Source organism: Rattus rattus, chromosome 16, assembly GCF_011064425.1.
Source record: "Rattus rattus isolate New Zealand chromosome 16, Rrattus_CSIRO_v1, whole genome shotgun sequence".
NCBI classification, from domain to species: Eukaryota; Metazoa; Chordata; class Mammalia; order Rodentia; family Muridae; genus Rattus; species Rattus rattus.
In genome coordinates, this window is record NC_046169.1 from 10,837,650 (window position 1) to 10,909,738 (window position 72,089).

Genomic DNA, 72,089 nt, shown 5'->3' on the forward strand with positions numbered 1-72,089 from the left:
CCCTCCCCCAGCAATGATATCCAATGAAGCTGACTCAGAAAAGCCCACAGGAGGAGGTCAGGGGAAAATCACTCTGAACTTCAGGAAGCAAGGCGAGAGCTTACTTTTCTGCAGCGGATTGAAGCCAGAGATTTCCCAGGCCCTTTCAGCTGCTTTGTCTCTGAAGAATTCTATTTTGGGGCTGGCTGAGCATCCATCCACCAGCTCTCCCGAACACACAGTGAATGGACACCAAGCCAGCTGTCAAGGGCTGAGTCACCCTTCAGCAGCTGCTGTTGACCACGCGGATGGTTCTCCAGGTCTTTACGTTGTTTGTGGCTTGAATCTGAAGTACCTCCCACAGTCGCCTCCCGTGTTTGAACACTCAGGCCTCAGCTGCTGGGGGTGTCTAGGGAGTGTCATGTGATTCATTGTTTCCTTTACGGGTTTCTGGGAAGTGTCACGTGATTCATTGTTTCCTTTACAGTTGGGCAGCAGGCACACACCTTTGGGCAAGTCCCTGAGGGCATTTCTAGATGGTTAACTGAGGAGCGTGGGCTGCACCAGATTGAAGGCCAGGTTGAATACAAATGAAAACCTCAGAAGGGAGGAGAAAGGAAACTGAGCACCAAAGTCCCCCTCCCCTCTCTCCTGACTGTGGACACTATGTGACCTGATGCCTCATGACCAGACTCTATCCTGCCAACCATTAGCTAAAATAAACCCTCATGTCTTAAGTTTCTCTTGTCATAGCAGCAAGAAAGATTGCTCATATGGGGCTGAAGATACCCATTCGTGCTCAAGAGTTATTTTATTTTTAGTATGTGCATGATTTATGTATATGTGTGTGTTGTGTGTGCATGTGTGTATGTGTGTGCATGTGTGTGTATGTGCATGTGTAGTGTATGTGTGTGCATACATGTATATGTGGTATGTGTAGTGTATGTTTGTGCATGTGTGTATGTGTGTTGTCTTTGACCACGTATGCACATGTGAAGGCCAGAGGTCCAATCAGGTGTCCTCCTCAATCACTCCTCACCTCGTTCTTTGAGACAGGGTGTTAGGGTCTGAAAATAAGACCCTTGGGAATAAGCCACCATGGAAACCAAGTTCGAGCCAACAAAAGTTTCTTTATTCATTCAAAATCTCGTTTATTAGGGAGATGGCTGGGTTCAGGATCCAAACTGTGTCAGCAGGTCAGGACAGAACAACCTTTTAAAGAAAAAAAATCGGGGGCTGGAGAGGTGGCTCAGTGGTTAAGAGCACTGGCGCTCCTCCAGAGGTCCTGAGTTCAATTCCCAGCAACCACATGGTAGCTCACAACCATCTGTAATGGGATCTGATGCCCTCTTCTGGTGTGTCTGAAGACAGCTACAGTGTACTTATATAAATAAAATTTAAAAAAGAAAAAAATCACAAACAAGGAGGGGTGAGGCCAAGGGTAGGGGCAAGCAATCATGTATACACATGCTGTGTATTTCCAACTGTCTTTCACACCTGGTATTCAAGTGGGTTACTACCTGTCAAACACCTCAGATGGCTTCTCTGATAACTTGGCTGGACCGAGATCAGTCAGTCAGAGCCTCTTTAGCAGCCGCTGGGTTTCAGTCCTGCCTGGGTGCAGACCAACAAAGCTTAGGCTGAGACACTGTGGTGTGAGTTCATGTGCGGAACCTGGGGACAGAAGCTGTTTCTGGGAATCTAGCTGCTTTTAGCATTCAGCCTAGAACAAGGTGGAGACTCCATATAAGATGGGGTGTCTGAGGCTACAGTGGCCTCTGACAAGGGTTTCTCACTGATCCTGGAGGTAGATGATTTTCTAGCCTGGCTGGCTAGATCTCTGGGGTCTGTCCATCTTTCCTGCCCTGTATTGGGATAGGAAGCATGAGCTGTCCTGCCTGGGTTAGAAACATGTGCTGTTCTGCCTGGGTTAGGGGCATGTGCTGTCTGTCATACATGGGTTAGAAGCATGTGCTGTCATGCCTGGGTTAGAAGCATGTGCTGTCATGCTGGGTTAGAAGCATGTGCTGTCATACTTGGGTTAGAAGCATGTGCTCTCATACCTGGGTTAGAAGCATGTGCTGTCATACCTGGGTTAGAAGCATGTGCTGTCATGCCTGGGTTAGAAGCATGTGCTGTCATGCTGGGTTAGAAGCATGTGCTGTCATACCTGGGTTAGAAGCATGTGCTGTCATACCTGGGTTAGAAGCATGTGCTGTCATGCCTGGGTTAGAAGCATGTGCTGTCATACCTGGGTTAGAAGCATGTGTTGTCATACCTGGGTTAGAAGCATATGCTGTCATGCTGGGTTAGAAGCATGTGCTATCATACTTGGGTTAGAAGCATGTGCTGTCATGCCTGGGTTAGAAGCATGTGCTGTCATGCCTGGGTTGGAAGTTGAGTAGCTGGAAGTAGCAGCTTCTGGTGAGGAGGTGGCTTGAGGTGTGTCCTGGGAGGTATCTTGTTCTGGACACTTCCTTTCTCCTCGACCTCTCGTCTGCCATGAAGTTGAGAACCATGTCCACCACACATCCCAGCCATCATGACATTCTCTTCAGTACATGGAGCCACACAGCTCAAAGGTCTCTGATGCATTTGTGGGGACACTGAGATGGATTGTTAGGAGTAGAGAGTTGGTTAGAAGAACTGCTCACACCACAGAGAGTCAGATGATTTGCTGTGGCATCTGTGGAAAGAGAGAGAGAGAGAGAGAGAGAGAGAGAGAGAGAGAGAGAGAGAGAGAGAGAGCTGCTGCAGGTTTTGAGGTCTAGGCAGCAGCCAGGTTCTAACATTCTAAGTCTTTTTTTTTTTTTTTTTTTTTATTGGTTTTTTTTTTCGGAGCTGGGGACCGAACCCAGGGCCTTGCGCTTCCTAGGCAAGCGCTCTACCACTGAGCTAAATCCCCAACCCCACATTCTAAGTCTTACAATGACCGTGCTCCAAGCCCCAGAAACCATAAGCCAAAATGATTCATTTGAGGCTTTCCTCTAGATACTTTGGATATGGCTGTATGGATACAATGATTTTTTCCCCCCTTTAGGGAGAGAGAAAGATGGAGACCCATCTTAGGTATTGAAAAAGTTTTTCGAAGGATGTCTCATCAGAAATCCCACAGTTCACGCCCTGGGGTGAGTCACAGGTACCTAGTGTGCCATTCTTTGTGACAACACAGAGGGAAACTTCATTTCTTTTGTAGTGCCTTCACGTGAAGGAGCTAGGGTGCCTCAAACATTTGGATGTTGCCTAGGAAACACCCAAAAAAGCACTCTGTCTTCACTCAGTGTCAGGGAGGATCTCTGACTTTGGAGGTCACACAGTTGGGGCAGCCCAGGACTCCTTCCTACCTGTTTTGGTAGAGGCACTGTCTCTTATAAAGGAAGACTGTGTGGGTTCTGGTAACCGTTTCCTAGATTATGTTTCAGAGGTCCAAGGCTGACCCTTCCCTTGGGTTTGCAGATGTGCAGTGGGTGATGAGAACAGGCTGTAAGGTTGGGCCTCTCTCTCGTCCCTTCTTTGCTTCTTCAGCCTATGTGTCAGACCCTACCTGTCTCTATATGTAGACAAAATGCTTATTCAAGAAATGCCTTGCTCAGAACAGGATGAACTTGACCTACTTTCCTACTCTCTCTCTTTCTCTTCAAGGGTAAAAACATGGAGGATATGCCATGATCAAACCCACAGACCTTGAAAGGGGGGAAAGAGGTGTCCATGAAAGTGGGAAAGATGGCTCGGTTGGTAAAATGCTTGCTGGGGAAGCATGAGGGTTTTATTGAGTCTCAGAATCCACATAGAAAGCTGAGTGTGCTGGCCAATGCTTATCATCCCAGCTCTGGGGAGGTGGAGACGTGTGGATCCTTGGGCCTCGCTAGCCGGACAGCCTAGCCTGTTCGGTGATACTCAGAACCCAGTGAGAGACATGGCCTCAAAGAACAAGGTGGATGGCTTCTGAGGAACAGCATATAGGTTGCCCTCTGGCCTCCACATGAACATGGGCACACATATGTGAGTGCATGTGTGTGAACCTACAGACATGTGTGTACACACGCACGCACACACACACACCATACATACCCACAAAGACATAGGAGTTAGTATACATGGCACAGGGGATGTTTTAATTAGTGTGAAGAGACACTGTGACCATCAAAACTCTTATAAAGGAAGACATTTAATTGGTACTGGCTTATAGTTTAGAGGTTTAATCCATTATCGTCATGGCAGGAAGCATGGCAGCGTGCAGGCAGACACAGTGCCGGAGAAGGAGCTGAGAGTTCTATGTCTGGATCTGAAGGCAGTAGAGAGAGTGACACCAGACTTGTCTTGCACTGAGACCTCAAAGCCCACCTCCAGTGATACACTTCCTCCAACAAGGCCACACCTCCTAATAGTGCCACTCCCTATGTCGATGGGAGGGCGTATTTTTTATTCAAACCACTACAGGGGAGATATTTGAAATGTGTTATATACTGTTAAAAATTTGTTTTATAACAGCTTCTTCAGAGTAGCTTCTGACTGTGAAACCTGGACCCCCATGGTGAGCCCATATAGTAAGAGTATGAAGCTCGTATCCTGGAGGTAGATGCCAGGGAGAAGCCGGTGACATAATGTAGCTCGAAGTCACAGTGACTCCCAGGTGATCCCAGTAAGCACATGATATTTTTCTTTGCTTTTCTCGTTTTTGGTATATGTATATATGTGGGTTAATGTGTGCACACATGTATGTACAGGCACATGTATGCATATATGTGTATGAAGGCCAGAGGTCAGCGTCAAGTGGCTTCCCCAATCGCTTTCTACCTAACCTTTTGATACGGGATCTCTTACTGAACCTGGGCCTTATTGATTTAGCTAGGCTGGATACAGCCCTGAGATTACAAGTGTATCCTATAATGCCTGGGTTTTCTACATGGTCCAAGGGTCAAACTTGGGTTCTCAGGCTTGCACGGTGTCCCAGTTTTGATTCTGTTGCTATAATAAAATATGAAGATGAAAAGAAAATTAGTGAAGAATGGGTTTATTTTAGCCCACAAGTCCAGGTCTACCCCTGAGGGAATGTCATGGTGGCAGGACATATCACAGGCACAGTCAAGAGCAGTGAATGACTATGCACGCTTCTTGCTGGCTGGCTTTGCTCAGTTCAATTTTTCCTCGCATATACAGTTCAGGATTCCCTGCCTAGGGAATTGTGTCACCCACAGTGGGCTGAGTCTTCCCTCATTTAATTAAGAGAATCCCCTACATACATAAACACAGGCCAGCCTGACATAGACACTCCTTGATTGAGACTTTATTCTTCGATTATTCTATGTTGTGTTGAAAATTAAAGTTAACAACCACACATGACACGGGCTAGACTTCGCCATCTCCTCAGCCCTGTGTGCTGTTTTTCCTCACTATTGAGATCTGTGGTTTGTTAGGCAGCAGTAGGTGTCAGATACGAATGAATGGGGTCACTCAAAATGTAAAATAAGGCTTTATTACCTTCTAAAGTTTCCCTAGACAGACCCAGCTCCCAAGTCAGAGACCACAAGTCCATGCAAGGCTTTCAAATAACACGGGTCGATTTTGCCTCCCTCATCATGACTTGTGGGCTAATGACGTCATTGGAAGGCTTGCCAGCGATAGTATGAGAAACAACCCTTTGGCAAGGTTTCAAAACTGAAGGAGTCTTGGGGATCATTTATAATAAAACACAGTGACTTGAAGTCTTGAGTTTTTAGTTATTAAGATCGCAGGGCTAAAGCTCGGCCGTGTAGTTTAGTTCTTCGCCATGCTCGATAATATCGCCCCAGAGTCCGCCATCTAGATACCACTGTCAATCAACACCCATCGTGCAATTCTTATTTCTTGCCGTGTGACCCGTGGAACTCTGGGAAGCTCAGGAAGGGAATAGTTGTTCCTGCTCCATTTAGATAAAATACAAAGCCCTAAACAGATAAATTATTCTTCAAAACAGTGCGAGAATTTTTTTTATTATTATTGGGCTTTTTAGAACTTTATTTTGAAAAAAAATTATAGTACTTTATGTTTATTTAAAAATAACTCTAAAGATGCAAAGAAACATAAAGAAAAATGGGTCTCCAGTAACTTTAACCGTTGATTGTTGTTGACATTCTGATGAAAATCTTTTATGAGAATCTTTAAGGTATGTGTGCTGTTATACACGTAGTTGGTAGAGTCAGTTGTCTGTAGCATTGGCTTGCCGCAAATGCATTGGAACTTGCCTGGAGCTCATAGCAATCCTCCTGCCTCAACTTCCTCACTGTTGAGATTGCAAGCGTGAATCACCAGGTTCAGCTTGTACTTAATTTGGGTGTTTTGCCTGCATGTATGAACTCAGGTCACAGATCATTGTGAGCTGCATGTAGGTGCTGGGAATTGAACCTGGGTCCCCTGGAAGAGCAGTCCATGCTGTTAACTATCTCTTTAGCCCTGTATAGAACTGTTTTCAAACAAAAAAATTAAGAGACAGGAGTTAATCCAGTTGGTAAAGTGCGTATTGGCAAGCACTAGGAACTGAGTTTGGATTCCCCAGAACCCATGTTAAGAAATAATCAAATATGGTGGCATGCACCTATAAACTAAGTGTTGGGGAAGTGGAGGCAGGGGGATCGTTGGAGCTTGTTGGGGAGCTAGTTTAAGTGAATAAGTGAATTTTATGGTCAGTGAGAGACTATCTTCAAAAGGGGGGGGTGGTTGAAGTCTACACTGGGCATTGATGCCTGGTCTCCACATTTGCACACACAGGTGTGTGCATACACACACACACACACACACAAATACACTTATACACACATACATATACACATGTGCACACTTTAATAGCATCCTTAGTTACACAGTATAGCAGGTTCCAAGTGATCCAAGGATACATGAAACACTGTCTGAAAACAGTAAGTTTAAAAAGTCTCTGAAGATATGAGTCAGCAGGTAAGAGCTTTGGCTCTTTCCCCAGAGGACCCAGGTTTGATTCACAGACATACATGCAGGTAAAACACATACACATGTAAAGTATTCTTTTTTAATAAAAAAAAATCAGTATCTATTGCCTTTCCACCCTTACTGTAACACGAACATCTTTCTACATCCTTATTGATGTGTAATTTTAATGATTATAAAACATACGTTGGCAGGAAAGGAATCTTCTGATTGAAACTTTGGCTACTTAAATGTTTCCTGTCTTATTAAAGCTGTGCTGTTGGGGTTGGGGGTTTAGCTCAGTGGTAGAGTGCTTGCCTAGCAAGCGCAAGGCCCTGGGTTCGGTCCCCAGCTCTGAAAAAAAGAAAAAAAGAAAAAAAAATCTGTGCTGTAAAATCTCTGTATTTTCTTGCATGGATAATTATTCCCTTACAGTTTTAGGATAAATGTGTAGGATTAGCATGGCTTGGTCACAGACTCTCAACCTATGGGTCATGGCCCCCTTAGGGTTGAACGGCCCTCTCATAGGGGTCACCTAAGACCATTGGGGAAAATATTTACATTCCAATTCATAACCGTAGCAAAGTTACAGTTAAAAACTAGCAATGAAAATAATTTTATGGTGGGAGTTGGGGTCACCACCACACGAGGAGCTGTATTAAAAGGTCGCAGTGTTAGGAAGGCTGAGAGGCACTGCCCTAGGTTGGAGCTGTGACTCCTGCATACAGAGAGAGGTAAAGTGACCATGGGAGATTTACACTGAAAACTTTCCCTAAAGAAATTAATCTTAACTAGAAGATGTGACAGTTAATCTTCGTTTCAATCTGCCTGGCTCGAGATTGCCTATGAGATGCCTGCCTGGGAGTGTCAGTGAAGATATTTCCAGAGTGCTGTGGCTGAAATGGGAAGCTCCCTTCTGGATGTGGGCAGCAGCGTCCCACAGGCTGGGGGTCTGAATAGAAGGAAAAAGAGAGGGGAGCCCAGCATCCACCTCTGTTTCCTCACTGTGATGCAATGTGAGCAGCTGCCTCACAGCTTTGCAGCTGTGTCTTCCTGGTGTTGATAGACTGTCCCCTCAAACTGAGCAACAGAACCCCTTTCTCCAGCCCTGCCCAGGTATTTTGCCACAGGAACAAGAAAAGTAACTAATACAGATTGTTTTGTCACAGCTGAAAAACATAAGGAGGCTGGAGGCATGGCTCAGTGGTACAGCACCTGCCTAGAATCCCCCAGTGAGGGGCTGGGGGCGTGGCTCAGTGGTAGAGCCCCTGCCTAAAATCCCCCAGTGAGGGGCTGGGGGTGTGGCTCAGTGGTAGAGCCCCTGCCTAGAATCCCCCAGTGAGGGGCTGGGGTGTGGCTCAGTGGGAGAGCACCTGCCTAGAATCCCCCAGTGAGGGGCGGGGGTGTGGCTCAGTGGTAGAGCCCTGCCTAGAATCCCCCAGTGAGGGGCTGGGGTGTGGCTCGAGCCCCTGACTAGAATCCCCCAGTGAGGGGCTGGGGGCGTGGCTCAGTGGTAGAGCCCCTGCCTAGAGTCCCCCAGTGAGGGGCTGGGGGCATGGCTCAGTGGTAGAGCCCCTGCCTAGAATCCCCCATTGAGGGGCTGGGGTGTGGCTCAATGGTAGAGCCCCTGCCTAGAATCCCCCAGTGAGGGCTGGGTTGTGTGGTTCATGATAAATTGCTGCCTAGCTGTGCAGCAGCATTCTGAGTTCTATCCTAAGTATCATCAAGAAAACTAAAGCAATATATAACAAATTTGTGTTTTTTTTTTTTTTTTTTTTTTTTTTTTTTTTGGATGGGGACCAAAAGGGGCCTTGCGCTAGGCAAGTGCAACCACTGAGCTAAATCCCCAACCCTCAAATTTGTGTTTCTTGACCTTGAATTTTATCTTTCCCAGGTGTCTTAGTTAGGGTTTTACTGTTATGAACAGACACCATGACCAAGACAACTCATGTAGAGGACAACATTTAATTGGGGCTGGCTTACAGGTTCAGAGGTTCAGTCTGTTATCATCAAGGCGGGAGCATGGCAGTGTCTAGGCAGGCATGGTGCTGGAGTAGCTGAGACTTCTACATCTTCATCTGAAGGCTACTAGGAGAAGACTGGCTCCTTGAATAGCTAGTAGAAAGGGCTCAAAGCCCACCCCCTCAGTGACACACTTTGTCCAACAAGGCTACACCTACTCTAACAAGGCCACACTTCCTAATAGTGCCATTCTCTGGGTCAAGCATATTGAAACCACCACACCAAGTATATAAGTTTGTTTCCAAAGCTTGATTTAGTTACAATTCAACCATGACCACAATGTGGCTCTTTCAGCACACGGTGCTCTAATTCTGTTTCCTTCACCATTCAAAGCCCACAGAGGAATGGTTGTCTGGTAAAAGGATAGGGCAGAGGTTGTATTTCACCCTTCTGATGGCAGGAACTCTCAGTCTCTCCGTGAGGTTCTGTACCACATCCTCACTCCCTGTACCTGCAAGACTGTTGCTCTCAGTGACTGGACACCTTCAACCTGTGGAAATCCTTGGGATTGCAACGTGATGGCCGCAGCTGCAGCTGAGACCAGAGTTACATGTGCTCCAAGTTCCCCACAGTTTCAGTCTTAGCTTTCTTTCTTGGTGCTGTGATAAAATAGCCTGACCAAAGCAACTCAAAGGAGAAAGGGCTCATTTCAGCTCACAGTTTCAGAGTGCAGTCCATCACGGCTGGAGAATCAGGCGGCAGGAGCTTGAAACGGCTGGTAACATCTAATCTACTCGTAGGAAGCAGGAATGGATGGATGCAAGCTATGCTCACCCCACGTTCTCCACTTCTACAGCCCGTGGTCCCCTGACCAGGGAACGGTTCCAGCTCTGGTTAAGGTGGGTCTTCCCACACCAAGCAATACAATAAGATAATCCCTGACTGGCATGCCCAGAGGCCTGTCTTCTAGATGATTCTATATTCTAACCAGTTGACAACAGCAGCCATCATAGCTCCCTAAGGATTAAGACTGAGTGGCCCTCCTCACTGCCTAGCTATGGCTGTCCCCAGGTTCTCTTGGCCCTTCCCTCTCCCTTCTACTTCAGTCCTGGGTCTGACCTTACAGACACCAAAATCACGAGAATCAACAATGCCAAACGAGACGGTGCCTATCACATTTCATGTGACAAATGGATTCTTTAGGTTCTTCCAAGTAAAGTTGCTTTCCTCTATCTAGCATCTCGGATCCCAGCTGGGGAAACTCGAGGTGGGCAGAGATGGGAAACATTCAAGCCTTGTCTGTAGAAGACAATGATTTTATAGCTTGCTCCTGGGGTGGTATGGGGTGGGGGGAGGTAACTTCTCCATTTCCGGTTCTTGTGAATTGTTTATGAAGCAGAACGCACATAGAGTTTGAAAATGAAAACAGAGAGGAAAAGCATTTGGGGGCTGCAGAGACAAGTGAATTCCTGTGGCTCAGTGACCAGCGAGCCTAGCCAAGTTGGAGAGATCCAGGCCGGTGAGAGATCCTGTCTTAAAAAAACCGAGGTGTCCTGAAAATCTGAGGGGCCATTGCAGAAGAGCAGGCGTAGGGATAAGAGCTAAAGGTCAGAAAGGACTAGAGTGCCAGGGCTGTTACAAGACCGCTGCCAACATGACCACAAGGCAGGCGTGGTTCGCGCTATGAGACCTGTACAGGTTCAAGGCAGTCAGCGTTCCAGCATGGAGTGGGAATGGATGGTGAGGCCTATCCTTAGCTGAGAAGGTATTCACAGGATGGCATCTCAGGGAGGGAGACTCAGTTTTCTTTAAAGCAATGCCCCCCCCCAACAGCACCTACGTCACAACAGTGGATGCCTACATCATCGGACTCAGTGGGTTATGAAAAATAAAACCCAAAACAAGATACACTGAATCTGAGGAACAACAGAGGAAGTTGTTCTTTGGCCTCCACCTGTACAAGTACATACCTGTATGCATACACGCATGCGCATGCGCATGCGCAGAGATTACTGCATGGATCTGGTCTCCTCAGAATAAGTTCCATTTAGCAAGAAGGTGCAATGCTGCCCTGGTAAAATGGCCCTAAATCGATAAAGCCTGAACCATCCATAATGGCACAGGAAACTGAGAAACGCACCCTTACAATTCTTTCAATTATCGATAAGCTTTTCAGACACAAAGCTGGGAGGAATTCGAGATCCCAACAAGCATTGCACTGTGACCCAAGCACCACACAGAACTCCGCATCTGGTGCTGGCGATGTCAAAAATACACGGAGACCCACAGACATTAATCATATAGTTGCTGGGCCACACGGTGGCCTCGATAAATCTCACGGAATAGGTTTCACACGGCCCTTGAGCTCTGATCACGTTGCTATTAAGTTAGAAGTTAATACAGAAGGACAAGTTGAAAAATGCTCTCTGGACAGGCATTTGAGAGCACGCTGCTCATAACTTAGGGGCTAGATGAGAGCTTTTGAAGGTGTTTCTTTGAGACAGGGCCTTGCTCTGTAGCCCATTGAGACCTGGAAATTTTTCTTCAGCCTACACTGGCCTTGAACTTGCAATCCTCCTGCTCCAGCTTCCCCAGTAGTTTTAAAAATACGAATTATTTATTTTTGTATATTACTAGATGTAATATTTAGAGTAAAATCCTGATACTTTGCACACTATTCTAAATGTTTTAAGTTTATGTTTCTTTTTAAAAAGGCTTTCTTTGTATTTAACTATGTGCATATCTGTGTGTGGTACAGGTGCCCAGAGGGAACAGGTGAGAGCGTCAGATCTCTTGAGAATGAAGTCATGGGCAGTTGTGAGTTCCCCACAGAAGCAGCAAGTGCTTTTAGATGCCGCACCATCTCCCCAGCCCCACTATTTATATATCCCTTGGTGCTAAAAATCTTAGCCCATTCATCAACTTGTTCTACAATAACAACATCAATACCACTAGTTTAACTGGAAAATTAAACATGTCTGTAGATTTCTTTTGCAATTTTATATTAGTTTTTCTTTGCATCCAGACTGCTCAGAAAGCAGGGCTGAAGTAACAAATTCTAAAATGTGTGACGTCACTCGTTGCAGTATGGCGGATTTCACCAAAGTGTTTAAGGGGTGATCGAGAGTTGGCTTAGCAGTGCTTGTTCAACAGTCCCAAGAACCCGAGTTTGGAGTTTGGATCCCGGCGCCTATGTGAGGGAACTGGGCTTTCACAAGCACATGCAAAGAGGCAGCCAGAGGCAAGAAGGAAGTCCGAAGCTTGCTGGCTTCCAACTTAATTGAGAAAGAAAATAGAGTCTCAGGTTCAGGCGGAGATCTGAGTGACAGGACACACCTCGGTTTAGTCTGGTCTCTGCGCATGCTCATACAGGCAGGCACACCTAGATCAACTATCTTGCTTTTTAAAGGCTGAGTAGTAATCTGCATATCCAAAGGAAGCCCAGTCAGAATTACTGAGGCATCTGCCTTTCCACACCCGCGACATTATTCAACAGAGCACCGATTCCCCCTGATGGGTGGGTAGACACAGAAGATGCAGCATATGGACTGGAGATACCTTGGAATTTATCTTGAAAATGAAAAAATGTGGTCAAGTCTAATTTTATTTTGTAATTTTAAACAATTGCTTATCAATTTGCCTAGCATGCTCTGTGCTAAACCATCCATTTTCTCACCCCTGAGTTGAAAGCTAATGTTACATGACCCTTTGTGAAGTTCCCGTGGGTACCGAGACACCTATGTGTGCGAGACTATGAGCTATCCAACTGCTCTCCTTCAGGACTCTGCAGTCATTTCTACCAGCACAAAGCCCTCACTGGATTCCTGAAAAAAATGCTAGAACTGGGATTTTTTTCTTTATAAGTTGTCCAGTTTGTGGTATTTCATTATAGTGACAAACCAATTACAACAGTAGCTTGTCCTCATATGCATGATACTTTCATAAGTGTGATATGATTTACACTAGATAATAATTTGACAGTCCCTCTTTCTCCTCTCTCTCCCTTCCTTGCTTCTCCCTTCTTCCCTTCTAACATTCATCCATGCACACACACATACACATACACCACACATACACACACACCACACACACACATACCACATACACATATTACATATACTACATACACACATACCATACACATACACATCATACACACATACACACCACGTATGCACATATACACATATACACATATACACATATATACACCACATACATACACACACATACACACACATGTCACACGCACACACACACACCATGCATACATACATATACACACATGCACATATACACACATTACACACACATACATATACACATATGCACACCACACATAACACACTCATAAACATACACACGCACCACACACACATAAATATGCATACACACACACATACCACATGCACACACATACCACTTCACCCCCCTACTTCAGTATTACAAACCAGAAACTACATAAGATGTTCGCCAGTGGAATCAGGAAGGAACATGGGAAGGGAAATAGAATTCCAATGTATATTTTGGTATGACTTTGATATTAAAGCCATGTAATTCATTTAAGTAAATTTTAAGATAAAATTAAATCCAACTAAAGTCAATAAGTCTTTACAACTTTGTGTTTTATTTGATTTCTCACTTATATGTGTGTATGACTCAGCAGGTAAGGACATTTGCTGTGCAAACTTGAGGACCAGAGATAAAATCCCTCCAAGCCCAGGTAAAAGCCATGCACATTTGTACTTGCTTGTAACTGTGGCAGGGGACACTGGGACTAGAGGATCACCATGGCTTGATGACTGCCAGTCTCACTCCAGGTGCAGTAAGAGACTCCCGTCTAAATGGAATACAGTGGGCAGGACACCTGGGCACATTCACCATACATCATAAACCTTCCCCCAACTTCGCACACTCCCCAACCAACCGACCAACCAACCAACCAACCAACCAACCAACCAACCAACCAACCAACCAACCAACCAACCAACCAACCAACCAACCAACCGACCAACCAACCAACCAACCAACCAACTAATCAACCAATCAACTGACCAACCAACCAACCAACCAACCAACCAAACCAACCAACCAACCAACCAACCAACCAGCCAACTAATCAACCAATCAACTGACCAACCAACCAACCAACCAACCAACCAACAACCAACCAAGCAACCAACCAACCGACCGACTGACCAACCAACCACAGTTGTTTGGGAGGCTGTCGTGGTTGATCTCAGTTGTCAAATCGATGAGATATAAAACCATCTGGGATATGAGCCTTCAGGCTTGTCCATGAGCGATTAGATTGATTAGGTTAATGGAAGAGGGAGGGCACACCCACTGTGGGTAGCATCATCCCCTAGGCTGTAATTCTGGACTGTATAAAAAAGGAGAAAACAAGCTGAGCACCGGCTTTCATCTCTGTGCTGCTTGATTGTGGGTACAGTGTAAGCAGCCTCCTCACGATTCTGTCAGCATGCCTTCCCTACCATGGGCACGAGAGCAAGAGCTGTCCTTCCTTAAGTTGCTGTTGTCAGGGTGTGCTATCACAGAAACCGGAAACAGGAGACACTGAGACAGAGACCACACGTGAACTGAGAGGACAGCATTCTAAAATTTAGTAAATAAAATAAGCCACTGAAGAAACCTAAAAATACTGAATTCACAGAAGTAGAACTGTGGCTAAGGGTGGACCAGTATTGGCTGAAATAGACAAGATTACAGTCATGGAGGGTTAATACATTCTGGAGGTCTAACCTGCAGCTTGGAGCTCACCAGGTTGAATAGGCTCGTTGGCCAGTAATCCTTGGAGAGTCTCCCATTTCCACCTCCTCAGAGCCTGGGTTTCAAGCCTGCTCCACCATGTACAGCATTTTGATGTGAGTTCTGGGGTTTGAACTCAGGTCCTTCATCTTGCCTAATGGACATGAACACTGGTACTTTGAACGGAATACACCAACTGTTCCCCCACATCCCTTGTCCTAAATGGTCCTCACCTGCTGGAACAAGCTGTCACCCTTCAGGGCTGCCAGCATTGGGCATGATCTTGCTTTATGTTTCTGCAAACCCAGTGGGGAAATAGTGCTTAATTCTATTCTAATTTGCGTCTCCCTGATTACCAACCGCACAGTCATTTTTAGATTGAACTAAACCAGTGGTACTCAATGAGGGAGAATTTTTTTTTCCACTCGAGAGACAATTTGGCACTGCCTCCAGACACTTGGGTTGTCACATGGTTGGTTAGAGACCACAGATGCTGCCCAGCATCCCACAGTACACCTGGCCGAGGAGGTCCACAGTACCAGGGAAGAGAAACCCAGGACCCTAAAACCATGTTTGATAAATGCTGTCATAGCATCTAAATTGTGGGGCTGAGATACATCATTCTCGAATAATCTCCGAGGTAATTATAAAAAAGGTCATAATGAGATATTTTTTTAGCCAAACCATATCTTTTGCACATGTGACTTGGAGTACTGCCGTCCAACGCTGAGCACTTAAGCCAGCTGGCCAAGGGGACGTCCTATCATGACAATTAGCAATATGGCTGTCTACAGTGTGTGAGTACAGTATGATATAATCATTGTCATCTTGAAGTAGAGATTACCTTGGCCCAGTAGCCATGGCAACAAAATAAGCAGGAAGATACAGGGGTAGCCAGGTCTGTGGTAATGATAGTGAAGCTATTGACACTCCCTGGTTGAAAGGGAGGGGGAGGCCACAGGAGCCTCACAGGGGAGTCTAGCCATTACTTCCTCATGCCCTCCTCACAGTCATATCCACCTTGGGAAATGCCAGGGTATGCAGGGCATGGAGTATTGACTGAAGCAAGGACTCCATGTTGCAGCTTCTATGAGGTTGTCAGCCACTGTGGGGTGAGTCTTTGCCTTGAAGCAGGTATTTTAGGTCACCTATGTCTTGGTCATTTATACTCTGTGAGGAAACTCAGTGACACATTGATTCTCCAACTGGACTTTGGTGACATCACCGCTTTGGCCTGATGGTGTTCTATACGTGGAAGACAGACATTTGTTAATGTCTTTCCAGGAAGAAGTTCATGCAACAGCCGGTATGTGTAAGAGAGTCACGCGTGAGAACCTTAGCTGCAAGGAATGCTGGGAAAGTCCCTGGTCACAAGTCCGATGTTTATTCCTCCATCTTTCCTCTTTCCAGATAGATGAGGGTTTGTCCAGCAAGCAAGGAGGTTAAAATTCTGGGTTTGCAAGATGGATAACAAATGTACCAAGGTGTCAAGAAGTAGATTAGGAGACAAAATGAAGCTAGAGAGTCAACGGAGCCATGGAGATTCCCAAGTAGTTTTGATTATTTTATTTTATTTATTTATTTCCCCATGGAGGCCAATCTCTGAGCTCCCCTTCTTACTTGGGGACTAAATTACACTTTCAAAAGTGAGTCATTTTTTATGGACTGATTGAATGGCTTCATTGACTTGAAAGAACATTCCAGCAACTGCTTTTAATTTCATTTTCTCTTTAAATCAGAGGTGCTTATATTCAGGCCCAGATCTGCATCAGATTAAGTGATTATATGTTGTCGGGACAGTTTCTGCTCTCAATTCTTCAAAGTGCATGGACTGCTCACTCCTCTCCTGGATGTAATGACTTGTGCACAGAGTAACACCTGGCTTGCTGGGTGACTGGCCTCCTGGGAGGGGCGGATTTGCAGGATGTGGATGACTCCCTTAGAATTCTAATAGAAAGGGCTCAGCTAGGAGCTGCAGAGATGGTCCAGGAGTTAGAAGTGCTTACTGCTCTGCTAGAGGACCAGAGTTCAGATCTCAGCACTCACAGTGGGCAGCTCACAAATGGGTGTAATTTTTTTCCTCCATCTTTATTAACTCGAGTATTTCTTATTTACATTTCAATTGTTATTCCCTTTCCTGGTTTCCAGGCCAACATCCCCCTAACCCCTCCGCCTCCCCTTCTATATGGGTGTTCCCTTCCCCATCCTCCCCCCATTATTGCCCTTCCCCCAACAATCCCGTTCACTGGGGGTTCAGTCTTGGCAGGACCAAGGGCTTCCCCTTCCGCTGGTGCTCTTACTAGGATATTCATTGCTACCTATGAGGTTGGAGCCCAGGGTCAGTCCATGGATAGTCTTTGGGTAGTGGCTTAGTCCCTGGAAGCTCTGGTTGGTTGGCACTGTTGTTCATATGGGGTCTCAAGCCCAAATGGGTGTAACTCTAACTCAAGGGAATTTGATGTCCCTCCCCACCCTCCATACACACACGCTTAAAAAAAAAAATCTTTATTTTATTTTATTTTTTAAAAGAGGGCAAAACAAAAGGGCAGGAGAAGCTTTTTTAAAAAATGGGCTGGGAAGATGTCCAACCATCAAAGCGCTTATATGCAGAGGTGGGGACCGAGTTTGGACCCCCAGCAACTGGTAAAGACTGGGCGTGGCAGCCTGCTCCCTCGGTGGAGGCTATAGGCAGCTGGATCCCCAGCGCTCACTGCTGAGCCAGCCTCGCTGAAGCAGTTCAGTGAGAGACCTTTCCCCCCACAGAAAGGAGGAGGAGTCGGAGAGAGGACGACACTCAACATCGCCCTGTGTCCTCCGCAGGTGCATATATGTGTGCGCTCACCTGTATGCCCACATGAACACAGGTCTCTCTGGGCATGCACGGTGTGCATGTGCGTATGCGTGTCTGCGTACATGTGAGCATACGGGTGTGCACACATACCACGTGCACATCCAGAGGCACAGAAGAGAAGGGAAGTGGCAGTCGGGATGGAAGTGTAAGATCTGTGGCTTCTGTCGAGTTTGTTTTGGATTTGAACTGGTTCACTAGACCACAGAGAGGGATGGATCGAAGACCCAGCTGGTGTTTACTGCTGCTGCCTGAGTTCTAGCTACTTGTGTATGTACATGACAGACATGGCTTGGAGAGGAAGGCAGCTTGCAGGTGAGGGGGCAGGAATGAAAAAGATGTAATTGTGTCTGAGGAGAGACTCAGATGCTCGCTGGGTATCCTGGTTACTGTTTACGGTTGACTTGACACAGCCTGGAGACCTCTGACTGGAAAGTCCTGAGTGAAGAATTGACTAAATAGGATTGGTTGTTGACATAGGATGGCCAAGCCCACTGTGGGCATTTGAAAGAAAATGGCCCCCGTAGGTTCACGGAGAGTGGCACTATTAGGAGGTGTGGCCTTGCTGGAGTAGGTGTGGTCTCGTTGGAGGATGTGTGTTACTGGGGGCGGGCTTTGAAACTCAAGGCAGGCCCAGCGGCTCACTGTCTCTTCCTGTTGCCTGCAGATCCGGATGTAAAACTCTCAGGTCCTTCTCCAGCACCATGTTTGCCTGCATGCCGCCATGCTTCCTGCCATGGTGATAACGGACTAAACCTCTGAAACTGTAAGCCAGTTCTAATTAAATGTTTTTCATGATAAGAGTTGCCGTGGTCATAGTGTCTCTTCACAGCAATGGGACCCTAACTAAGACACCCACTGTAGGCAACACCATCCCCTAGGAAGAAGTTGTATAGAGAGTTAGCTGAGAATGAGCCCGTATGCAGCTTCCTTCCTGGGTTCCACTGTAGGCAACACCATCCCTTAGGAAGAAGTGATATAGAGAGCTAGCTGAGAATGAGCCCGTATGCATCTTCCTTCCTGGGTTCCATTTCAGTTTTCCTGCTGGAGTTCCTGCCTTGATTTCCCTTAGTGATAGACCATGACCTGGAAGTAGAAGATAAAATAAACCATTTCCCCACCTAAGTTACTTTTGATCAGATTTAAAAAAAATGGAAAGTAGAACATTTTACAAATGGGAGGGGCTGAATTTGGACTCCAGGATATACAGTAAAGGTATGACATTGACACAGGCTTGCAATTCCTTCACTGGGGAGGTGGAGACACGAGGAATCCTGGGGCGTGCTAGCCAGCTAGCCAGCTAGCCCAGCCTTACTGGGGATCTCTAGGCTAGAGAGAGACCGTCTCACAAAAGGAGATGGACAGCTCCTGAGAGACAACAAACCCTTAGGGCTGTACTCCGCTCTGCCACCCGGACGCCAGTGCGCCCGATGATGCCATCACAGGCAGTCTGTGTGAGGTTTGCAGCCGTGCCTGTTTCCTCAGCTCTGTCAGGAGGGAAGACTGTGGGAGAAAGATTTTTCAGAAAGTCAGTTCCTTGAGCGCCTTGCAAGGTGGAGAGTGTGAATGGCTATCATGAAATAAAATCTCGTCAGAATAAATTGCCCATGCTTGAAAGTGAATTAGCTACAGTGATGCTGACAGGTGGGGATGAGGGATTTGGTGTTTGCCATCTGCTCAATTATCAGGGCGATAATTACTTGAAACGACCTTTCAGCCCATCTCTAGACAAGAACAGATAAAATATTCCCCAATCCATTTTTTTTTTTGTGAGCTTTGGTGTCTTAATTCATTCTCAATGAAATGAATGCAGAACAAACCAATAGGGAAGAGGTGGGGATGACTGGATGGTTAACCGTGTGACTCTGCTTTTGGCTTGAAGATAACAGACCAACGTGGAAAGAGGCAAGTGTGCTCATGGTTTCAGAGGTTTCCATCCAAAATTGGAGGCCTCTCCTCTTTCTGGATGAGGCAGAGCATCATGGGAAGGGTGTGATGGAGGAGGGAAACTGCCCGCCGTTTGGTGGCCAGGAAACAGAGAAAGTACCTGTAAACTAATGTCAAGGGAGGGTAGATCCTTCAAGGACTCAACAAGTCCCTGCTTCCCACAGGTCTATAACCTCAGCAGTCTATTCCAATTTAAAAGTTAATTCATCGATCAATTCATGAGTGTGCGTGAGTGCATGTGTGTGCATATATGTGTACACACTGAGGTCAGAGGACGGACAACCTTGGGTGTTATTTCTTAGGCACTGCCAATGACTTTTATGTATGTGTATGTATGTACATGTATGTGTGCATGTGTGTATGTATGTGTACATGTGTGGATGTGTGTGCATGTGTGTGTGTTTGTGTCTGAGTGCATGTTTGTGTATGTATATATGTGTCCGTGTATGTATGAATGTATGTATGTATGTATAGATGTATAGGTATAAGTGTGTGTATGTGTCAAGTTAAGAGTTTAGCTTTGGATCTCATTCTTCAGGAGCCATCTTGTTTCTTGAGACAGGGTCTTCCCCTGGTCCAAAACTTGTTGATTGGACTAAACTGGCCATCCAATGAGCACCATGAATCCGCCCGTTTCTACTTCCTCTACGCTGGGATTCTAAGAATGCTTAACCATACCTTGCTTTGTTCAATCTGTGCTCAAATCTGTGTGCATATGCATATGAATGTGCCTTTGTGTGTGTGTGTGCCCGCACATGTGTGCACCTTTTGAGACAGGGTCTCACTATGTATCCCTGGCTTGGCCCGGGACTCACTATGAAGTTTAGGCAGGCTTCTATCTCACCGCCTGCCTCTCCCTCTCAAGTGCTGTCCTTAAAGGTGTGCACCAACACATCTGGTCCATTTTGATTTTTAATATCTCGCCTGTGCCAGCTACGGCCTTTGACGTCTACATCTGCTGTGAACTCCAGCTGTATGTGTCCTCCTACCTCCATTTGCTGGATACTTTTATTGCCTCAAAAAAAAAAAAAAAGTCCCAGACAGTGCCCATGGCCTTCTAGGATCTTCTCCAGGATCAGTAACATGCTTTGGACACATGTGCACTTTCTGTTACTGTAACACAATGCTACAGGCTGCATGAGTTGCAGAAAGGTTTTATTTGGATTTATATTCTGATTCAAGGTAAGGCGTGAACAAGAGAGGAAGGGTATATGAATAATCCAGCCAGGCAGGCTATTTCACTCTGAATCACTCCTTCCAGAACCCCATAACCTACTAATCCAATAAATGTGGAAGCCAATTGGTCCACTCAGGAGGTTAGAGCCCTATTCACCCCTTAAAGGCCCTACCTGGCTTTGCCTCTTGATATCTCACAAGAATTAAATTTAAATAGGTTTCAGAGGGGACAATAAAATATAAACTCTACCTGTTCTCCTTGTTGATCTGCTGATTTCTGAATCTAAATATCTAAGGCACTCATGTTCAATGGTGAACCCCTGCCTAGAATCCCCCAGTGAGGGGCTGGGGGCGTGGCTCAGTGGTAGAGCCCCTGCCTAGAATCCCCCAGTGAGGGGCTGGGGGTGTGGTTTAGTGGTAGAGCCCCTGCCTAGAATCCCCCAGTGAGGGGCTGGGGGTGTGGCTCAGTGGTAGAGCCCCTGCCTAGAATCCCCCAGTGAGGGGCTGGGGTGTGGCTCAGTGGTAGAGCCTCAGCCTAGAATCCCCCAGTGAGGGGCTGGGGCGGGCTCAGTGGGAGAGCACTTGCTTAGCATCCATAAGGCCCTGGGTTATGGGATAAAATTCCACACAACTTTATCCATTTTAATGAACGTTTAGTTGTGTCTCATGGTGTTCTAGTTTTTTTCTCAGTGTGGAGCATACTTTCTAGGCTTATGACGAGTGTGAAGGATCAAAGATTCTATTATGTGAAGTGTTTGTTTAAACTCTTCTTTCTCTCCAGGCTATTTAGAGTCAGGGTCTCTCTATTTAGTCCCGATTGTACTGGAACTCGCTCTGTCGACCAGGCTGGCCTCAAACTCACAGAGATCTGCCTGCCTCTGCTCTTGAGTTCTGGGACTAAAGGTGTGCGCCACCACCCTCTCATTGTCTTCGTCAGAGCTGTGTTGTAATTAGTGCTCCACATCTGTGAGCTGCCTTCCCTCACCTCTAATGACATTTCCTGATAGACAGAGCTCCTGTATTTTTAATGATTTTTAAGAAAGGGTCTCATCATGAGCTCAGATTGACCTCAAGCTCATGAGAATCCTCCTGTCTCAGCCTCCCAAGTGCTGGGCGTGCACACACTGCTCAACAGAAGCCCTTACTTGGAAGATCAAGGCTTGAGTACTTTCCTCTAAGATAAATGCTCTGTGTCTCATTATATACCCTTCTGACCCCCCCCCCGCCACACCATCCTCCCAACCTCCCCATCCCCCACCCCTCCCTCGTCCAGGAAGAAGCTTACCCTCCTTTCTTCTGGAATCTGACTTTGTGTTTACCTCTTCTCTTTAGATCCATCTTCTGCCTCATACAAAATGTGTTTGGTACTTGTGAGTGTGTTGTGTCTCTTGATTACTGTGTGTTATGCATGCATGTTTCTATGTGCATGTACATGGGTGGGTATGTGTGGTATGTTGCATGTGCACATATGTATTGTGTGTATTGCATATTGTGTGTTTACATGTATAAGTGTTGCCTGCAAGGTGGCATGCGTATGTATGTTACATGTGGTATATGTGTGTGTGTATATGCCGGTATATGTGTGGTATGAATGTTGTGTGTATGGTTGTGTGTAGAGGTTGATGTTGGGTATCTTTGACCGCTCTCCCCTTTATTTTTTTTGAGACTGTGCGTCTCACTGACCCTAGCGGCTGGCCAGTGAGACCAGGACTCCATCTTTCCAGCACTGGAACTGGAAGGGTGCACTGCAACACCTGGCTTTTTGCTCATGCAAAGACTGGGGGAGGGGGGATCAAATGCCAGTCCTCATGTTTGTGTGGCAAGCACTTCATCAACAGCCACCTCCTCAGCTGCTTCTGATACGATTTTTATACTTGGGACAGGTGTCAGGATGAATATGGCCCCTGTGGCTATCCAGTGGCTGCTGGGGCATTTATTGAAGAGTAATGCTGTCAATCAAACAGCCATCCGTGTACAACTCTGGCCTCCATTCTGCCCCAAGTGGCCCCCTAGTCCCTCTGGGTGCCATAGCATAGATCTCATGACTACAACTTTTATGTAAACCCATCTCCAGAGTTTATCTCCTCCTCTCAACTTTGTCCTTCACAACGGCACAGAGCCCTCTCGCTCAGCAAGGCCAGCTTGTCTTCCTATTTATTTATTTGCCACTCCGTTGACGCTTTTAGAATCCGAAATGAAAAATTGTACCAACACTAACATATAAAGCCAAAACTCCGCTGATATTCCGTGCTTGAGACGGGTGAGCGAGAGGCTGACGCGTATCCACTTGCACCTCCTGGCTCATTTCCATCTCGTCCCTCAGTCGTCTGCTGCTTCCATATGTATTTATTGAGCTCTTGCTGTGTGTCAGGCCCTGTGCAAAGTGTAAGGGAAAGAAAACTGGTGAGCAGAGAACAGACACGGGCGCTGCGCTGGGGAGACAGTGCAGTCAAAGTACTGACTTCATCATTGGGGGGAAACCTGGGCATAAGAGCACAAGCCCGCAGGTCCACTGCTGGGGAGGTAGACATAGGTAGGTCCTGGGGCTTAGTGGGTGATTAGTCTAGCAAAATTAATGAGCTCATGGTTCAGAGAGAGATAAGCCCACTACACACACACACACACACACATACACACACACACACACACACACACAGAGACAGAGACAGAGAGACAGAGAGACAGAGAGACAGAGAGACAGAGAGACAGACAGAGAAAGAGACAGAGAAACACAGAGAGAGAGGCAGAGCCAGAGCCAGCCAGCCAGACACACACACACACACAGATACAGAAAAACACATAGAGACAGTGATCCTTTAAAGATTCTAGCTTTGAGAAGACAAAGATCTCATTAACTACAAACATACCATATTGCATTTCCTGTTGTGCAGAGGGTCATGAAGGAGAGAGAAAGCCATGAAGGACACTATCCAGTGGGTCTTAGGTGGGTGGTTGAGAAGGTTGAATATGGGAAAGGGCAGGCTGCTCTGAGCAGGAGCTAAAACACTGCAGGGGTCCTGAGGCAGGTCAGTGCCAATCAGCCCCGAAAACAGCAGAAAGAGGGACATGCCCTAGAAACTTACTACCTCCTTCCCCTCTCTTTTATTCCTCTCTGTCTCTGTCTCTCTAGGTAGGGTCTCATTATACATCTAAGGGTGACTTGGAACCACTAATCCTCCTGCCTCCGCTTTAAGCTCTCTCTGTGCCCAGTGCTGTATTACAGATTTGCACCACCCTGCCAAACTCGAGTGACATTTCGTGGGTGATGGCTTTGTGTAGAAATGGCTCCTTCAGAGGCTCGCTGCTCTCTGGCATGGGGATGGAATCCTGCCATTTTGTTTTTATTTTCTGAATAATTTACTCTGCAGGGGGGAATTGGGCAGCTTTGGGGAACGTCCTGTCTCTACTTAATCAGGATTTAGACGTGCTTGTTCACACAACCCAGAAGCTCACCTCTGGCTTTTTGAGTAGATGAGTTATTTGCCTTGTTTAAGCGTTGGTAAGAGAAGGAAATCAAATTAATAACCCATGCAAGCATGCCCCAGACCTTCCGGTTTATGTTTAAAGATTTAACATCACCCATTTATTAACTTCTCCATTAATTTATAAGAGCCTCTAGCTCTTAGCTACCTAAAAAACCCCTTCTTGGAACATGGTAGGATGTAGAGAAATAAGTAAATAATTAGAATGATAATGTCTGCTGACCTCGGGGTCAGTGAAAGTAAAGGATTGGCTGTTATGGGCTGTGTGCTCAACTGACCGAGGGCAGCCTTGTCATTAACAAGGTCAATAACGGAAACTCTGCACACCAAGGGGACATCACGTGATGAACGCCATCCATCATACACGGTGACACTTTAACACTGGGTACAGTGGCAAGAGACAGATTTGCTGTGGTGTGGTGAGGGTGGGCTAGACACACCAATGTCCTCACTACTCTGCCCTTGGTGGTCTCAGGAAAAGCATATTACATAACGGCTTGTCAGTTTCTGTGGACACTTGCTACTACCCACCTTATAGTATTCCCTCCCTCCCTCCCTCCCTCCCTCTCTCCCTCCCTCTCTTCCTTTTCTCCTTTCTTCGAGGCAGAGACTTATTTTATATACCCAGGGGATGACCCAGAGCCAGCAATCCTCCTGCCTCTACTGCCTCGCTCTCCGAGCCCTGTGACAAGCGTGTCACCCTGGGGTCTGTGAGCCAGTCTGAACTCTCACTCATTTATTAAAAGCCTGTCTGCTGAGTGGCTTTTACTTGTCCATGTTGGCTTGTGTGCACAAGTGTGTACATGCAGGCAGAGGCCAGAGGCCAACACTTGAGTGTTGCCTTTAATCGCTTCCCACCTCGGTTTTTGAGATGGAGGTCCTACTGAGTCCAGAGCCCACTGAGTCACATAGCTGGCCAGCCAGCCAGCCCCAGAGACCTTTTTGTCTCCATGTGCCCAGTGCTGGGAGCTGTGTCTGTGCCTTTTCCATGGGTGCTGGGGGGTCTGAACCCAGGTCCTCATACTAAAATGGCTGGGGTCCTCAGCACCTCTCCCCACCAGGTTACTGTGGATTCATGTCTTAGTTAGCGTCCCATCGCTATGAAGAGACACCATGACCACCATGACTTTTATAAAGGCAAACATCTAATTGGGGCTGGCTTACAGGTTGAGAGGTTTAGTTCATTATCATCATGGCAGGAAGTATGGCAGCGTCCAGGCAGACATGGTGCTGGAGACGGAGCTGAGAGTTTTACATCTTGATTCAAAGCAACCAGGAGAGACTGGCATCCTTGGGCAAGCTAGGAGGAAGCTCTCTTCTGCAATGGGTTGAGCCTGAGCATAGGAGGTGACCTGCAAAACCCACCCCATAGTGATGCACTTCCTCCAACAAGGCCACACCTCCTAACGGTGCAACTCCCTATGGGCCAAGCACATTCAAACCACCACAGTTCATTTTGGCTACAACCTCCTATTGTGAAGTTTTTCTTTCCAACTGAAACACTGTGTGTCTCTTCAAAGGTGTGTCCCTGGGTATGCTCCTTTGAACTGTTTTGTCTTATTAAAGAGTTTGGGCTCAGTGGCTTCCATTTCTTCCTCCAAAATGTCTTAGATAACCCAGGTTTCCTTTGGAAGTTAGGCAGTCTGTGATTTTTTTTTTTTAATGAGGCATTTTCTGTCTTCAGGAGGGAGGGCTTACTTCAAAGAATGTTGCACAGAACTTCTCTCCGGCTTTGGATGGAAATTCTCTTTAAGTCCGTTTCTGTCTGGGAGCTTGGCACAGGTGGAGAAATTCATGCAGCATCAGCCAAAATTCCTCCTCAGCAGAGCTCAGGAATCCATGGTCGTGCTGGACTAGATGTCAGCATGAACACGCTCTGTGGAGGCACTCAGTTCAGAGGAAGGTAAAAGAGTCTACCCCAGACTCCTCTGTTGAGTTGTTATGGCTGTGTGAACAGAGATTCGCCGGCTTCATTCTCAAAGAACTAAAATTAGAGGTACCATATGTGACCCAGCTGTCCTCCGGGGTAGACAGCTGAGGACTGTCAGCCAGCATGCCTCAGGGTTACCAGCATCCTGTGTCTGTTGCTGCAGTGTTTGCATTTGGTGAACGCAGCCTGATGTCCATCAACAGAATGGTAGAAAAACATGTGTACACACACACACACACACACACACACACACACAGATGCACACACACAGACACACACTATACACATACACAGACACACACAGAGACACACACAGACATACACACACACACTATACATACACACAGACACACACACAGACGCACATATACACACACATATACACACATACACATACACACAGACACACAAATAGACACACACAGACACATACTCATACACACACAGACACATAGACACACACACTAGGACACACACAGACACACATACAGACACAGACACACACAGACACACACAGACACACATACACACACACACACTCACATACACAGACACACATACACACACATACACACACACGACACATACACACACACATACACACAGAAGACATACACATACAGACACACACACAGACACACACACACACACACACACACACACAGACACACAGACACACACAGACATACACAGACACACACACACACACACACACACACACACACACACACAGACACACACAGACACAGACATACACACACACAGACACACACACACACACACACACACACAGACACACACACACACACACATGTACACACACACACAGACACACAGAGACACACACAGACACAGACACACACAGACACAGACACACACACACACACACACACACACACACACACACAGACACACACACACACACAGACACAGACACACACACACAGACACACACACACACACACACACAGACACACAGACACACACAGACACACACACACACACACACACACACACACAGAGTGGTGTTTTTCTCAGCAGTCTAGAAGAAAGAAATTTCGTCGTTTGCAGGAAAATTGTGTTAAATGAAATAGGGTGGGGTCAGAGGAGCATAGCATGCTTTCTATATGTGTATATATACATATGTATATAGCATGCTTTTTTATTGTATATATACATACATATACATACATATATATGTATATATGTTCCATGATAGGTAGATGTGCATTTGATCAGAAAATAGAAGGGCAACCGTGTGGGGAGAGAAAGGGGCTGAAAGGAAGGAGGGGAAGAATGGGTACATTGGAGAGAAGCAAAAAAAAATTATTTTTTCTCTCATGTGGATTCTAGATATATTTCTATATATTATATGGCTATATGTTATATGGACGTATATTACATGGATATGCATATTACATGGTGTCCTACTTTGGTTCCTCTGTTACTGTGTTACTGTGATAAAACCCATGACCAAAGCAACTGGAACATTCCATTTCATCATCGAGAGGAGTCAGGGCAGGAACCAGGAGGTAGGGACTGAGGCAGAAGCCACCAAGGGGTGCTGCTTATCGACTTGCTCCCCATGGCTCACTTGGCTTGCTTTTTTACACACTCCACGATCTCTTGCCTAGGGATGGAACCACCCACAATGGGCTGGGTTCTCCCACATCACTCATTAATCAAGAAAATGTACCACAGACTTGCTTACTGGCTAATCTGATGGAGACATTTCCTCAGTTGAGGGCTCTTCTTCACAGGAGGCTCTAGCTTGTGTCAAGTTAACAAAACCACAGCAGAACAATGTCGTATGGGTATATAAAGACATGGTGTGGAAGAAGAAAGATGGAGTATTAGCTCCTGGAACTGTGAGTCCAAGTCAGCCTTTCCTCCCTTAACTTGCTGTGGTCAGGCATTTTGTCAGAGTAATGGGGTTACTAATTAACACAGCTCTCTAAGCCCAGTGTGTGTGCGTGTGCGTGTGCACACACGTGTGCATGCATGTCTGTGTGCGAGTGTTTCAACTCTTAAGCCCAGTATATGTATATGTGTGTGTGTGTGTGTGTGTGTGTGTGTGCATTTCAACTCTAATCAAGTGTGATATCAAACCTTATCACAGCAGGTGTTCAACTTAAAAGACACCAAGTCAAGCATAATAATTTTGTGTCTTCCTTATGAATTGCACACAACTTTCTAGAATTTTCTAACACATTCTCTGAAAAAAGCAGGGAAAACAAAATAAAATAAAATAAAGTGAAGTGCTTGTTACCCAGGCATGAGGATCTGGGTTTGATTCCCAGAGCTGTGTGAAAACTGCAGCTCGGTAGCATGAGGTTGTAATCCCAGCACTGCGGACAACAGAGGGTCTGTAGGCTCATTGATCGGTAATGGCGACCTCCAGGCCAATGAGAAATCTGTCTCAAAGAAGGGGCGGGGGGTGGTGGTGCAGTGAGAACTCTGGTTTCTTTAAAAACCCAGTTATGAACATGCTTTTGTTTGAATCCCAATCCACAATCCCGCGTGGGATAACAGGCTGCTTCGCAGCAGGTGATTGTGATTTGCCTTGTGCTAGTACAGGGGCGTGATTTTTGCCAGCTGCAGATAGTTTCATTCTGAGGGCTCTGGAGAGGGTATAAATGGGAGAACCCTGAGAGGGTGTGTGGCAGCTGCTGCTCCCCCTGCTGCTGTCCCAACTACTGCTTGACCTTGTTGTTGATGTTTGGTAAGTGGTTGTGAGCAAAGGGACAGAAGAAGCTGGATATATCCTGGTGATGGGGATAGAACTTGCCCCAAGGAACTCAATGTTTCTAATCAGCTGGAAGGAGTCTAAAGAGCACTGTGTCCCCTTTCCCCTCTAATCTTTCTTTCTGACCTAGTGTTGGGAAGTTGGAAGGGTGTTAGATATAAGAACTGAGTCAAATAACAGCAAATAGGCCGAAAGCGGGGCTGGAGAGATGGCTCAGTGGTTAAGAGCAGATACTGCTCTTCCTGAGGCCCAAAGTTCTGTTCCCAGCAACCACACCCAGGGACACACAAGTGGCTGTAACTCCAACTCCAGGGAGTCTGCTGCCCTCTGCTAGTGTCTGCGGGTAGTGCGCTTGGGTCAGACACTGACACAGGCCATACACACACATTAAAAACAAAGTGGATAACCCCTGGGGTTGACCTCTGATCAGCACAAAGACGTGGAGACATGTACATGAACATGCACACACCCCTAAACCCACAGGTGTGCACGGACAGACAAGACATAGAACCCAGTCTTGCTCTCCGCATTGACACAGTGCAGAGAGCCTAGAATCTCAAGCTTTGTTTTGCCTCTCCTCCTCACCTGCCTTGTCCATTTCTCTACAGTTGGAAATGTTATCCCCTCCTAATGCCCGGAAGTGGGCTCCCGTGTGCCTTCCCAGCCTTCTGCACTTCACTCCAGTGTTTTTCCTCTAAAGCATCAGGTACAGAGAAGGGGAAAAAAAAAATCCAAGTTCAGCAGCCAGGCCAGTTCTGCGCTGGTAGCCTCAGACTCTCACAGCTGTCTCTTCATTTAGGATGTTTTCTGCACCATTTGTAGGAGATGTAGGTCATACCCTGCCACCTTTTCTACTTTGGAGAAATCTCACTGATTCTCTTGACGTCTCCAAGTGAGTGTTAAAAAATATCCCATTACAGACATTCGACTTCTGAGAAAATTCTAGAAAAGTTGAACTTGGCTAAAGTCCAACTTAGCATTGTAGTTTGACTGTGCAGTGTCCCCCCACGGGTCTCCTTTGTTAGGATACTTGGTTCCCAGTTGGTGGCATTGTCCTGGGAGATTATGGAACCTTCTGGACCCGGGACATAGCTAGAGTAGTTAGGCCAATAGAAATGCATCTTTGAAAGTTGTGCCTACTTCTAGTTCTGGTCTAGGTTTTTGCTTCCAGGTCAGGGGTCACAATGTGAACCAGCTTCCGTGTTCCCACTGACAAGGGGCTGCCCCCTTATGTATTCCCCGCTATGAAGGACTAAACTCCTTGAGAGTGTGAACCAAAGCCAGCCCTTCCTCCCTGGAGTCATTTGTATACAATGATCAGAAAAGTAAAACAGATAAGAGGAGATATAGGGCTTAGCTTGGAACTTTATTCAAAAGTATAAATCTGGGTCAGGGGAAATGGTTTAAGCCCTAGTTGTTTAAGTGCTTTCTTGCTTAGACCTGGAAACCTGCGTGGTGACATGCGCTCCTAATCCCAGCACTGGGCATGTGGAGACAGGATACCTTGGCCACTTAGCAGCCAGCCTAGTCTACTTCTGGAGTTCAACGCCATTGAGAGACCCTGCCTCACAAAAACAAGGGCAGCACTGAGAGACAACCTGAGAAACTGTCTTTCAGCTTCTGTTCACACGTGTATCTACCTCCCACAAGTAGAAATCCATGTCACAAGGAAAACTCACAGAAACAAAGGCTAGTTTTCATTTTTTTCATGCTGGAGATTAGTTGAGGAATCTAGAACTCTTTCATGAAGCTGAGCTCTCCATGGCTTTGGGATACATTTCCAATTCTGATGAGTTAACTGCTGCTTGCCACTCTGTGGTTTCTCCAGGAAGGGGTGTCTTTGTGCTTGATGACGTAGGACCACAGAGAACAATTTGGAGAAAGGGCTTGTGTACTCTGCAGCCAACCTCCAAGTCAAATGGAATTCTTGGCTACTCTGTCTTTTCCCGGGCTTCATGGTGGCCTTTCCTCGCTGATGGTCATTCCTGTCAAATAGATCACGCACAAAAAGGACCTTCCCCCTTAGAACCCTCATGTATGGAATTCTTTCTTTTTTCTTTACACTTTTAGGTAATAAACAGCCAACACACTCAGGCATTTCCCCTGTTTATCTGGTTTTATGCTAAGAACACACGGCGTCCTTCTTTTTTGGGGGTGGGGTATGTGCAATGGACTTTATTGACGGTACTCAATAAAGTAGGGTTCTAAGGCCCTCCCCTTCTTCTGGGGGTCTGGGATGGAAACTGTGAGGGAGATGCTCCATGTTGGGGGCTGAGTTGGGATGCTCTCTCTCTCTCTCTCTCTCTCTCTCTCTCTCTCTCTCTCTCTCTCTCTCTCATTCTTGCTGGGGTGGGCGGTCCAGGGTTTCTTACTCCTTGGAGGCCATGTAGGCCATAAGTTCCACCACCCTGTGGCTGTAGCCGTATTCATTGTCATACCAGGAAATGAGTTTGACAAAGTTGTCATTGAGAGCAATGCCAGCCCCAGCATCAAAGGTGGGAGAGTGGGAGTCACTGTTAAATCACAGGAGGGAGACAACCTTGTCCTCAGCATAGCCCAGGAGGCCCTTTAGTGGGCCCTCGGATGCCTGCTTCCCCACTGTATTGATGCCATCATACTTGGCAGGCTTCTCCCTCTAGGCAGCATGTCAGATCCACAATGGATACACTGGAGGTAGGAACACACAAAGCCACGCCAGTGAGCTTCCCATTCAGGTCTGGGATGACCTTACCCTTGTCAGCACCAGTGAATGCAGGGATGATGTTCTGGGCAGCTCCGTGGCCATCACACCACGGCTTTCCAGAGGGGTCATCCACAGTCTTCTGAGTGGCAGTGATGGCATGGACCATGGTCATGAGTGCTTCCACAATGCCAAACTTGTCATGGGTGACCTTGGTCAGGGGGGTACAGGAAGCACTGCTGACAATCTTGAGCCAGTTGTCATACTTCTCCTGGTTCACACCCATCACAAACATGGGGGCATTGGCAGAAGTGTGGAGATGATGACCTCGTTGGCCCCACCTGTCAAGTGAGCCCCAGCCTTCTCCATGGTGGTGAAGACGCCAGTAGACTCCATGACATACTCAGCACCAGCGTCACCCCACTTGATGTTAGCGGGATCTCTCCTGGAAGATGGTGACAGGCTTCCCGTTGATGAGAAGCTTCCCATTCTCAGCCTTGACTGTGCCATTGAACTTCCTATGGGCAGAGTCATACTGGAACACGTAGACCATGTAGTTGAGGTCCATAAGGGGTTATTGATGGTACCAATCTCCACTTTGCCAGACGAGCAGGCAGCTTTGGTAACCGGATGCCCAATGCAGCCAGATCTGCTCACTGATCTTCACCACAGTGTCTCAGGGATGAGGCTGGCACTTCAGGAGATGTGGCTGCTGGAACAGGGAGGAATAGAGCCTCATGCTGCTGTTCTAATACACCTTCTTCTGACACAGTCATGTGTCTCAAGTCTTTCCTCACCGTGTGGCTGAGGATAAGCGAACTTCTGATCCTCCTGCTTCCGCCTCCAGAATGTTGGGATTGCAGACGAGCAACACAACTGATTTACGTGGTGCTGGGAGTGAAAATGCTAGGCTACCACCCTACCAACGGAGCCACCTCCCAGGCCCTCTCCATGTACTTTTAGGTAAAACTGTGACAGCCTGTTGAGAGATAGAGATCCCGTAACTCTAGATCTGCTTTACTTAGTACACACTAAGCCCCGGGTTCTACCTTCAGCACCGAATTTTACACGTAGTGATGAATGCCTGTAATCCCAACAGCTGGGGTGTGGAGGCAGGAGGATCAGAAGTTCAAAGTAATCATCAGCTCCGTGGTGAGCTCAAGGCTAGTTTGGGCTGCATGTGACCCCCTTTACAAAAGGAAACGACAATAAAGGAAGCTATAAGAATGCACCCCCGAGAAGAGCCTGTCTTCATTCTCAGTGTGGTTGGTATCTCTAGCCTTAGCCAATTGCCCCCGGGAGACAACTTGACTGGATCGTAACCAAGAACATTTTCCTTGTTAAGGGCAGCCATGCCTATAAAGAGCGTGTGTCATAGCCTTGAAGGTAGTAATGACCTCTAGCTGTTCCGAGTTGTAAATCACCTGCGTGGGAGAGCTCAGGGTAGGAAAGAGCAAGTTGGTCTCTTCAGAGCGAGATTCCGCCAGACTGCACCGTGGAGAAAACCCCGCCGAGGCCTTCAGCAGCACTTGGGGAGTCTTGACTAGGTTGCGGGATACACACAGTCGCTCCTGTCTCCCAGGAAACAGGATGCCCAGCCATAAATTTCATTGAGCTGTCACATATGGAAATTAGAGCCTCCAGGCCAACACAGTGAGTGTCTACATAGTCTGAACATTTACAATCAAACCACTGCCCAGCCTCTCCTTGAACCTAAACCCATCAGTGTGTGTGTGTGTGTGTGTGTGTGTGTGTGTGTGTATGTGTGTGTGTGTGTGCGTATATGTTGTATGTTGTAAATTCACACGTGTATGCTGGCTTGCATATGCATGTGTGTATATCTTCTCATCCTCCCAATCCTCCCCCTCCCCACTCAACATTCTCCCCTCTTCCTCCTCCTTGTGCAGTTTTCTACATAGAACACCTTGGCTTTTAGCATATAACGATCCACCTGCCTCTGCCTCTTGAGTGCTGGGATCTTGAGCCGTGTGTGCCACCACGCACGGCTGTCTTATATATTTTTTTTGGTACAGGGTTTCTCACTAAAATTGATTTTGTTAGACTGCTTGGCTTGTGAGCTGAAGCCTCCCCAGCTCTGGGGTTATAAGCACATGTGCCACACCAGGCTTTTGCTTGGGGGTCAGAGGCTGGAGATTGAAATCAGGTCTTTTATACTTACACACCGAATACCTTTCCACTCGGCCATCACCTCAGCACTTGGCCTTGAGCCTGGGTCAGAATGCTCAGTGATGGAGACCGAGTTGCCTAGGGGTCCCAAAGGAAGAAAGCCTTGTGGTTTGGTTTCTTCTTTCCAGTACTTTTTGTGCCTACAACAGGGAGTGACTGGGGGTGAATCCTGATTGCCTGATAGGCTCACTAAATGGGTAAAGGAAACTCCACCCTAATTTATATATTAGTTATTATCCTTAGAAAATTGTGCTTGGGAGCGGGTTCCAATTAATACGCTGTTACTGTAGAAAAAGAAAGGAGAGTGACATTTATAGATCAGCCAGTCACAGGACACATGTCCGGCCTTGTGCTGAGTCCTGCCACGTGTACTGTACTTAGCCACGGTTACTACCATTTATACTAGAATGATAAGGAAGGGACTGGGGAGATGGCTCAGTATACAGAGTACTTGCAGTGTGTGAGGACCTGAGTTCAAATCCCGACTCTCATTCAAAGGCAGACGTGCATTATAACCCCAGAGCTAAGGAAGCCTAGGCAGGCAGGTCCAGGGAGCTCACTGACCAGGCAGTCTAGCTCAAATGGTGACCTCCAGGTTCAGTGAGAGACCTTGTCTCATGGAAACAAGGCAGAGGGTGGTAGAGGAAGACACTAGCCACACCCCCCTCCTCACTCATATGCATCTGTGCAAGTAAGCTCTCATGTGTATGTACATGCACATAGTTCTGTCTGTATTATTATGTCTGAGCCGTACCCCAGCCCCTTTCTTCTAGGCAGGCACTCTACCACTGACCCACCCCTCAGCCCCTCACTGGGGGATTCTAGGCAGGGGCTCCACTGAGCCCCAGCCCCAGCCCTCACTGGGGGATTCTAAGCAGGGGCTCTACCACTGAGCCACAGCCCCAGCCCTCACTGGGGGATTCTAGGCAGGGGCTCTACCACTGAGTCACACCCCAGCCCCTCACTGGGGGATTCTAGGCAGGAGCTCTACCACTGAGCCACGCCCCCAGCCCCTCACTGGGGGATTCTAGGCAGGGGCTCTACCACTGAGCCACGGCCCCCAGCCCCTCACTGGGGGATTCTAGGCAGGGGCTCTACCACTGAGCCACGCCCACAGCCCCTCACTGGGGGATTCTAGGCAGGGGCTCTACCACTGAGCCACGCCCCCAGCCCCTCACTGGGGGATTCTAGGCAGGGGCTCTACCACCAAGCAACACCCCCAGCCCCTCACTGGGGGATTCTAGGCAGGGGCTCTACCACTGAGCCACACCCCAGCCCCTCACTGGGGGATTCTAGGCAGGGGTTCTCCCACTGAGCCATGCCCCAGCCCGTCACTGGGGGATTCTAGGCGGGGCTCTACATCTGAGTGTGTCCCCAGTCCCTCAACAGAGGATTCTAGACATGCACTGTATTCCCGAATCAAACTGTTGGTCCTGTCTGGGATTTGCTATAAGCATCCAATTATCGCGATGAGAACAAGCCCTTGCCTGGGCCCTCAGGAGCGCATGGGGCAGCAGGTGTTCTAGCTGCAGATCTCTGTTCCGTCCTGTGTCTTTTTCTCCTTACAGCTGTTCTTACATTCCCAGCTCCTTGCTTTAAAAGTGTCGCACATAAGCTAGATCCCCAGTGACAAGCTAGAATTCTTCCCTAGATCAATAAGTGACACTGGAAGAGAGCCGTCAGAAGATGCCATGCGGCAAGCGGAGCCTCATCTCTTGGTGCCGTGGACTCACGCACCGCACAGTCTAAGGAGAGCGATGCTGGATTCTAAGTCACAGATGTCCCCACGCCAAACACAGGCAGCCTCACTCGGAAGCTTAAAGGACAGAAACACCTTGAGAAGTGCACAACACCATCCCTAGAAATAGTCAAGTCACAATTAAAGACAACTTGCTCGTTTGCCCATCTTTTATTTGAAACAATCTCATCGGAGCCCAGGATGGCCTTGAATTCACTATTGAGCCCAGTCAGCTCCCGGGTTTGTCTGTATGGGATGACACTTGGAATTCCCACCAAGATGCTAGGGGAAAAAAAAAAATCAATCTTCAAATGACGTCAGAGGTTAGTGATGATGTCACTCCTGTTTCACAGGGTGGCCATACAAGGGATCTGCACCATGCTCTCTCCCCACTTCACACTTTGGTGTTCAGGGGCTTTTTAGAGAGTAGAGGGACTTCCTTAGATGTTTTCAGTGGGATCCTCCCCTAGCCTGCAGGAAGCCCAGGCTTCCATCCCCGATACCACATAAACAGTGTGATGGCTCATGTCTGCAATCCCAGCACTTGGGAGGTGGAGGCAGGAGGATTAGTAGTTCAGTCATCCTCAGAGTCATAGTGAGTTTGGGGTCCATCTGGGCCCCATGAGAGACTCTCTGTAGAGAAAAAAACAAAAAACGAAAAACAAACAACAACAACAAACAAACAAACAAACAAACAAAAAAACCCAAAAAACAAAGAACGAAATGTTTTTCTTTGCCCAGATCTGCTGGCTGGCGGGAAGAAGGCTGGATCAAGACACACCTTTTGTCTGCTCTGTGATTCGGTTCTCTGTACTTTTGTGAGGACGCGTTTTCCCTGTTTGCCAATATTTTGCCCTGAAGGTGGTGTTGCTTGTTGTAATTTCAATTGGAAGTGCATATTCAGCTACCATAGATTCCAGAAAGATGAAAAAAAATCAGTGATCAAGACCTGGAAAAGGAAAACAAAAAACTGCTCACAATAACACATTGTTATGTTTCATTTTATGGAAAAACTATTTATTTATTTTAATGAGAGTTATTCTGTTACCTTGTTTTCTTTGTTCAACCCATGTCTATTTTGCTTCTGAAAATTGTTTCGGTAGTTTATCTGGGATAGAACACAACATGTCTTTTTCTTATAAAGATGGGGGGTAATGTTCCTTTAACGGTTCCTTTTTCCTTTTACTACAAGAGTTTTCAGGAATAAATTATGCCTGTTAAGTGTACCTCACTTACAAGATGTATAGGCTTTTTAAAAATTTAAATTAGGTGTGTGTGTGTGTGTGTGTGTGTGTGTGTGTGTGTGTGTTGTACATGTGTGTGTAGTTGCCCACAGAGGCCAGAAGAGGGCGATGGTACCTTTGAAGCTGAAGTTATAGGTGGTTGGGAGCGGCCTAGTGTTGGAGCTGGCAACCAAATTCAGGTCCTTTGTTCTTAACCACTGAGCCACCTGCCTCACCCCCACCATCCCCTGCCTTTTTTTGTTTGTTTTGACTTGTTTTTGAGACAAGACCTTACATACCCAGGTTGGTCTGGAGCTTGCTATGTAGCAAAGGATGGAAAATTGTCTTGAGCTCCTGATTCTCCTGCCTCTACCTCCTGAGTGCTGGGATTATAGGCATACACTATCATGCCAAATTTATTGCGTACAGGCAAGTAAACCCAGGGATGGTGGACGCTAGGCAAGTACTTTATCAGTTGGAATACTTCCTCAACCCTTGTGATGGTCTGAGTAGGTCTTTGAATGCTTGGCCCACAGGAGTGGCACTACTAGGAGGTGTGGCCTTGTTGGAGTGGGTGTGGCCTTGTCGGAGGGGGCATGGCCCTGCTGGAGTGGGGTGGCCTTGTCGAAGGGGGCGTGGCCTCATCAGAGTAGGCGTGACCTCATCGGAGCAGGTGTGGCCTTGTTGGAGTGGGTGTGGCCTTTGTTGGAGTGGGTGTGGCCTTGTTGGAGTGGGTGTGTCACTGTGAGGGCAGCCTTTGTCGTCTCCTATGCTCAAGCTCTGCAGTCTTATTTTGTTGCCTGCGGATCAAGATGTAGAACTCTCAGCTTTGTCTCCAGCACCATGTGACCTGTAGGCTGCCATGCTTCCTGCCATGATGATAATGGAGTCAACCTCTGAACTGTAAGCCAGACCCAGCTAAATACTTTTCTTTATAAGAACTGTGGTTATGGTGTCTCTTCACAGCTATAAAACCCAAACTAAGGCAACCCTATATATATGGTTTTCTTAAAAAAAAAATACAAATACAAACTATGCAAAACTGTTTATTCTGTTGTTTGTAATGGGTAGGGAGTCTTTTTGTTCTGTTTGAGTAGAAGTCTCAGAGAACCTCCCTTAGAATTAGCACCTCTCGAAGCTTAGCAGATCCACGGTTTGGAAGCCAAATGCTGACAGCTCCTGGCTCCCAGGATCAGCAGCCCAGCACCCAGAAACCAGAGGAAACAGCTATATTGGTGGCCCTTGGTGGCTGCTCAACTGAATCTACATGCCAGAAACCCCCAGTGAATAGGGCTGGGGCTCTTTCTCAGCCTCTGTGCTTGAAGGCCCTTTGCTATCTGGAATGCTTCAGCCATCTTCCTGTGCTGCTGGGCCACCTCAGCCTGGCTGCCCTTGGGGTCACCAGCTCTTTTTGCTACTAGCAGGGAACACTCTAGCTGTGGAAAGACCAGAGAAGGTTACTTAGGTGAGGGTTTATTTGTGCCTGGGTGGCAGCATGGGGTGGGGGAAGATTCCATTCTTCTGGAATGTTCTGGGAACTTTGTCATAGGAGGGAAGTAGATCCAGCCTGATGTGGTGGGGCTGCCGGGAGAGCAGAAGGTCCAGAGTGGCTGAGGACGGGTCATCTGAATCTGAGGACAACAATGTTGATTTTTGTCACAATGGTGAAGAATGAACTTGAGGATGTATGTGATCTCTTCCCTTGTCATTAAACACTTGCTGACTTCTTCACGTTCCCAAGTACAATGATTGGCACTGTTGATCAGCTTGACAGGGCCTAGAATCAACTAGGAGACAAGCACAACTGTGAGGGCCTTCGTTTTACTTGATTCATTGTGGTGGAAGAGGGTCCTGGGGTCCTGGGCGGCATAGGTGTTGAGCGTGTGCTGAGCAGTGGCAGACATCTCTCTCTGCTTCCTGACTGTGGATGTAACATCACCAGCTGCCTCACGCTCCTGCTGCCGTGACTTCTCCACTGCGATAGACTGCACCGTGGAATGGCAAGCCAAAAGCTGCCCTTTCTCTCCTATTTTGCGTTGTCAGAGTGTTTTGTCACAGCAGTAGAAAAAGAAAGTAAGACACAGAGTGATGTCCCCTCCAGGATGCCTGTATTTGGTTACCAGAATTGTTGGGGCCCAGGAGTTGCTCACAAACCCCATGGATACCCATCTCCGTCCGACGGGGATAGTTTATTGAGCCCCAGAACTGATCGTTCAGGGCCATGGTTCAGACTGACTCATAACACTGAGTTAAGATCCTATCGGGCTTTTTAAACCTGAGATCTACAAACATCTGTGCCAAGTTATACCATCAATCAGGATTTAGGGCTGGGGACTTCCTTAGCAACATGTCTTTCTTGAATACTTCTGCTCCCGTCGGTTGGGGTATTCAACTGTGGCAGGGGACTTGCCTTGTCTAACATTCATGTCTTAACTCTCCAACCAGGATGTCAGTCACCCACACGCGTGTCTCTTTCTGCCCAGTAGGATGTCAGTTCCCAGGGAGATCTTGGGAAATTAAACTTTACTTGACCCCCTACTCCAAATGGAAGTCTTTTTCCAAATAGTTTCTTATATTGGTGCAGGTATCTCTCTTATGTTGGGGTCCATCCCAGGGGCAGCCCGACAAGATAATACCATAAAAGCTCTCACACAGGTGCAGGAAGTGCTGCTGGGTGGTTGATTTGGGTCCAAGCTTAGTGTGGGTAACCACACAAAGCAGTTCTAACTGATTTTTGCTGCGATTGGTTTCCAAGGGCACAGAAGAGAACAGACTATATGATCACCTTGGGCATGAGAAAGTTTCCTAGTAACAGCAGAAACAACACAGGAGAAAGTTTCCTTATGACATTACTAACACAAGATGGCAGCTAGCCAGGTGACAGTTCCCTAGGAATTAACATTTCACCTAGACCTTAACATTTTATCTAGGCCTCAAGAAGAATATCATTATTATTATTATTAGTGGATAAGCAATGTCCGTGTGTGTGTGTGTGTGTGTGTGTGTGTGTGTGTGTGTGTGTGTGAACATGGGTGAGGAGTCAAGTTTAGACAGTAATTATTTTTTCATTTTCATGTGTGTACGGTGTGTATTTACATGTACGTATGCCTGCATGTGCATGCGTGTGATGTGTATGTAGAGGTCCTGAGGTTGATGCTGGGAAGTATTCTCCCATTCCTTTTCATCAGCAAGTCAAGTTTTCCCAGAGCTCACTGGTATGAGTGGTCAAGCCAGCCAGCTCACTCAGGAGTGCCTTGTCCCTACCTCTGGAGGCTGGCATTGTGCACAGGTCACCATGCCCACCTGGCATTTTATGGGTACTAAGGATCTGAGTGCCGGACTTCACGCTTGTGTGGTAGGCGTTTAATACTGAGCCATCGCCCCAGCCCAAATCTAGCCCATGTTCCCCTTGGAACGTTCTGGCATTGTGTGGAAGCTGGAGTGCTTCAACTTGACTGGGCTAATGTAGCCGGGCACTCAATCCCACAGTCGTCTTAGAGCTACTGCGAAGGCATTTCGTTCCACATCTACAATCAATTGACTTTGAGTAATAGAGATTAATCTTGGTATTTTGCTCGGCTCTGCCCAATCAGTTTTAGAGCTCGAGGAAAAAAAAACCCAAAACAGGTTCCTAGAAGAAATAATTCTACTTTAAGACTCAAGATCACAGCCTAGTCCTGACTGAATTTCCACTCTACTGGCTTATGCAACAGATTCTGGTGGGGCAGGGGAAACGGCTCAGTCAGTAAGTGCTTGCCAGGCAAAGATGAGGATCTGAGTTCAAGCCTCACCTCATCCCTCATGTAGAAAGCCAGGTGTGGTGATGCAGGCTTGTAAGGTCAGCACCAGATAGGTAATGGCAGGTCGATTCCTGGGGCTTGCTATTCCATTCATCTAATCTACTAGCTCCAGGCTACTAGGAGAAACTCTCTCAAAACAAGGTGAACTGAGGGATGACATCAGAGGTTGTCCTCTCGATGCCATATGTATGAGCACACATGCACACACTTGCACACGCATGCACATGCATGCACACACATGCACACACACATAGATTCTTGGATTAACACCCTGTACAACCGAGTTAGCCAACTCCTTCAAATAAATGTTCTTATCAAGAATCGTGATTATATAATTAGGTAGCAATCGAGTATATTTAATAGTGCTTTATTCAAATACAATTAATGTACACATGCTACATACACGTTTTAAAGATTTGTTTTTATTGGTTTAATGCTATCAGTCTCAAGTAGTCCAGACTGGCCTTGAACTTGGCATGAGGGCCAGGATGGCCTTGAACTTCTCTCCTCTTGCCTCCACTTCCCAGCTATTGGGATTGCTCATTCCAGTGTGCACAATATGATGTTATATAGACGTACACATGTATAGATTTGTGGCCTGGTACATGCATTATCCAATATTTCATGTGCAAAGTTATTCGAGAGTTTGCATGACAGGCCACGTTGCCATGGGCATGTGGCATGAGAGATGCTTGGAATTGGACCAGCTCAGACAACAGTGATCCTAAGACTGACTGAACCCAGAGTGTCCTCTAAAAGACCCCATGTTAATAGCATGGTTCCACATAAGCACAGCTTGAAGGTGGGTCCTGGGAGGAAATTTCTAGGTCACTGGGGGTGGGAGCGTGAAGGGGATTATAGTGTGGAACCCAACACATTCGTTTCTGACTTTCTCTTGCTTCCTGGCCACCACGATATGAGCAACCAGCTCCATCATAAATCCTGCCGCAGTGTGTGGTGCTGTCACAGGACCCAAGTGACAGAGGAGAGTGACCATGGACTGGAAATCTGAAACTGTGAAACAGAACAAACCTTTTCCTGTTATAAATTGGCTGGCATTTGGTATTTTGTGACAGCAATGAGAAGCTGAGTAATAAAACCCACAGCCCATGTCTTGGGATAGCTCAGTCGGAAAAAATAAATGCTTGCCTGAAAGCATGTGAATGTGAGCTCCCCCCTCCAAATTTACATGGAAAAAGCTGGGTGTCTACACACATGTACACATGCATAACACATGCATACACACATGCATAACATATGCATATACAGTGCATACACACATGCACACACACATGCATGCACATATGCAAAATCCCAAGTCCAGCTGGGGTCCAAGTTAACAGACAGATCATATCACCATATGTAACTCGATTAGCATTGTTCAAAATAGTGGCCGTTATCTACTTAAATTTAAACTAATTCAAATTAAATTCTCTCTCTCTCTCTCTCTCTCTCTCTCTCTCTCTCTCTCTCACACACACACACACACACACACACACACACACACACACATCTTTTTTTGAGGTAGGATTTCTCTGTATAGCCCTGGCTGTCTTGTCACTCTGTAGACCAGGCTGGCCTCGAACTCAGAGATTCACCTGCCCCTGCCTCCTGATTAAAGGTAGGCGCCATCATTCTTCTCTGAAATCTAATTTTAAAAATTGAGCCCTTAGTTGTACAGGCCACATGTTGCTGTACCAGAATGCACTGTTCTAGAACTCTCTGCCTTCTCCCAGTCTTAGGCACAGTAGAGGAATGGTACTCTATTTCTCTCGAAAGTCTGAACTCCTGCCTCAGAGGACTGAGCACGATAGATTAGTTGCCCACCCCCTTCTATGTGGTTTGCTCTGCAGTAGAAGCAGGAATCCATGCCATGGCTGCTATTCACCACTGTGCACACACAGGAAGGGAACAGAAGGGGATAGAGACACATGGACAGGGTCTTTGTCTTGTCTGGGTGTGAAATGTCTTGGCTACCAAGTATCTGGAAACTTGATATGTATTCTCCTGTGTGTGTTCACATGTGTGTGTTTCACAGGTGTGGAGGTGCACAAGCGTGTGCAAGTGCTCATGCACATGTCTGCACATGTATGATATCTAGTTCTCCATTCTACTCTCTAGACAGGGACTCTTGATGATCCCAGAGCTCATTGATCAGCTAGTCCTGATAGCCCTCTAGTCCAAGGATTCTTTTTTTTTTTCTTTCTTTTTTTCGGAGCTGGGGACCGAACCCAGGGCCTTGTGCTTGCTAGGCAAGTGCTCTACCACTGAGCTAAATCCACAACCCCAGTCCAAGGATTCTTAGTTCCCATCTCTTGTGTTCTGGAATCTCGGGTGGGCTGCCGTATGGCTTTTAGGTTCCGGTGATCTGAACTCCATTCCTCAGCTTCATCCGCTGAGCCCTCTCCCCAGTCTCCACACCAGAAACTTTATACCCTGGTCTTGTTTTAGTGGGTGGCTACAGAGTGTCATGTGACAGGAGGTGGCCAAATAAACAACCTGGTTTGTGTGTGTGTGTGTGTGTGTGTGTGTGTGTGTGTGTGTGTTTGTTTTGTTCCATCTTGTTCCCTTTGGGGAACAAGGATTGCCCCACAACTCATAGTCACAAGCCCTGGGGACCCAGAAGAGCCAAAGGGAGGCAGTTTACACTACAGCTTTGCAAGGTTGGGCATCTGAGCTCAGGCAACAGTTTTCGTGAGCCAACACAGGTCCCTTCCCCACTTTCTCAGAACCTGAGGAACCCGGAGGGCAGCATCTTCTCCGTCACCTTCCTACCCACCACTCCTATTTGTCTATTAACACGCACAGTGTGCGGTCTCATCTCTGTTTATACCTTGTTTATTTTAGAGCTGCTCAGGCACATGACCTTGTCACATCTGAAGGTCACCAGGCAATCTTGGCTGTTTAATTTTCTACTCTAAGTCTCTAGTTTGGTGCGGAGGGGCTTGAGGATTAGCCTAGTGGAATTTGAGCTAACTGAGAAGGCTGCCCTGGGGAATGAGTGCTCCTTGCTCATCTCTGACTGGACTGAAGCTGGCTCAAGGTACTTTTGTTTTGGCAACAAACCATCAGAATTTATTTCTTATGTTCCCCATTTGCAGCTTAAAGAGTCTCTTCTCCCAGGAATTCTTTCTGCTGACTTCTGGATAACAATAAAAAACGCATCTCAACTTGGGTGGGATAAAAGAAATCCTTTGTATTTTGTAAGTGGAAAGGCAGGTGCTGTGACCGCAGTGGTTGTGGGGCAGTAAAAACAAACGTGCTTGACTGACTTTTATCCGGCCATGAGAAAAAGGGACATTTGGAAGAAAAATGAGTTAAAAAAACTCAAAGTAGAAAGTAGTGTAAAAGAAGCTGTTAGCACAGAATATGTTTTATTTTATCTTACTAGTATATGTTTGTGTGTGTATGTGTTCATGTGAACTTGTGTGTGTGTGCATGTGTATTTGTGTGTGTGTATATGTGTGCATGTATACTTGTGTGTGTGTGCATGTGCACTTGTGCATGTATGTATGTATGTGTGCATGTGTACTTGTATATGTGTATGTGTGCATGTGTACTTGTGTGTGTGTTGTGTGCATGTGCACTTGTGCATGTATGTATGTATGTATGTGTGCATGTGTACTTATATATGTGTATATGTGCATGTGTACGTGTGTGTTGTGTGCATGTATGTATGTATGTATGTGTGCATGTGTACTTGTATATGTGTGTGTCTGTGCATGTGTACTTGTATGTGTGTATGTCTGTGTGCATGTGTACTTGTGTGTGTGTGTGCATGTGCACTTGTGTATGTATGTATGTGTGCATGTGTACTTGTATATGTGTGTGTGTGTGTGTGTGCATGTGTACTTGTGTGTGTGTGTGTGTGTGTGCATATGTGTGTGTGTGTATAGGCCATAGGACAACATGAGCTGTCATTACTCAGGAGTCATCCACTTTCTTTGAGATAAGATCTCTCACCAAACCCAGGACTCACCAAGCAGGCTAGACTGGCTGACCAGTAAGCCCAGGGCTCTGCTTGTCCCTGAGGAATAGGACAGAAAATGTTCCCAAGATCTTTTTATTGAAAATCAGAAAACTTTAGATGGGATCAAAATGGAGTAGTTGGGGCTGGGGTTGTATCAATGCTGGATGGTTTCCAGCATGGTTGTGTGTAGCACAATTCCTATGTTGAAGCCGGAACCCCCAGTATGTAACATGAAAATGGAGCCCTGGGGGAGTGGTTAGGATGCGACATTAGCATCCGGGCGATGGGATTGGCTCTCTCTAAGAAGAGACAACAGTGCTTACTCATCCTCATCCCTTATCCCTCCTCTTTCCCCTGCCTCTGCCCCTCCCATTGAGGTGGCTCAGTGGGTAAAGCTCTTGCTGTATAAGCATGTGGACTGGAGCTTAGCATCCCAGCACCCAGTAAACACTAACCTGAGGTGGCCCAGCATCCGGTAGTCCTGTCACCATGCAGAGATCCCTGGGACAAGCCAACAAGCTCTGACTGGTGAGCTCTGGACTTAGTGAAGGTCTTAGTTAGGGTTAACATTGATGTAATGAAACACCTTGACCAAAAACAAAACTCCACAAACAAACAAACAAACAAACAAACAAACAAAAGAAGCAGTGGGAGGAAACGGTTTATTTGGCTTATATTTCAGGTACAAATAGGTCTCCATCTTTTCTTCTCTTCCTTCCCCTCCCTTCCTCTTCCTCTGCCCTTTCATCCCTCCCTTTCTTTCTCTCCCTCCCACTCCATCCCTTTCTCTTCTCTCCATCCCTTCCACCTCTCCTACCCCCTCCCCTGCAGTGAGAGGGCACAGCAGAAGGCATTCGTTCTCCACAGCGAACCAGGATCCCTGCCGCCACCCCCCCCCATCTCAGATCTCCAGCTTCCAGAGATGGGAGAAATAAATCTCTGTGGTTCCAGCTCTGAACCTGAGCTCCACCTGAGCCTGCTTTTCAGGCAGCAAGCCCGGGAAAGATGACCAGCCTCATTAATGATCATAGACATGCAAATTAGGGCGACAGCTTGATTTTAGCATTTTAGCAAGGCCGAGGCTCTGAACAGAAACTGGCATATACTGCCAAGATGATGACATCAAATTCTGCATCTTGGAAAGCCACCCCCGGCACTCTCTAATGTACCCGTGTGTCATCTCAGAGCCTTCCCAACCCTGGTGTGGACCCCAGAGGACACTGAATGCATTCGTTCCCAAGGCTTTCTTGGAGGACAGTCATAGTGACCTTGTTATTAAGGACAGTATGAGAGCAGCAGTAACTATCACTCAGGGCCTGGGCAATGAGGGCTGTGCTCTCTTAGTTACAGGGAGGGGACTTTCAGGGGTGCACACCCCAAAGCATCTATTGCAAACACCTGCGGCTTTCTGATTACAGCGTAGCGCTGTTTGGGGGGTAAAATGGTCTTTTGTGATCGTTGTTGCCTGATTAATCTTTGATCACACTCTTGTCTCCCAACATCTCCTGCTGGAAGCCAATGGGAAAATAGATCGGGCTCTCCCATCCCCCTGTTGTGGTTTGAGTGTGAAATGTCCCTCACAGGGTCTTGTACTTGGGCACTTGGTCCCCAGCAGGTGGCGCTGTTTAAGGAGGCTGGGAAAGCTTTGGGTCCAGGATGCACCACTGGCTGAGTTGGTCACTGAGGGCGGGCCTTAGAGAGTCATAGCTAAGCTACCAGCAAGTGCTCCACCGCTGAGCCACAGCCTTATCCTCTGCTTCTTGTCTGAGCTCTGTTCTATTTCTGCCAGCAGCTCACAGTGGCTGACTGCCCAGCAGGACCCTCAGTTGAATTCATCCTCAAGTGGCCTCTGGGTTCGTCTATCTCCCGATCCTCAGGCTGAGCTTGTCTTGGTTTGGTGAGTAGGAGCATACAGCAAGCTCTCTGAGAGATTTCCAGCTATCCCTGGGGTGTCCCTGCAGGCTCACGGCCTGGAGAATAGTAAGGAATAAGAGCTGACCCATGTTCTTTGATTCCCTGCAGTTGACTCTGATGTCCCTTTGTGGCGCTTGAGGATGCCAGCGCTCTGTCCCTGCCCCATGTGTTCAGAATCATGATCTTGTTTTGGAAGGATTTTCCCATCAAATGCCCCATGACGTTTCTGCTGACTCCTTTGTCTGGACCGCACATCCGCTGATCAGAGAACACTGAAAAGGGAGAGTTAATTTCCATGCTAGACTAGGAGATTCCTCCACGGACCACACACATCTCATCTTTTGGGAAAGGGTCTTGTTATGTCCTTTGTGTGTCTGAGAAAGGCATGCTAAGCCACGGGCTGTAAAGGGACAGTCAGCCACTCTTGTGATGATTGATAATTAGATACCATATACAGGTTGTCTACTGATAACAGACATTTGTTCCCAACACCATCTCTCTCTTTGTCTCTCCCCCTTCCTTACCTCTTCTCCCCTTTCTTTCCTTCCTTGCCTTCCTGAAACAATGGCTCACTATGTTGCTCAGGCTAGACCATCCTGACTCTTGAGCATGGTCTAATGGGTGTGTGCCCTGCCTACCTCCTTAGCTCTCTCCTTGATAGTGAGCAAGAGTAGAGTGAGATGAGCAGAATTAAAACTGTTGGGTGACTTTAATTGCGATTTCTAACATTAGCAAACCCTAGGTTATTTTAGCTGGGGAACTGGTCACGTTAGTTGCGATCAGTGCAGGCCATGGAATGCATGGGATGGATTTTCAGACCCAAAAATCTAATGAAGTGGTAGCGAAAGAATATTCTATAATTTTTTAAAAATATTGGTGTCTATTTTAAAACAACGGTTGTGGATGTGGTTTTCATTTAAATTTTGTTGTGGGGCCCAAACAAAGCTTTGAGGTTGAAAGGAGACACTAAAATCTATTCCATTTTTTAAAAGTTTTATTTATTTGGTTGAAAAGATGGTTTCTTTATATTCGTAGACCAAGAATTAGTTCCTTTCAAATATATTTTTAAAACACAAATCACTATGCATTAAAATAAAACAACCGTAAAAGTTTGATTTTTTTTGATGTGAGGAGAATATTTGTTCTTCATGAATAAATATTTATTTTATTTTTTAGCTATTTGATTTTTAGGTGAAGGGAAATTTACTAGATTGAACCCAGGGCCTTGTGTATCTTAGGCAGGGGCTCTACCACTGAGCCACGCCCCAGTCCCTCACTGGGGGATTCTAGGCAGGGGCTCTTCCACTGAGACATGCCCCAGCCCCTCACTGGGGGATTCTAGGCAGGAGCTCTACCACTGAGCCACACCCCAGCCCCTCACTGGGGGATTCTAGGCAGGGGCTCTACCACTGAGCCACACCCCAGCCCCTCACTGGGGGATTCTAGGCAGGGCCTCTACCACTGAGCCATGCCCCAGCCCCTCACTGGGGGATTCTAGGCAGGGGCTCTGCCACTGAGCCATGCCCCAGCCCCTCACTGGGGGATTCTAGGCAGGAGCTCTACCACTGAGCCATGCCCCAGCCCCTCACTGGGGGATTCTAGGCAGGGGCTCTACCACTGAGCCACACCCCCAGCCCCTCACTGGGGGATTCTAGGCAGGGGCTCTATCACTGAGCCATGCCCCAGCCCCTCACTGGGGGATTCTAGGCAGGGGCTCCACCACTGAGTTGAGAGTCTCAGGACTCTTTAACTTTTTGTCTTGAGAATATCTCACCAAGTTTCCCAGCTTGGTCTAGAACTCATGATTCTACTGCCCCAGTCTTCCTAGAACTTAGAAAGACAGGCATGAACCAGTAGACCAATCTCCTATAATTATTATTTTTCATACAGTATCAGTAGTATATTTTTTCTGAAAATGAAGTTTAAAAATATTGCTCTCTGTTATTTTTTCATCAAATTGCCTGCAATCTTTATTAAAGTGACTGTTATGGTTACCCAATTTGAAAACCTTGACACTTTCAATTGATTCTTTTCCATCAATCATAATATTTTCAGTTGTAAAAATGCTTCTCTACAGATATTAAGGTGTCTGGTAAACCCAGAGCAGCTGTGATTAATGGAAGCGAGGACCCAATGTTAGCACCATTAAACTATTACAATGGGTAAACACTTTAGTCTATGCTTTTAGAAAAAAAAATAGATTCCATCTTCTTTCTTCCTGATTACCTTCTGTCGACAAACATTTTTATGAGTCAAAATCTGTGAAATAAGCTTCCCATATTTAAGATCCTTTGGAGTACTTCACTAATCAAACATGCTAGGAAATTATAGGGACTCAGTATGAACTTATCAAATCCTGAATAAGAACTGTATCAAAAGAGTACCCCCCCAATCCCCTGCAACTTTGGATATTCCCAATCACAGTCTTCGAAGTTTAAAATTAAATCTTGCACATGGTGTGTGCTTATGGCATTTAAGTTGTTTACTTCCTGACTGGCTTTTGTGGGGACAGATTTCAATGCCTTCTTGATTGCAGCCCTTATTCCCAATAATTGTGCTGTGGTAGGATCGTCAAGCATTGCAGGTCTTTTGAAACTCCTTGATTACCTTAATTAAAAATTTATGGCTGATTTGAAAAAAAATAATGTGTCTACAATTCAGATGCTTCATTGACTAAAAATAAAATAAAAATAAAATAACACCCAGCATGGTTGTAGGCTGCTTCATTTTAATAAAGATATTCCAAGATTCAAACATTTCTAAAATGTTTTGATGACAGGCAATTAAGTGAGAAAGTATTAGTGTTTGCATATTTTGAGGTGGGGGCTGCAGAAATGGCTCAATGGGAAAGAGTGCCCACTGCACATAGAGCTTAGAACCTAGCACCTGTATAAAATGCTGGCCTGGCCAACACTGTGAGAGGCAGAGACAGAAGAATCTCTAGGGCTTGCTGGCTGCCAGCTAAGCTCCAGTGTTAGTGAGAGATCCTGTCACAAAGCAATAAGGCAGAGAGTGATAGAGCAGGATACCCAAGTTCCTCCTCCAGCCTCTGTGAGCACACACTCATCCTCTCATATCACAAACCCATAAACTACATGCACAGATATGCCCACACATCACTATTAACTAATTTCACAACTCACTCTTTGTTTAAACTGCAGCATGCACAGCTTTATTTTAGTGGTAGACTATTGCTGTGTCATCAGAAACTATGTTATACCCAGCACAACTGGCCCTAAGTGCACTCTTGTAGATCTTTCACTTTAGAATGTTAGAAAGACATTTTCACTCTGGCTGTGTACACCACCAAGAAGGCATTATCATGGTCTAAAGACTATTTTTATCTCCCATGTTGTGTTTTCAAACTGAATTTTCAGTGAGAGTCAATATGATCTCATATGGTTCAGAGGCTCTGACTGTAGAAATTAGATGAAAAAGAAAATCCAACTATTATTGAAATGATGAGATATCTTTAAGAGACCATCTCTTGTCCTTGAAAATGTTAAAGCCAATGAAAACAGGGATGAGGGTGGAAGCATCCAAGAGTGGACATAGCCAGGTAACCTCACTAGTGGTCTGGGCAATGCTTGGTGTGAAAGCATTCATATAACTGAAGCTGAGCAATCTCTTAATGTGAAAACCTACATTAGAGAAAAACAGAACATAAGCTCAGCCAATCAGAAGTGGTTGAGTACTTGGTATGATTAGAAATATCACCAGGAGTTAGACCAAAAAGAAGAATTCTTATGACTGTTTTCTATGTTTCAGCGCTCTCTCTCTCTCTCTCTCTCTCTCTCTCTCTCTCTCTCTCTCTCTCTCTCTCTTCTTTTCTTCTTCCCTTCTTTTATGTTTTTGAGACAGAATCTCATTACGTAGTCAGTGCTGGCCACTCTCAGTGATCCTCCTGCCTCAGCATCCATGGTGGGTTTACAAGCATCCATGACCACACCGAGATGTCACTTCTCTTATTTTGTTTATGCAATCATAAAGGTCTGTTGCCAAAATAAAAAAGACATGAAAAAACACTGAACCACAACTAAGTGCATGTAGTTTGTGTATAGCACTGTAAGCAAGCACTGAGCATTGTGTTTTTCTAACAAAATCTTTGGCAGAATGTTCCCCATATAAGGTTCAAGCTCCCCTGTGGGGTTGATATCCCCAATGAACTCCAGTAGTGATTTAGGCCAACAAGGTAATGGGCTGGAGCAGTTGCACTAAGGATGTCCTCCACTATCCAGGCCTGAGTCATGCCCAGCCTCTCCTACCCATCATTCACTTCATCCAACAGCAGATCTCCTGGAAAGAGGAGTGTCAGTTAGTGTTGGAGATGATAAGTAAACAGGCCACCGATGATGGCTGATAAGCTTCTAGATTTAACCACAGGGGATCTTGTTCCTAGCAGAGGATTCTAACACAGGATTCAGAAACACAGTGCTGTCTCAGCTGATGGTGAAATCTGGTCTCTCTATAGATAGATAGATGCACAATAGGTAGACAGAAGATACATAAGTCACAGATGAGAAAAAGAGAGCTGAAAGACAAGCGATAGATGACAGGAAGATAGCTAATTAGGTAACTAACACATGAATCTAATATACAGATGACAGATATATGATAGATCAATGATAGTTGGATTGATGGATAGATATGTGGACAGATAGCTGATATGTCTTAAATCAATTATAGGGAGATAGATCAATGATAAATAGATGGATAGATGATGCTTGATATATAGATTGTAAATATAAAAGTATATATAGATATCGATAGATAAATAGATAAATATAGATGAGAGTAGCATGATAAATACATAATAGATGATTAATAATAGGTAAATGGTCGATAGATAAATGATGACTAGATGGACAGATAGATGATGGATTGATAGGTAACGATAAGTGGGTACACAGATAGACAGATGGTAGATTGATACAAGGTGATAGATGACATGTAGGTAGTATGTAGATAATCAGACCATGCAACTGCTTAATTGATCCTTTGCAGCCAAAGGTGTATGTCTCAGAAGCATGAACAGAGGATGATCACTCATTTAGCCTTTTGTGAAAATTTGGGGTAGCACAAGACTGTTGTGTTGAGAATTCTTCTACTCTGGGACACCTAATCACTGTCTTTGAGTTTCAGCTTTCCTGTGTTTAAAATGAAGAGGAAAAAAAAGACAGTGCTTTCAATCCATTCTGTAACGTGTAAATGCAAACAAGGCATGCCCACGAGCTAGCAGGCTTTGAAAAATGCGAAGTAAAGCATTCTCTTTCCAGGAGAGAAAGATCCCTGGTGTGCTACCCCACTCGCTCCATTCTCTGACTTTCTCTGACATTGCTGCTTTCAGGGAAGAATTTTCCATTATTCCTCATGCTGTGAGATGACAGACAGAGAGGCGATGAGAGGGTATGTTCTCATAAAGATTTACTTTCCTTCCAGCTAATTCTGCTTGGTTTTACATTGTAAAACATTTATCAAAGTATTAGGTGCAGTTTTTAAAATCAAATTGTATCACGAGGGTTATAATGAGACTCAGTCTTTCCTACACCCAGGTCCTTCTCACACACAACTACTGTGGACTGTGTCATTGTGGCAAATTATACACAATGTAAACTTACCATGACAACCATTTCTAAGCAAGAATTTGTGTGGCTTTTAGCAATGGGCAGCACTGTAAAACCATTACCACCATTTTCCAAATTAAGGCTCCCAATTAAGGTCTCTCGGCCACCTTTAGTTTCAATTCTGTCGCTGCGATAAAAATGCCTTGACCTAAAGCAACTTAGGAAAGGTAGGTTTTGGTTGCTTTGCAACTCCAGGCTACAGAGCATGTTTATGAAGACGTCAACACACAAACTTAAAGCATCACATCTACAGTCCAGGGTGGGGAGAACGAGAACATGGCTCCTTACTTGACTGCTTGTTGTTCTCTCATACTGTCCAGGAGCTCTGCTAGGGAATGATGCCTCTCATAGTGGACTGGGTCTTCCCATACAGACACTGCCCACAGACCAACCTGATTTAGATTAATCCCTCAGTGGAGGCTCTCTCCCCAGGTGATTCTGGGTTGTGTCAAGTTAACAGATAAACTAACCAGAACAATCTTCACCCATATTATTCTTTCTCTCTATAGGAATTCGACTATTCAAGGGACCTCATAGATGTGTTGTTACACACTGTAATGGCTATTCCCGGTTGTCAACTTGACTGTATCTGGAATGAACTACAATCCAGAATTGGAGGGCTCACCTGTGATCCAGATCTTGAGGCTGGAAGACACACGTTTCTGACCTGGATCTTGGCATGGAGATCTTGAGGCACAATGGCCATGAAAAGCTTAGGCCCAGGCAAGGTAGTACAGGCCTTTAATCCCAGGAGACTGAGGCAAAGAGATCTCTGAGTTCAAGGCCAACCTGGGACAAAGCAGTTGCAGATCCAGTCATGGTGGTGCACACCTTTACTCTGGGCCACACCTTGTCCTGGAGGCCCACATAAGGACACTGGAAGAAGGAAAGCTCATTCTTCTTCACCTACTGGTCCTTACCTGCCAGCACACCTGTTGGACCCTACTTCTTCAGGATTCCAGCTTGTACAGAAGACCAGGAGAAACACCTCACCTCGTGGGACTGAGCAACACTAGATTCTTGGACTTCCCATCCATAGCTGCCCACTGTTGGGTGAGTTGGCAGATTGTAAGACATCACAATAAATTCCCTCAATATATAGAGACATTCCATAAGTTTCGTGACGCTAGAGAATTGTGTCTAATACACACACTGTATGCATTTTGATGACTGGCTTATTTCACTCAGCACCTGTCCTTAAGGTCCATTGGTGCTATGTGCTATGGCTTAGATATAAACTGTCCTCCACAGACAAAATACTTTGAATACTTAGTCTTCGTCTGGTGGCTCACTTTGGGGGGAATTATGGAAAGTGTAAGGGGAAAGATCCTTGCTGGAGGAAATGGTCAACTGGAAGAGGGGCTTACGGGCTTTTGCTTCGCCCAGATCCTAAGCTGTTTCGATTTCATGATCTGCTGAGATGTAGGACGCATCACAAATTCTCATGGCAGCAAATGGGATCCACCCTACCATGATGAGCCGCGTGTATCCCTTTACACTGTAAGCCCAGCTGCATGTATCCCTTTCAATTGCAAGCCCAGCTGCATGTATCCCTTTAAACTGCAAGCCCAGCTGCATGTATCCCTTTAAACTGCAAGCCCAGCTGCATGTATCCCTTTCAACCGCAAGCCCAAATAAACCTCTCCTCCCCCTTTCTCTTATTGGTCCCCCTCTGGTATCATCCACTGGGTGGCTCTCCCTGTGGTTTGCAGTTTTCAGAGCCCACTAGGGACAAGAAATGGTCCTTTAAAGGGGAAATAGCTTTTCTTTCTCCACCTACCTAAGTTTCCCTAGCTCACTCTTCAATATATGACACTATTCCTGGGAGACACGAACAAATGTCTACCCACCCAAGAGAAGGCGCTGACAAGCCAAAGTACAGATACCACTAAAGAACAACTTGGTGAACCAATGAATTTTATTGGGGTTACTTATAGGAATATGGGGGAGGGGTTACTTACAGGAGCAGAAATGACTCAGAGACTGCTACATCACTAAAGCCTACCCCTGCATGGGTGACAGCTCCTCAAGCTTGGGACCTGGAGTACACTGAGGGGAAAAACTTCCTCAATGGAAGTGTTCTAGCTCGAGGGAGGAGGTTTCCCCAAATCCAAGTGTTCCAGCTCTGGAGGGAAAGGTATCCGGGTATCCTGGCAGCCAGGAGGCAAGGAATACCATAAAGTCAAACTGTAAGACAAGTGTCATACGGGGATCTGAGCAGAAAGACAGGCTTATATAGGGTTTCTTTGGGGACGAGTTTTCCAGGGTGGAGTTTTCCAAGGCACGGATGGTTGAGATTTCAAGCCAAGCCCAGGGATTGGTGGGTTTTGGTAAGTTTTCAAAACTGGAAGTAGGCTCAGACCTTTCACCCTACACTGCACAGCCTGCAGGCTAGATGGGTACATTCCGGGGGGCTCAGCCTCTTCTTGGTAGCTTGGCTAGCCTTTGTTTCTTCTAGACAGTTCGTCTGGTCTCTGCTTCTTCCAGGCTGCTTGGTCTGAGGCTCTTCTAGGCAGCTCAGCTTGTCTGAAAGTGACTCTCGGCTGACTATTGCTTATATATCCTCTTGGGGTGGGAGGGAGGGAGGGGCTTAGTGAATCTGGTTAGTTTTGAGGACTTCCTGAAGCCTTTTGAGTTTTCTTCTTCCTGTCATATTGAGCTTTAGGACTCAATGTTTCAATCTGGGAGGAAACTGCCATACGACAACACCCCCTCAGGGTTAAAAGAATGGGGCCAGGAAAGCTAGGATTGAGAAGTGAGAAGCTTGGGTCTGGGTATCATAACCAAGGTCAGCGATGGAAGTCTACCAGGAACATGTGTGAGGCACCACTGTCCTCCACATACCTTTGCTTTTAATGACGCTAACTGCAGCAGACCCAGTAAAGATGGCTTCTAAGTGAGCCTCTCTTTCAGGAAAAAGACCCAAGGCTACCTCACAGACAAAAGAGCTATCTAGTCTGTGGCTACCTATGTATACTTAAGTACCATTATGTTTAATTAACAATACTTGAGCCATCTGCGAAAATGGGGGTTAGCAATGCAGGTGAGCTGACTAACAGACACAAGGCTATCTGCTAACAGAACACGACAGAGAAGGACAAAGGGGGGCTTCAATCCTCCCAACTGGTGGGTGGTGCATGGACACTGATCATCTCTCCGGTGGTCCCAGTGAGACACAGACTGTGTGAGTCCTCCATTGGCTTGTCCCGTGATAGCCCAGGAACTATGCTGTCTCATAGCAATGGTCTTAACCTTTTCTATGGTCTGCCATGGCACCATGACAAATCCTTAGACAAGGACATTTAATGGCCTGCTGGGGAATTCTCCCACTCTTGGGAGTTTCTCTTGTTTTTCCTATCTCTTCCTCCCCCTTCCCCTCCCTTCCCCCTTCTCCTCCTCCTCTCATTCCCCTCCTCCTCCTCCTCCTCCTCCTCCTCCTCTTCCTCCTTCTCCTCTTCCTCCTCCTCCTCCTCCTCTTCCTCCTCCTCCTCCTTCTCCTCTTCTTCCTCCTCCTCCTCCTCTTTCAGACAAGGTCTATGTATCCCTGGTTGTCCTGGAACCGAACTGGTATTGAACTCACAAATATCCATCTGCCTTTGCCTCCCCAGTGCTTGGATAAAAGGTGTGCACCACCATGCCTGGTTTCTTCCATATTTCTTACTTGCTTGCCCACATTCATGTGCACATATACACACTTTCTTAGTCACGGTTTCTATTCCTGCACAAACATCCCTTTGTATAAGATCGTTATTGTATATGTGGTATATGTATGTATTTGTGTGGATGTGTGTTGGTGGATTCGTGTGCCCATGCACACAGAGGCTAGATGTTAGCATCAGTGTCCTTTTCTCTGTTCCTGTATGCCTTGGTCTTTGAGACAGGGTTTCTCAATGATGCTCCTCATTGCCTTAGCTGGCTGGGCAGGGAGTCCCAGGGACCTGCCTGTTCCCACCTCTCTAGCCCTTAGGTAAAAGTTTTCATCGTTTTCAATCAGAACTATCTTAAAAGCCTCCAGCTATACATTGTGTGCTCCCACTCCTGAGCTAGTGTGATGCGGGTGGCTATGACAACTGCGTTTACATCTGCGTGGCTACTGATGGGATGACTTAGGATGCCGAAGCATAATAGACCATTATGTGTGTTAAAGCGTTTAGTTGTGCCGTTTAGATGGCTGCTATCCTTGACCACTGTTCAGTCTAGGCGCAGAACAGACCATGTCCAAGGGTAGGAAGCACAGAGAACTATGCGTTTTTAAGCGTGAGCTAAGCAGAAGAAAGAGAAATGAGGACTCTTCAGATTTGTCTCCAACACAGTACACTTAGCATATCAAAAGGGCATATTGAGCTCTTTTCATTTTAAAAGGAGTTGTGCTACAAAGAGAAAGCAGAACAGTGGCAGAAGCTGCGGCCACATCCCATCCTTCAAAGCTACCATCGGCAAGCTTTCTGCCTGCAGTGGGAGACCAGTGAACAAAGATACTGGGGATGGAACAGGTCTACAATGTGCTAGGCAAGGTTTCCATAATGCATGTCCCCAGCCCCTCACTGGGGAATTCTAGGCAGGGGCTCTACCACTGAGCCACACCTCAGCCTCTTGCTGGAGGATTCTAGGCAGGGGCTCTACCACTGAGCCACGCCCCCAGCCCCTCACTAGAGGACAAGGATTTCATACCATTAACTCATTAACCCTTCCCAAGGTGTTTGTGAAATCAATAAAAATGAAATGTTCAAGTGATTTCAGAAGGTTCATCCCTGATTGCATAGAGTTTAATAACTGAAACTTTACATATATATGTGACCAAGACCTGAGGGTATAAGGTTAAAATGTTGCTGGTTCCCTTGGTGCTCAGAAGCCTCAGTTCCCCGTGTGGCAGAATTGTGGGGCAACGAGGTCTTGTGTCAGGTGATGGGGGTTGTTGGAGGCAGTGTCTTGGAATGCACATTCCTTAGGGATCTTAATGGAAATCTCTTGGGATCCTGGTTAGTTCCCTTGAGAACGGGTCATTAGAAAATTAGTCTACCCCATGCACTAGAGGCCTTCTGCAAATAGCTGGTTTTCTTTATTCTTTTCTATATGGTGATGCAATCAGAGGACAAACAGATTGAGCTGCCCAACTTTAGACTTATAGCTTTTAAAGCTGTGGGATAAACAAATCTCTTTTCTTTATAAGGTATCTAGCCTTGGGTATTTTGTTACAGCATCAGAAACAGTTCAATACAGGCAGGCTACTATATCCCCTGCGTTACCCCATTCAGGTTTGCATGTGACTGTACATGTGACAGTGTGTGTATGTGTGACAGCGTGTGTGACAGTGTATGTGTATGACAGTGTGTGTATGTGTGACAGTGTGTGTAACAATGTATGTATGACAGTGTATGTGACAGTGTATGTCTGACAGTGTGTGTATATGTGTATGTGTGACAGTGTATATGCATGTGTGTGTGTGCATGTGTGTGTGCATGTGTGTGTCTATGTGTGACAGTGTGTGTGTGTGTGTGTGTGTGTGTGTGTGTGTGTGTCTATGGATTGGAGATTGACAGCATATGTTCATCAATCACAACCCTATTTTCTGAGATAGGGTCTCTTACTGAATCTGGCTTCTGGCTTCTGCCATTTTAGCTGGACTGGCTGGCAGTGAGGTCCCCAGGATCAGGCCCCAACACTGGTGTTACAGGTTCACATGACCACATCTGGATGATTTAAATTCATGTCCCCATGCTTGCATGACAAGCACTTCACTAACTGCAACGTCTGTCCAGCTCTAGCCCCTGGGTCATGCTTCACTGACTACATCAGACCAAGCTATAGGTGGAGACCAGAGCCTGGTCACATAGATCATCCTTCACTGTACTTTCTAGCTGTGGCATGGTGGTGAAAGCCAGCTACATCCAGGTAAGACCCGCCTCCATCCCACTCCAACTTTCTCTACTGATGCTTCCCTCGTGCCCTTAAATGGAGCAGAGGCGGGAGCCATATTAAATTCTCACAGGCCTTCTCGTTTTATTAGGCTCCTGCTGTAAGATGGGTTTTGGCATCTGTGTGGGAATTATTAACCAAGCATGTGGAGGAACAAATATTTTGGCTCATTATTGTTCCTTTATTAATGTTTGTTCTTTTGATTATTTGTGGGATTCTATTAAAGGGAACCAAGGAAGATGAGGCTCTTTCCAGGTTCCTATTCGTGCACGTTAATCTTGGGGATTTTTCTCTTTTGCAATGAAATTTGTTTTCAAGGCTTATTTTTTTGTTGTTGTTGGGTCGGCCTTAGCCTTCATAATTTTTAGAGAACCAGGGGTTGGGAGTAATATCATAAATATTTATTTCCTGAAAAGTTTAATTCTTGTGCTTAAAATGTTTGGGGGGAAAGTGGAGGAGAATAGATTTTCATTACATGGCAGAAAAGTTGAATAATTGAATCTGCTGGAGAAGGAAAGAGAGTCGAGGGGTGTTTGAGATGGTGCAGTTAAGAAACCCTCCTTGCCATGAAGAGGACCAGGAAGGCATTTTGAGCAGTGTGTGCTCTTGACCTTCATAGCTCGCAGATTCCTACCGCACAAGGGCAGAGTTATCAACTACTCATTGTTGTACGAACTTTTCCTGAGGAGACGTAAACAGATGTCTACTCACCCCAGATAGGCCGGTGATGACAGACCAAAGCAAGATGCCACCAAAGTCTTGTTGTTGTAAAAATATAAAAAAATATAAAAAGGTATTGGTTGCCTTTTACCTCGCTGGGTCTGCACCGCGGTGCCCCATGACATCTGCTAGATATCTTGGCGGAAACTCATCCCAACTCCTCGGTGGCCCAGTGTCTCCTGCCGCCGCACACTTTCCTACACTCAAACCGTCACATAAAAGAACACAACACAATAATCTTAGATCCAATTGATAAGATATAATTGCCCACCTAAACATACAAAGCCCAGTACCATCCATCCCTTAGGAACATTGATAACAACCTGTAAATACACAGAGCGGAATCTTAACGTCAGCCTCCATTGTCCTGCCACGGCTTCTCCCCTCTCTCCTGTCTCTCCTTTCTGTTCTAGTCTCCTCCTCTTCCTTCAAACTTCTCTCCTACCCATACTTCCTTCTCCTCCAATGACAGGCCTCCTTCTATCCTGTACCTCCCCTGTACTTTACAGATTCAATGGGGGAGAAGTTTCTGGTGAAGTCACCTGATTCCTGAGTACCTGACTAGGCAGCTGGCCTCCGGCAGTGGAATTAGCATCAAAATACAGATAACTCCAAGGCAAACCACAATAAAGTCTGACTTGAGGAACAAACTTGAGCTTCCTTACAGAGCATGGGTGAGGGGTGATTGACAGGAACATAGGTGACCCCAAAGCATCTGCCTCATGGTAAAGCCTCATCCCAGTGTTACTGACATCCCCACAGAAGACACAGCATGAAGTCCCCTTTTCAGTCAACACTCCATGCCCTGCATACCCTGGCATCTCCGAAGATGGATATGGCTGTGAGGAAGTAATGGCTAGACTCCTCTGTGAGGCTCCTGTGGCCTCCCCCTCCCTTTCAACCAGGGAGCGTCAATAGCTTCATTATCATTACCACAGACCTGGCTACCCCTGTATCTTCCTGCTTATTTTGTTGCCATGGCTACTGGGCCAAGGTACTCTCTACTTCAAGATGACAATGACTGTATCATACTGTACTCACACACCATAGACAGCCATATTGCTAATTGTCATGATAGGACGTCCCCCTGGCCAGCTGGCATAAGTGCTCAGCACTGGAGGGCAATTCTCCAAGTCACGTGTGCAAAAGATATGGTTTGGCTGGGAAATGTCTCGATATGACCTTTTAAAATAATAACCCTAGAGACCATTTCAAAGGGATGTGTTTCAGCTTCGTGGTTTAGATACAATGACTGCTTATTGAACACCGTTTGAGGGTCCTGAGTCTTTCTTCATTGGGACCGTGGACTCAGCCAGGTGCACTGTGGGATGCTGGACAGTATCCATGGTCTCTAACCAACAGACATCACGTGATACCCGAAATGTCTGGAGGCAGTGCCAAATTGTCCCTTGAGTGGGAAAAGAAATTGTCTCTCGTTGGGAACCACTTAGTGGTTTAGTTAAATCTGAAAATGACCGTGTGGTCGGTAATCAGGGAGATGCAAATTAGAATAGAATTAAGCACTTTCTTCTTTGATTTTGCAGAAACATAAAGCAGGATCCTGCTGGATGCTGGTAGCCCTGCAGAGTGAGGGTTTGTTCCAGCAGGTGAGGAGTATTTAGGATGAGGGATTTGGGGGAACAGGTGGTGTGTTCTATTCAAAGTAACAATGCTCATGTCCAATAGTGGGAACATTTCTCAGGACTGGCTCAGGGGGAAGAGATGTGCTGTTGTTGCCGAAGCAGAAGTGAATGGTGTGCTCTTTGCACAATGACCACGGGTGATTAGACATGGTGCAGCCCTGCGGGCAAACCAGCCACAGAGTGGACACATGTATATGTGCCAATGAACATGAAATGGCATGTATAAATGCATTAATTAAAATTAACAATTACTTCATTACCACCCATTAATGAACAAAAAAGAAAATTACCCAGGATTTGATGTGCATAAATAATTGTTCTTATGCTTTCAACTCCCACACATGGGTGGTAACCACCCTGACAGGAATGCTGATTTTCTAAAGAGATTTGTAGCCCTCCCTCTGGCTGTATTGATACCAGAGAAGGCAGGGATCCTTGAGAGTGACAGAATCTTTATTGTTTCACATGGGCAATAAATACTTAGGAACACAGAAAGGCAACAGCCACCAAAGTCACATACGACCCATGTCTTTACCTCATGAACTTGAAAAATGAATTTCAGGACCACAGACTGGAGGGTTAGTGTCCAGAAAGAGTTTACTACTTTGGTAAAGGGTGAGAGGTTAAGAGACAGGAAGCAAGCTGAGCTCCTGTACAGTAGGACTAAGTCCCAAATACGAGTTGCCACTGAGGGTCCATTTCATGGTTAGCTTTTTGTGTCAACGGACAGAACATAGAACCACATGGGATGAGACTCTCTATGAAGGATTACCTACATTGGGTTTGGTTTGTTGGCATGTGCACATGTGCATGTGTGTATGTGATGGGGTTCTTAATTAAATAAATGATGTGGGAAGACCCAGCCCACCATGGGTAGCATCAATCCTTAGGCAGGGAACTCTGAACTTTTCAAGAATGGAAAAATTGACCTGACCCCAAGCAAACAAGTGGGCAAGCATGCATTTTTCTCTGTTCTTGACTGTGGATGTGATGTTGCGAGTGGTGTGAAGCTCCGGCCTTGACTTCCCCAAGGTCATGGACTGGAATCTGGAACTGTGAACTAAAGCAAATGCTTTCTCCCCAAGCTGCTTTTTGGGAGGGGGTGGGAGAGCTATTTTTTTCACAGCAACAGAAAAAGAAATGGGAATAGCCCTCATGTAGGAGTTAGTAAGGCTTTACTGAACAGAGGCAGGGGCATGGAAGGGGTGAACCGGTCATTCTGGTTTCCCTGCTGTAGGATAACAGGCCATGGAAAAATCACCCTGTCCCTGACCTGACTCTGAGCTTCAAGACTTGGAAATCCCTGACTTATGAATTTAGCAAGTAGTGATGTGTTGTAGAAAAATTTAATCCCAACACAGGGTTTCTACCCAGCCTTTAACCATTATTCCTGGATAAAAGACACACATGACCTTTATATTTACATAAAACCTTAATCAACACTAGAGCTGGACTGATATCTACGCTCTATGCTATTAAATTTGAATTTCCTATTGATAACCCCCAGCTATTACTATGTTTCATCTGGGCTGCTCTTAACCCAGAATTTTATGGCTCACCTAACCCATGGTGGCTTCCCTTTCTCCTCTACCTTCTTCTCTTCTTCGTGGTTTTCTTCTGACCTCAAGCCCTGGAATCCTAAATCCTATTGGCTGTCAGCGTCTTTATTTACCAATCAGAAATAATTTGGGGGCAGGGTCACATAGCATCTCCATGCAGACTCTCTTGTCTCTGGGGCAACCAGTTTTGAGGAACCAATCATAGCATTAGAATAAAAGCAATGTCCGGCCAACCCACTACACATTGTTTCAGGGTTAAAGGCCAAGCTATACCTCCAGCCAGGCTGTTTGCTGTTTGTTCCCACTACCTCACTGTGTGTGTTCCAAAGACCCTAGAAAAGCCTTCTCCTCCATGCAGTCCTCTGATGCCTCTGTTCCCCACCAGAGGAAGCCACCATTTTGTTCTTCTCCCCAATAAATCTCTTGGTGTGTTGTCTTGTTTGACTTTGTGGTACTCGCTGGCTCCTGACTGCCAGGATGCCCTTCTGTTGGAAAAACTCTAACACTCCGCTTTGTTTTGGTCATACCATCCTGTAACATTTTCAGATAGTGGAGCTCATTTAGGATGTGTAAAAAGTCAGGAAACCTAACAGGGGCCAGAATGCTAAACACTTCCGGAACAGAGGTTTTCACCTTCAGGACACAGGGAAAACTTGTCTTCAAGACTGTCTTGGTTTTGAGGTTTCCCTTTCCCTAGAACTGCTTGACCAGTTTGTACCTCTCATGACTATTAAGACTATTGAATCTACAGAACTCGGAAATTGGAGTTTTCCCCATAAATCTTCCTTTGGGACTACTAGGAAAAAGGCTGAAGCTTGTGCCAGCTAGAGCAGGAACTTTCTCCCTCACGAAGCAGGAGAGACTGAGGCTGAGACCGTGATGGGTTAGCGATGGGCAGGACCGAGACTGGAATGGGACTGCCTAGTTACACATCACATCAGAACCCAAAGACAGCCTTGAAGGTTGTCAGGGGTGGTGGTGTGGTGTGGTCTGGTGGTGGGTGGTGCTCACTAAACTTCTGTTTGTAACACTTTGGCTACATTGAGTATATTGGCTACACTGTGGCTACATTGAGTATATTGGCTACACTGTGGCTATATTGAGTATATTGGCTACACTGTGGCTACATTGAGTATATTGGCTACACTGTGGCTACATTGAGTATATTGGCTACACTGTGGCTACATTGAGTATATTGGCTACACTGTGGCTACATTGAGTATATTGGCTACACTGAGGCTACATTAAGTTTATTTACATTTTCTGCCTTTCCTTCTTGTCTCTTTAAGTAGTCTGTTGAAGGTGGGTGGCTGAGTCTAGACTTCTAGATGTTGGCCCTAACATCTCTGCTAAGAATATATGAAATACATATTACATATGTATATAATTATATATAATCTATTATATATAATAAATATATAAAATACTATATACTGCATATAATATAAAATATAATATGTATATATAATATATTTAAAATACACATACGGACATGTAATCCTACCTCCAGCTGGTTTTTAATTCCTTTGTTTGCACTGAGGGGTGTAGAGAACCCCTTTCAGATCCTGTTCCAAGTATGGGCTCAGCTACCTTTTGACTCAAACAATGTAACCAACTTAACCTGACATAATCAATTCATAGGGAGCAAAAGCTGGCTTCTAAGTTCATAGGTTTCTGCCGTCACATCACATGTGTGGAGTGGGAGGCCATGGCAGGAAGCAGTCTGTGCCCTTCATAGCAATCAGGGAATTAAAGCCATGGAGGATTTGGGATGCCAATATCCCCTTCAAGAGAACACTTCCAAAGACCTCTGCTAATCCCCACCTCTTAAAAATTCTGCCTTCTCCTACTTGCTGTGGAGCAAGCTTTCACACAGCCACTGTGGGCCATTCATGATCCAGTTCCAGTCCTGCGTCCCTCTTCTCTTTGGTGTTGACCTTTTTCTGAGATCCTGTCTATTCTAATTTCCTTTCCTTATTGCAATAAAATAACCTGGCAACAAGAAACTTAGTGAAGAAAGCATTTGCTTTAGCTCACGACCTCAGGCTACAGTCTATCTCTGAGGGGACATTAGGACGCCAGGCTACAGTCCACCACTGAGGGGACTTCACTGCAGGAGCCTAGACAACTAGTTGGTCACATCCTCTCCACAGTCAAGAGCAGAGAGAAATGCATGCAGGCATGCTCACCTACTTGTCTGTGCCAGTTCTATGTCTCCACTCATACACAGTTCAGACCTCCTGCCTAGGGATTGGTGCCACCTATAGTGGGCTTGGTCTTCTCATATCAGTGATCTCAAGACAGTCCCTTATAGACATCTCAAGCCAAACCAATGTAGACAATCCTTCCTTGAGAATCTCTTCCCAAGTGATTCTAGGTCGTATCAAGTTGACAATTAAAGCTAACCTCACACTCTCTGACTTGCTTTCCATCGTTCTCTCTTGATGCTTTTATCATTGCATTTATTATTGTTAACACATCTTTCCATCATTAACATCCAACTCTCCAGAGACCCCAAGCTTGAATGAGCCAGGCACCAAGTTCCTCTGTGTTGATGTCAGATCTCCAGCACCCAGCCCAGCACCTGGCATGGAGTGATACTTGATAAATATTAATACCACTGACTAATATTAATGGAAATGCTAAATTGCTTCTAACACACCTGGAGGGAATGTCTGTAAATGGATGCAAAAATTATCCTAATGGCTTTCCCTCTTCAGAGCAGAGGCAGGTTTCTGGTAGACATGCATGTGGAAAATAAATTATCATTGACTGCACTTGGGGGATCTTGTATGTGTGTGTATGTTTGTGTGTATTTGTGTGTGTGCATATATGTGTGTATATGTAGACGTGTGTTTTTGCAGGTTTGCATGTATAATGTACACTATGTGCATACGTGGAGAACAGAGGTGTTCTGTCATACTCTGACCTTTTCCTTAGGACAGGGTCTTTCTCTGAACTTGGAGCTGGATCAGCAGCCAGCACAACTTAGTCACCCACCTGTCTCCATCTCCTGATCTCCCAGTGCTGGGTGGGGTTCAGGTGGATGTACACACACACCTGCCTTTTTCAATACTGGAGTTTCAAACTCAAGTCCTCACACTTTGCAACAAGCACTCTTACTAACAGAGCTGGTTTATCAGCCCCAAGCTCCCTTAACTTTTGAAGCCGTTGAACTCACAGGGACATTTGTTACTGTGGTACAACCTTGCCTATCTTTGAGAGTATGTGACCAAGGATACAAATGTCCTGAGTGGCTCTTCACAGCTGTTATCTCAGTTCAGACTCAGAAGAAAAATACTGCTGTTCTCAGTGGTAACTGATCAGCTGAATTCTAGAAAGCAGAAGGTTTCTACACAGAGCAGATAAGAGCAAAAAAAAAAATGACATCCATTTTAGCAAAATGAAACATCTTCATATTTCAAAATCCTGTGCTGCAGACAAGGGCTCTGATGACCACAGACTGCATTTATTTTGCGACCTCTGCAAATGTAGTACATGATGAGAGAGATTGCCAACCTGTAATAAAACATCTTTTGACCTATTTGTTCAAAAATTATTTATTGAGCACCTATTCTGTACCAGGCATTTCTCTGTGTGATTTATCAGAGAAATAGGAGAGTGAAAGTTCCCACTGGCCTGGAGTTTACATCCAAGGGAGATGCATGTGATAAACAGCCAACACAGCACATAGATAAAGAGGAAAATGGGACAGAAAGTTACAAGTGAAGAAAAAAGTACATAACTGGCTTTAAAAAGGTGTAGCCAAGAAGACTAGACCAGAAACACCGAGAAGAATGCTACTTTTCCAAATGAGTAGTCAGGAGTGTTCTTATTGAAAAAGTGACTTTTGAGAAAAAATGTGAGGGAGAGGGAGAGGCAGGGAAAGGGAGGGGCAGGGAGAGAAGGAGAGAGGAAGAGATACAGTAATCAAGAGAAGGGGAATATAGCTTGTGCTAAAGCTCTGGCACAGGGACAAGTCTGATGGTATATAGAAATATTCTCTGAGCTGATTTTGAACTGTTTTTTCACTTTAAGACTCAGGAAGTAAACAACTCACAAGTCCCAGAAAGTTCTGAAACTTACAGGATTATAAAGTTTTATCACTCCCAGGATATATAAATGGTAAAGACCATCTATGTCAGGTCTGATCTGCTGAGCAAGACCTGCAGAGACCTACAGGGTCCCAGTCTGCATGAAAAGCCCAAGCCAGTGTGGGCTTTTTGGAGATGCAGCTCCTTTTGAGTCATCTCTGATTCTGTACATGACCAATCCCTTATCTGAATTCTTGTAAGTGACTCCAGTAAACTCATTAGTTAGACATATTTGGACTTTAATGGAATTGCTTCTCTGGCCTGTGTTTGGTTCTATATCTGAGGTAAGATGTTTGTTCACACCTTCCATGAATAGTCACACACTGTCAGGAATGCTTGGAGTATGGAGGAGAATAGTGGACTGGCTGGGTAGGGAGACTGCATGAAGACATGCGAATGGGAGAGCAGGAAGGGAAGGGAGACAAATGTGTGAGTATGTATGTGTTCATGTGCAAATGTGTCTATGCATGTGTATTTGTGTATACATATGTGTGTGTGAGTCTGCGTGTGTAGGTGTGTGCACATGTGTATGTACCTATGTGTTGGTATATATGTGCATGTGCATGTGTGCAAATGCACGTGTGTGCATTCATGCTGAGGACAGAGATCAATCTTGGGTGTCATTTTTCAAGGGCTGTCTACTTTGAAAAACATATTACTTGTGTGTGTGCAATGTGTGTGTGGCCATGTTTGTGCCCTGGAGTGTGTGTATAGGTTAATAAACAACTTTGTGGAGTTAACTGTCTCCTCCCACCTTTACATGGATTCCTGGGATCAATCTCATGGCTTTGGGTTTCCCAACAAGTGCTTTTATCCACTAACTCATCTTGCTGGTCTCCACATTGTATTTTGCAGAGAAAAAAAAATCTTATTGGCTTTGTACTTGCCAAGTAGGCTAGGCTGCCCAGCCAGGGAGCCTGTCTCTGTCTCCCAGTGCTGCAATTGCAAATGCTCACCTCTGCAGAGGGCTGTTATTCCTTGTGCGAGAGGAACCCACTCCACAATTCTTGTATAGCAAGCACATTATCGACTGAGCTGCCTCTCCAGCCCAAAGAGTTGTTCATTTGGTTCAGCCTTGTGATCCCAGCATTTGGGGAGGATAGGTAGGAGGATCAGAAGTTCAAGGTAATCTCCAGCTACTTGGTAAGTTAGAGGCCAGCTCAGGACATCTAAGACCTTCCAGAAAGCTCTACAAAGGCCCTGGCCTGGGGATGGTCACCTGGTTTCTGGAATCAGATGTGTGTGAATCTCTCTGTTGCATGGGAACACCTTCAAATGTGTCAGAGTAGAGAGTGGATATGATCAGAATATATTGCATACATGTATAAAATTCTCAAAGAATAAATACATATATTAAAATACATAAATGGTAAAGCCATTTTTAAAAAGCAGCTGATGGGGAAGCAAATTCAGTGTTTTGAGGCGTAATGGTCTGAAATGTCTCTGGTAGGCTCATCATTTGAACGCTTGGCTCCCAGATGGCAACTCCAACTTAGATGGGGGCCAAGCTGGAAGAACTAGGTCTCTGAGTGAGGGTCCTATCCCTGATGGCTTCCTGTTTCTCTTGCTAGCCCAGCAAGATGTGATCTGAGCTGCCCGACCAGACCCCAGTCGGAAGCTTGGGGAAAACAAACCTTTCTCCTGTAAATTATCTGCATCTGGCAATGTGTCATAGCAATGAAACACTTACTGATACGGTGGGGGTTGGGCAGAGTTCTCAATGTTGTAATTCATGTTTGGGGCAGTAGAGAGATAAGGAGCTAAATCAATCCAGCATATCAAGATCATTTAATGACCCCATGATTTGCTCTGCTGTTACAGAGTTTCTTTTTCTCTGTGACAAATACCAAGAGAAGTCATTTCAGGAGGAAGATTTTGCTTTGGTTCATGGTTTTGGAAGCTTTAATGCAAGGTTACTTGGCTGTGTTGTTTCTGGGCTGGAGTGGATCATCATGATAAAAGGTGTGGAGGGTTAGAGCTGCTCACTTATGGCCTCTGTGAAGGGAAGAGGGGAGGAAGAGGGAGAGGAGAGGGAGGGAGAGGGAGAGGGAGAGGGAGAGGGAGAGGGAGAGGGAGAGGGAGAGGAGAGGGAGGGAGGGAGAGGGGGAGGAGAGATAGGGAAAACTGGATTTTTCTGTTTTGTCTCAGCTTATGGGATGGTGCCTCCCACATCCAGGAGAGAACTTCCTTTCTTTCAGCCTTCCATGGAGATGTCATCACAGACCTCCCTGAAAGTGTGTTTTGCAAATAGCCAAGGCCCTTTTCAGTCTCATCAAGTTGAGAGTCAAGATGAAGCCTCGCACTCACTGAGCAGTCTCATCTCAGAGCTATCTCTGTGGGATTTTGGAAGAAGACACAGAAGCAAGTTATGATGGCCACCCTCTCTACCTTCAGCTGAAGGTCCACACTTGTGTTCCCAGTTACTAGACCCACTGGTTAAGTGAAGAAACTGTAGATGAACCCAGTTCTCAAACAAGGTGCAATGAGATCCCGGCCCCCTCTACTCTGGACTAAGACCACACAGAAAGCTAGAGAGTTAAAACAGAATTGGAATTTATGTGTGGTGGGAATCAGGATTGGACATTACTTCTTCAAGCGGTCCCCAGATTCCATCGTCTGAGGGTCATGTCAGTACCATTCTAGCTGTGACTCACCTGAGTGTGGACCACAGAGAATTTCAGATATCTTTAGAGGAGGCCTGAGGAAATCAGAGGTTTTAGAATGTCCTGGAAATGGGGTTGGGGTGGGGTCTGGCTGATAGAACCTTAGACATGGAACTTTGAGGGTTGTAGTCCAGCCCCTTCCTATCTGTGTCCTGCCCATCATGTAGAGTCACCATTATGTATTTCTGCTGTCATGCCTTCCAGCCATGGTGCCTTCCACGGATGCGATAGTTAATATCCTATTGCTATGAAGAGACACCATGGCCACATAACTCTTACAAGAGAAAACGTTTAACTGGGGCTGGCTCACACTTTCAGAGGTTTAGTCCATTATCGGCATGGCAGGAAGCATGGTGGGACATAGGCACAAGGTGCTGGAGGGGCAGCTGAGAGTTTTATACCCAGATCCATAGGCAGCATAAAGAAGAGAGAGCCTCTGGACCCAGGTTGGGTTTCTGAAGCCCCAAAGCCTACCCGCAGTGACACACTTCCTCCAGCAAGGCCACACCTGCCCCAACAAGGCCACAACCCCAAATCCATTCATCATCCTTTCAAATAGTGCTACTCCTGGTGGCCAAGCATTCAAATCTATAAGCCTATGGGGCCATTCTTATTCAAACCACCACGTTCCACTCCCTGGCTTGTAGCCATATCATAATAAAAAATGCACTCAGTCCAACTTGAGAAGTCCCCCCCCCCAGTCTATAACAGTCTCAACACTGTTTAGAAGTCCAAAGTTCAAGGTGTCTTCTGAGTCTCCCAGTCTCTCCTTGACTGTAACTCCCTGTAAAATCAAAGTAAAAAAGCAGATCACATACTTCCAAAATACAATGGCACAGGCTATACATTACCATTCCAAAAGGGAGGAAAGGGAACATTGGGGATATTAAAGGGGAATATTAAACCAAGACAAGTCCTGAAACCAGCAGGGCAGACTCCAAACTCTGCATCTCCGTGTCTAATGTCATAGCCCTCAGATCTCCAATTCCTTTCTGCTCCGTTGACTGCAACATACTTCTTCCTTTGGGCTCATTCCATAGCCGGTTATCAGGGATCCCATTGGCTCTGACATCTTCAATATTATGGAGTCTCTAAGGCAATTCTGGCTTCACCTTCACAGCTTCATGAAATGGCCTCTCTGGAACACCATGCAGGGACACCCCTGCCCCATACCTGGCTGGCCTCAGTGGCTTGGCTTTCCTCAGCCATGCAGGAGATTCTAAAGTCCCTTTCTTTATCTTTGACTCTCAAGCCAGAATCACATGGCCAAAGCTGCCAAGTTCTTTCTGCTGTCTACTGTGGCTGGAACACGGCCCCTTCATTCAAACACATTTTCATTAGCTTTCTGTGTCCGATGGTTTCTTCTACTGTTTAAGCTTTCTTTGAGTCTCTTTTACAAGTTGGAAGCTTAGCTGGGTAAGGTCGTGCTGTGAGGTCACCACTCCCTTTATTCCATATAGCATCAGATTTTTTTGAAATTTCTTTGAGCACTGGACTTAGCTCTGTTACACTTCCTGGTGCTCCTTTTCTTCTTAAACTGTACCTCTTGTATTTTTTTCATTTCCACCTTGGTTTTTTTTTTTTTCTTTATAGATCTTCATAAGAGTTACCACTAATAACCACACTATACAGTCGATACTAGGCTGTCTTGAAATCTCCTCTGCCAATGTCATTAATCCAAAACTCTTCAGTTCAGCCTCAGGCACATATTTTGGACAAGGGCAAAAAGCAGTCACATTCTTTGTCAAAATAGCACATGAATGGTCTCTAGGCCATCTCATAGTAATACTCTTCCTCTCTGAAACTTCTTGAGCTGGGCCACCACAGTTCAAATCACCCTCATCGCTAGTGTCTTTCATGCTTCTACTAGGATAATCAGTTAAGGCCCCATTTGATGAGTTCAACTGCTTCCCTAATCAAATCCCCAGTGTCCATATTCTGCCAACACGCAGCATGGTTGGCCTGTCACATCTCCCTGGTACCAACTTCTGTCTTAGTCAGTGTGCTACTGCTGTGAAGAGACACCATGACCACAGTAACTCTTACTAAGGAGAACATTTAATTGGCTCTTGCTTCCAGTTTCAGAGGTTTAGTCCATTATCATCATGGCAGGAAGTATGATAGACATGATACAGAGTAGTAACTGAGAGTCTTCCACTGGACCCATAGGTGCAGGAAGAAGAGAGACCTTGGGCCTGGCATGGGCTTCTGAAATCTCAAATCCCACTCCCAGTAACATACTTCTTCCAACAAGGCCACACCTTCTAATCCTTTTAAATAGTGCCACTCTCTGGTGACTAAGCATTAAAATCTATGAGCCCATGGGAGCTCTTATTCAAACTACTACATAGACTTTCTCCTGAAACTGGGAGCCGAGACAAACCTCTAAGTTGCTTCTGTCAGGAGTTTGGCTATGGTGACTCGATTAAGAGCCATACACAGCTGTTTTTACAAAGAATTCTACTTTATTATTTATTTATGTTTAAGTGTGATAGGTGCCTGTGAGTGGAGGTGTCCCCAGAGGCCAAACTAGAGCATCATATCTCCTGGAGCTGGAGTTACAGGAAGTGTGAGTCACTTGACATGGGTGCTGGGCACTGAGCTCGGGTCCTTTGGGAGAGCAGCAGGTATTAACTACAGAGCCATCTCTCTAGCCTGTTTTTTTGTTTCATTTTTTGTTTTTTGTTTTAAAAGACAGGATCTCATTTAGCTTGGGCTAGCTTTGAACTCATTCAAAGCTCAGGATGATCTTAAACTTAAGATCTTCTTGCCTATACCTCCAGGGTTCTGGGACTCCAGGTGTGCACTACAATGCCCACTTCTTGTGGTATGGGGCAGAGCTTCCTGAGTGTGTTACAGTCCTAGCCTTGAAGATGTAGAAATATTTGGCCTTCTGATACAAGCTCACCTTATCCCACTTGAAGAGCATTAGAGACACTGAAACTAAATGTCTTCTTATATACAGCATACAATGAGAGAGCCAGGTCCAAAACCTAATTATATCCTCCTTATGTCTTAACTGTGACTTACTGGGCATCCAGAACTTCCTGGGAATTGGTGTGTTTACAGACCTCCCTCGCCTCTCTGGCTTAGGAGGAAAGAGCCTCTGAGTATCCCAACTCCCATCCCTCCCACCCTCAACTGCAGACCCTTCGTCAATGGATTCCAATAACTGGCTTCTGACCTGAGATGGGCAGGTGCTTTCCTTGTGCTCCTGAACAGTATGGTATCATGTCTGATGGGAAGATACACATGAGAAATATGCAAATCTCTTTTTAATCTAAGGATGAAAACATTGGTGGAGTTTGATACTTGCAGAGAAATCCGATCCCCATTAATACCAAAGGAGGACTGGTACACTCTGTTCTCTCTCCTATTGCTTCTGTCTGTCCTGTTTCATCTCTTCCCACGTCTTCCCTCCCCACTCTATGATTCCACCTTCTGCCCTTGTGAAGCTTGATAATATGGCACCCCATGGTTCTGTGGTCAGTCACTGTGTAGTTCTCTCGTTCTCAGATAGTCCCCCCAGGAAACCCTTTGTGTGCCCCTGTGCTTAGAGTTCTTAGAGAACACTTTCTTGTTCCTTCCTATTATGTCTGAG